At 42.0% G+C, this 60,948-nt stretch overlaps 2 protein-coding genes across 2 annotated transcripts; one reads left to right on the top strand and one right to left on the bottom strand.

Moving 5' to 3' along the window:
- Positions 1-3,494: 3,494 nt before the first annotated feature.
- ftz-f1 (fushi tarazu factor 1) lies at positions 3,495-28,899 on the top strand. The gene is given in 7 exon segments (NM_001124537.1): positions 3,495-3,654; positions 5,711-5,829; positions 5,930-6,071; positions 10,349-11,007; positions 15,090-15,209; positions 16,180-16,327; positions 27,616-28,899. Coding segments are annotated over 7 exon segments (1,464 nt in total). The 5' UTR covers positions 3,495-3,632; the 3' UTR covers positions 27,870-28,899.
- Positions 28,900-31,971: 3,072 nt separating this feature from the next.
- LOC110535051 (adhesion G protein-coupled receptor D2-like) lies at positions 31,972-53,623 on the bottom strand. Its single transcript, XM_021619922.3, has 25 exons — positions 53,560-53,623; positions 53,237-53,297; positions 52,797-53,042; positions 51,757-52,386; positions 50,555-50,680; positions 50,209-50,303; positions 49,700-49,999; positions 48,528-48,639; positions 47,999-48,133; positions 46,643-46,751; positions 46,331-46,436; positions 46,106-46,161; positions 45,615-45,741; positions 44,096-44,199; positions 43,740-43,842; positions 43,283-43,436; positions 42,675-42,808; positions 42,380-42,495; positions 36,429-36,549; positions 35,629-35,670; positions 35,433-35,486; positions 35,136-35,283; positions 33,970-34,031; positions 33,811-33,841; positions 31,972-32,008 (listed from the first exon to the last, which is right to left on the bottom strand). The coding sequence occupies exons 1-25, from the start codon at positions 53,602-53,604 to the stop codon at positions 32,001-32,003; spliced, it is 3,225 nt and encodes a 1,074-aa protein (XP_021475597.3). The 5' UTR covers positions 53,605-53,623; the 3' UTR covers positions 31,972-32,000.
- Positions 53,624-60,948: the final 7,325 nt, after the last annotated feature.

Raw genomic sequence — 60,948 nt, 5'->3', positions numbered from 1 at the left:
TGGCTACACATAAACTGACGTTCTACATGTTGCATCCAGTCAGTCTGTTCTACTGTAATTCCATCCTTGTCTGAACCATCAGCATGTATTTTCCATTGCATAATTATAGAATGAATGCATTCAATTAAATGTTCATAGAAAATAATAGGTACTTTTTGAATGACTTTTCTTGCGTGACATATTTACTCTTCTTTTTGGTTTTGTTGATGTGTCACATGTAAAAGAGATTAGCATAAATGCCCTTTCACCTATAAAGCAATTGTTTTCCGATACATTTTTTTTTATCCCAGAGATTCTGCTGTTTTAACAGAAAATAGCTGCAGAGGGCAAAATGAGCAAAATATAAATGATGAAGTCAAAACAACATCGAAGCCCCAATCCTGCTCTTTATTTATTGTCCTAATATATCTCAGAGACAGAGACAGAGCGCTTCTGATGCTGGGGTACCATTGACCTGTAGCCACAGCACACTCGCAAAACAAAAGAGTGCTGGAGACAAACATTAGATAGGCCATATTTCTGGGATTCATTGACAAGAGGCCTAGCCTGGTGTCTGCCTCTGCAGGCCCTCTTCCTCCTCCTCACCCTGTCCTGACAGTAGGCTCAATGTTTGTTTTCTGCCTCTTAGATATAATAATAGGATGTGTTGATAGCCTAATCAGGGACCTTGTTTTTGCCTAAACTGAGACCTTGGAGGGTCACTGCCCCATACTCAGATCCTTCACTGCAGTGGGCTCAGGGCACTATAAGATACATACAACAGGAGCTAATGCCTCTGTTACAGTAACAGTTAATGCTGCTGGTGCAATAACAACCAATTAGAGGTTTCTTTTTCATTCCGTCTTTGCAACGGTGAACCGTATGTGAATAGTGTAATTCAAATGTAATAGTTTAAAACTCCTGCTTTGCACCACCTCATAGGATAATAATCATGTCTACAACCTGCAAACAATGGGCAGAATGGAGAATGGAGCAAATGTTTATCATGATTCATGAACAGGAATTCCAAAAGACATACCTTGTGGGTTTTGTATTTCTCCAGCTATGCAGACCAATTGATACAACTAGAATGACTAGATAACCAAATGCCTGGCGTGGTCTTGCAATGTTTCAACACAAACGTTATGAGCTTTTACACATTCAAATAAGAGGTTGAATCGATCTTGGCTTTCATGTAATTATAATAGACAGGCACTTGAGCACAATATCTTAAAGGTTCAATACAGCTGTTTTATCTCAATATCAAGTCATTTCTGGGTAACAATTAAGTACTTTAATGTAATTTTCTTCAATTACAAAGGTAATAAATAACCCACAATTTCTCAAGCAAGAATTTTGCTAGGACTGTCTGGGAGTGGTCTGAGTGAGGGGCCTAATTGGACGAGCCTAATGGGAGGGATGTGTAACCTCATAGTGTGGAAATATATATAAAACAAAGGAAAATTGAATTTTGGACTGCACTGGGCCTTTAAGAATATAGCATCTCTATACAATATCTCCCCTCACCGAACCTATGTTCTAAATCCACATCATAAACTGGGTGGTTCGAGCCCTGAATGCTGATTGGCTGAAAGCCGTGGTATATGTGTGTAACCACTTTATAATAGCAATAAGGCACCTCCGGGTATCCAGTCACTCTGTGTTGCGCCGTGCGTAAGAACAGCCCTTAACCATGATATATTAGCCATATACCACACACACCCCATGCCTTATTGCTTAATTATACAACGGGTGGGTCTAATCCAGAATGCTGATTGTTTAAAACTGTATTCCAGTCAGTGTGTATTCCACAAGTAACCACCAGGCTAAATCTATTACATTAAAATGCCTATTTACTCTGTTCCATCTGACTGCACAATCCACTGGCTCATCAGCCCAGCCAAGCAATTTATAAACTTGATCTCCACTATAAAAAGCATCTAGACATTATCTCACATTTCTTTTAGTCCAACATTTAGTTTTCAACAGGGGAAGATGTGTATAAACTTCGCGGTCTGTCTCTCCGACATTTGGAACATTGTTTCAATATTCAAATTTGTTCATGGCTCTCATGAGGACCGACACAGGAATGGAAGACCCAGAATGACCTCTGCTGCAGAGGATACGTTAATTAGAGTTACCAGCCTCAGAAATTGCATCCAAAATAAATGCTTCACATAGTTCAAGTAACAGACACATCTCAACATCAACTGTTCAGAGGAGACTTGTGTGAAAAATATCCAGCTGTCCCATAGCAATGAACATGTTGGGAGTCAGGACTAGACAGACAGGCACACAGTGTTTCTCAGCCAATCGAAATCATGAATCAACTGGCATCATTTTTATGGATATATATAAAGAAATGTAAATTGAAAAAATGTCAAACCCAACGAAGTGCAGCTAGTTTGCATTCTTTCCAGCTTCAGTTTGAAGTGATTGTGTTAGCTGTGTTGTTGGCTTGCTCCTCTGGACAATAGTGTCAGAATGAACTGAACAGATAGAATGAATCTAGCCGGCTTGGGTAGCAACCCTCAATGTGTGTTGGCACTATATCTTGTGGAAGGATGAAATAATATTTTTTATGAAAATATGTCAGTCATTATTCGAATATGTTGGTAACCCGTTGTACAAAAGTGATAATGCCCTCGAAGCCGGTGTTATTGTCCTTGTTTGCCGGCCCTCGACTACCTCTCGAGCCCACCAATACCCATGCCAATATATCCTCCTAACACCGGCTTCTCAGGCATTATCACTTAATTGTACACATCACTCTCATTAACACAGAACATACTGTATACAGAAGTGGTTATTTCAGACCTGATTCAACTGCAGATTTATTTCTTAGAACTCAAGAAAAAACTCGAGTTTTATTAATTAGACTAGGCTGCGCTGGTGGCAACAATATCATTGAATATGGACTCAGGTAATTATCATTCCTGATTTTATAAATGTACAATGTTTGGTTAAACCACTAAGTTCAAGTTCTCCCTTGGAGTTTATCCTCGGGAATTGTAGATAGATAGATGGTAGTGGTTCAGATGATTATGTGTGCCTCTATAGTCACCGAGGGGCTTGCATCACGCAATGCATTGACCTACTGTCATTAGATTTCTGAAGTATATTAATTACATATTTTCTACAATTGTAATGCGATTCCGTATTGTCTTTGTCATAGCCAAAGTATGCCAGTTTCACAGTAATAAAACATTCATAATTACATTACCTGATGGAACTGCCATACACAGTTAAATATGTCCATTTTCTGGCATATATGATACTGATGAGGTTGAGGACACTGATAGCCCCGTACGATACACTGTGTCTGTATGTGTGCATCTCAGTTATTATATTGCTTGGATTGTGAGAAAAGGGCGCATCGTCGTATCCGTGGTCGTCACATGACATGTCGATGACCAATAAGAACTTTAGTAACTTTTTTTTGCTATTTAATAAAGAAGGAAGAGCAAAGGCAAAGCTGGAAATGACTGCAGTTATTCGTGGAGATCCCCATTTTCCTAAATCATCTGTTTTTAGGCTAAGTATTTGTTTTGTATATTCGGTTTTTATAGGCTATCCAAAGTGGCCAAAGCTTTGCAGCATCTTATTTAAGGTTTTATTATCGTCGACGTCTGGCCTACCTCATAGGCAATCAAATGTTGGGAGAAAAGGCACAAGGTAAGTCTAATAATCCGCTAGCTGAATCTGTACAATTGTCTTAAACTTTGGATATGCCAACATTAACTTTGTAAACACACAGATAGGTAAATGCAATATTTTATACATATAGCAATATGCCTCTAATGTTTTGTTGTAGCAAGCCCATTTTGAATAGCCTATTTAAAGTCATTAAATTGAGATAGACCACAATTTTAATAAAGAAATTCTGTCTGCACTTCCCATATTTGTGACTAGGCCGTAAAGCATAATGCATCCTGACAAATATTATATAAACCTTGCATAAGCCTTCATTAGGCAATCTGGGAAATACGCTATTCAAAAGTATTTATCCTTGAACACTTTTATTTTTTGTTTGTTTGGCTTCTTCATGTCTCAGTAAGAAAAAGAAGAAAAATATTACGCTAGCTACCTAGTTTGGCGCATTTGGAATAAAAGTGGTACAAAATGAAATGCTTCCTCTCCACATCTGAACTTGAGGTATAGAGTAGGCTAATAGATTTGCAGAATTGCCAGAACGTCAAATAGAGTCAGTGTGAATCAATGAATCTAATTTAATTCTACAAAATAGCTTATACCCGAACAAAATAATTAAGCCTAATATAGCCTAATCTTCCTATTTTGTAATGAATAATTATTTAAAAAAATAGTTAATAGACTAACGCTCCTTGTTGAAATGTATTGTTGAAACAGCCTTGAAATATAATTAAGTCATATGCAAAGGGTCTGCGTTTCCTTCTATAAATCTACCTAGCACATATCTAAGGCCTATTGATGTGAAAGTATACGTCTATCCTTTGATGCGTAGGCTATAGACCTACTAATTTCTTGTAAAAACAATATTGCTGTTCACATCAATATGGCCTAATTTAGTCACAGAATTAAAACAACGAAAACTAAAACGACTGATGATTGATTATGAGAGTAGTAATATCAATAACAACAAAAGCATGAATAATAATAACAGTCATTGTAATAACGATCGATATAGCCTAACAATGCTACATAATGTTAATATAAATATGATTCTTATTAATCATCATGCTAATACGATTAATAAGAAAATAATACTAATAATAGGCCTACTAACAATATTAATAGTAATGGCTAATATCACCTTCGGTCATCCTATGTTCCTTTTTGATGGTTCACGGCATTCTCCTTCAGATTTGACATCTCTAACCGTTTATTATGTTGCAAGAAAGAGTACACCGTACCGCTTAGGTTGTTTCCGAAAAATAGGTGGTCGCATCCACTGATCAATGACCAATCTCCCAATAGAAGAGCCTTGAGTACAGGACCTGTGTCGAAGGCTATGCGTGCGAGGCTTATACAGACAGAAGACTACTGAAGCTAAAGCGCGCGTGGCGGTGTTGTGTGTTTGGATTATACAACGCGTTATTCTATCCTTGTTTGGGGCATTTCATGATTTATAGGATTAAGCACTTGGAAGAAAGGGGACAAGAAAGGTATCCATCTATGCGTCTTATATTTGGTGTCTTTTGGGCTCAATGAATCTGTCTAATCATGTGCCTGTTTAATTTTAGGATGTTTGTTACCCCTAATAGACGTAACATAAAAATAAAATTTAATTTGGATTTGTATAAACTATTAATATAAAAGTGTATGCTCGCATACAGTATGGAATCATCCGTCTTTTTTTGTGTGAAATAGACTAAAACTATTGCCAATCAGCTCTCATTATTAAAATGCGAAAATCACTAGATCAACTATTTATCATGTTCACTGTGGAAATCAATAAACTTCTGCATTCTTCGCCTATGTACATTATGATTTGTCAACCCATATTAAGATCATAATTATTATTAGCCAAACTTGTTTTTGTTAGGTTTTAGGACTATTGGAATTACGTTTGATTTAAAACAGACATTTTTGTCACAACTGCTATGAATCCTGCAATTTCGTCCTGCATTTTACAATGTGTCATGGGCAGTAAATGCATTCGATTAAGAAACGGTACATTATTTGAATTAATTGATTAATGACATCCCTGCGTCACCGTTTTTCTTGACCCTTGATTTTATTCGCTAACTAGGCGTCCCTTTGAAAGTAATGGACTACACCTATGATGCCGATTTGGAAGAATTGTGTCCAGTTTGTGGAGATAAGGTCTCAGGATACCACTATGGACTCCTTACATGTGAAAGTTGTAAGGTATTTTCATTTGGAATTACTCATTATTTAAAATGTCCTTTTCCCCCCTTGTGTTTGTGGGTATTGTGGCCCGTCAACCTAATGTAGATATTTTCTCCAGGGCTTCTTCAAGAGGACAGTCCAGAATAATAAGAGGTACACTTGTGCAGAAAACCAGGAGTGTAAAATAGACAAAACACAGCGCAAGAGATGTCCCTTCTGCCGATTCCAGAAATGCCTCAATGTTGGCATGAGATTAGAAGGTATGGTTCTCCTCATCATTTTACCCCATAATTTGACGTTATCAGTGAGAGCATTTCAACATTATTGTCCAGAAGAAATATGCCCTTAATGTTGTGGCATATTTTTCCATATGCAAATCAAATTTTATTGCTGTAGATCTATTTGCATTTTTTTTTAATCATTTGCTATTCATCTAAAATATGTACATTTCTTCTTTATGGTCAGTAGGCCTACACTAAAAATAAAAGGTATCTGGAGCATCCTAGGGGTTCTTCAAATTGAAACTGTGGGGAACCCCTATAAGTTCTTCCAAGAACTCCATTTAATGGATCCTCAAATAACCTTTTGAAGAACCTTTTGGGGTACATTTCTGAACAATCCCCCCTTCCCTATTATTATTATTCATAATAATATGCATAACAATAACACACTTTTTTTGTTGTCAGTGTTTATTTTGATTTTAGTGGCAAAGCAGAATAAAATATCAAAATATGACGTAAACTCTGAGCAGAGCCCCAAGTTCAATGGGCATACCCTCTGGAGTGTTGATGTTAATGTGTTGATGTTCTCTGTATCTATTGCCAGACTGATTTTGCAGTGCATGGGGATCGAACAGGTTTCCTGTTATATTCATCAGAGGTGTAGGGAGAGTGAAGTCTGTGAATCCAATAAATAGTAATTACACAGATGATTAACAGAATATGCACACGACAGTATTCACCTTGCCCTATTTGGTAAAAGACCAAGTCCACATTATGTCAATAACAGCTCAAATAAGCAAAGAGAAATTACAGTCCATCATTACTTTAAGACACGAAGGTCAGTCAATACAGAACATTTCAAGAACTTTGAAAGTTTCTAGAAGTGCAGTCGCAAAAACCATCAATGGCTATGATGAAACTGGTTCTCATGAGGACTGCCACAGGACTGGAAGACCCAGTGTTACCTCTGCTGCAGAGGATAAGTTCATTAGAGTTATCAGCCTCAGAAATTTGCAGCCAAAATAAATGCTTCACAGAGTTCAAGTAACAGACACATCTCAACATGTTCAGAGGAGACTTGTGTGAATCAGGCCTTCATGGTCGAATTGCTGCAAAGAAACCACTACTAAAGGGCACCAATGAGAAGAAGATTTTTATGAATTGTTCAGCAGTCTAATGGCTTGGGGGTAGAAGCTGTTGAGGAACCTTTTGGTCCTAGACTTGATGCTCCGGTACCTGTGATTTATTTAGAATTCAAGGCACACTTAACTAGCATGGCTACCACAGCATTCTGCAGCGATACGCCATCCCATCTGGTTTGGGCTTAGTGGGACGATCATTTATTTTTCAACAGGACAATGACCCAACACACTAAGGGCTATTTTACCAAGAAGGAGAGTGATGTATTGCTGCATCAGATGACCTGGCCTCCACAATCCCCCAACCTCAAACAATTTGAGATTGTTTGTGATGAGTCAGATCGCAGAGTGATGGAAAATCAGCCAACAAGTGCTCAGCATATGTGGGAACTCCTTCAAGACTGTTGGAAAAGCATTCTAGGTTAAGCTGGTTGAGAGAATGCCAGGTGTTCAAAAACTTTTGACCAGTAGTGTATGCATCCTCCTCTGTATACCTGCAGACACAGACACAAAATTGAGCAGTTCAGTCATCCGCACCCAATACAGCCAGCCTTCAAATTATTCTTATAGCATACAGTTGAAGTCGGAAGTTAACATACACTTAGGTTGAAGTCATTAAAACTCATTTTTCAAACACTCCCCAAATGTCTTGTTAACAAACTATAGTTTTGTCAAATCGGTTAGGACATCTACTTTGTGCATGACACAAGTAATTTTTCCAACAATTGTTTACAGACAGATTATTTCACTTATAATTCACTCTATCATAATTCCAGTGGGTCAGAAATTTACATACACTAAGTTGACTATGCCTTTAAACAGCTTGGAAAATCCCAGAAAATGATGTCATGGCGTTTGAAGCTTCTGATAGGCTAATTGACATAATTTGAGTGAATTGGAGGTGTACCTGTGGATGTATTTCAAGGCCTAACTTCAAACTCAGTGCCTCTTTGCTTGAGATCATGGGAAAATCAAAAGAAATCAGCCAAGATCTCAGAAAAAAAGCCAGACTACGGTTTGCAACTGCACATGAGGACAAAGATCGTACTTTTTGGAGAGAAGTCCTCTGGTCTGATGAAACAAAAATAGAACTGTTTGGCCATAATGACCATCGTTATGTTTGGAGGAAAAAGGGGGAAGCTTGCAAGCCGAAGAACACCATCCCAACTGTGAAGCACGGGGGTGGCAGCATCATGTTGTGGGGGTGCTTTGCTGCAGGAGTGACTGGTGCACTTCACAAAATAGATGGCATCATGAGGTGGAAGATTATGTGGATATATTGAAGCAACATCTCAAGACATCAGTTGAGTTAAAGTTAAAGCTTGGTGGCAAATGGATCTTCCAAATGGACAATGACCCCAAGCATACTTCCAAACTTGTGGCAAATGGCTTAAGGACAGCAAAGTCAAGGTATTGGAGTGGCCATCACAAAGCCCTGACCTCAATCCTATAGAAAATTTGTGGGCAGAACTGAAAAAGCGTGTGCGAGCAAGGAGGCCTACAAACCTGACTCAGTTACACCAGCTCTGTCAGGAGGAATGGGCAAAAAATTCACCCAACTTATTGTGGGAAGCTTGTGGAAGGCTACCCGAAACATTTGACCCAAGTTAAACAATTTAAAGGCAATGCTACCAAATACTAATTGAGTGTATGTAAACTTCTGGCCCACTGGGAATGTGATGAAAGAAATAAAAGCTGGAATAAATCATTCTCTCTACTATTATAGTGACATTTCACATTCTTAAAATAAAGTAGTGATCCTAACTGACCTACGACAGGGAATTCTTACTTGGATTAAATGTCAGGAATTGTGAAAAACTGAGTTTAAATGTATTTGGCTAAGGTGTATGTAAACTTCTGACTTCAACTGTACATATTCTTACCCCTGTTGATTGATTTCCTTTGAATTGTGTCCATTTTCTGTTTTACAAAGATTTGCACAAATATGAAAGATAGATGGTATCATCATGAAATAATATCAATATAGATCATATAAGGGACAAACCTTACCTTAAATTGAGGAGATCTTTACATTTTTCAGTTAAGTGCCTGCACCTGCTGTCCTTTCACATTCAAATGTTTCAGTTTGGCAGTTAGGTTCATGTAAGAAACCCCACCAACTAAGGAGGTTCCTCCATGAACCCCACCTCCTATGGGGTTCTTGGAAGAACCTTTTGGGGGAAATGTTCAGTGTCAAGAATCCGAAGTTTCTTCAAAGAACTTTGAGGATATTAGAAGAACCCTTGTTGAACCCCTACATTTTAGAGTATAGAAGGGATTTTATAGCCTGTCTTAGCAATCAGTTGCATCTGGATTGTCAAATGTTTGTGCAAAAGTTGTTGTGGTAGCTTTGCATTAGGGACAGACAACATACAGACTAGTGTCCACTAGAGTGTCCATGTGGTTTTGTGAGGGGATAGAGCATGCAAAACATGACGGTGGCCAGAGCGCCGATTTCACCAGTGATTCCCAGGCATGCGATGCGAGAAAGCACCTGTTTCCGTGGAGAAATGACACATTCTTGACTTGCTGATAAAACTCTGGGCTTCTCGCTGATGGTTTTAAGCGTTCTATTTACATCAACAAGCTTAGTGTTACGTAACGTCAAAGGCATTATGTTGTGTATAGTAAATTGTCAAAAAGATAATTCGAATGTGTCGTAGAATAAAGGAGAATGGGTCACACTTTCAACAAACTGTCTGTTGATGAGCAACTGCTTGCTACAGTTAGGGTTAAGGTTAGGGTAAGGTTTCGAATAAGGGTAAGGGTTAAGTTTAGGGTTAGGAAAAGGGTTAAGGTTAGGGTTACAGCTAGGGTTAGTAGATAGTTAGCTGAAATGCTACTGATACTGTAGTCTATCCAAATAAAGTGTTACCGGAGTATGATACCCTGGCGGTTGTTTTACATTGCTTTTTCAAAAAAGTGGTTCAGGAAACTGCCAAACATTCCTGACTAAATTAGGAAATTTTCCTGTGCACTTGTTATGGCTGTATTTTCAATGATAGACGTTTGAATGAGTTTCTCTTTTAAGGACTTACATAAGGAGTTATTTTACATGAGTGACATTTTTCCATGATATCTTTCTGGCTAAAGGAGCCTAGTAACAAATGGCATATAACAGATCCACTGTTGTCGATAGCGGTTCTGTTTCTCAACGTGATGTCTCTTCTTTGACAGCGGTGCGTGCAGACCGCATGCGTGGGGGCAGGAACAAGTTTGGCCCCATGTACAAGCGGGACAGAGCCATGAAGCAGCAGAAGAAGGCTTTGATCCGTTCCACAGGCTTCAAGCTGGATTCTGCTCCTCCACAGATCTCGCCTGTACAGACTAACTATGGCTTCACCGGCACCCTGCACAGCCTCCCATCCCTCCCCAAAGGCCTTATGCCCCCCATCCCAACCTCCATCAACCCCACAGACTACGAGGCCAGCCTCTACGGACCCCCCTCCCTGGGGGTGGCCATGCAACCCAATGGGCCCCTGCCCACCCAGTACCAGTACACAGCATTCCCCAGCAGGGCCATCAAGTCTGAGTACCCTGACCCCTACACAAGCTCCCCAGAGTCTCTGGTGGGGTACCCCTTACCGGACGGATACCCCTCCGGTGGCTCCCCGCAGCTTCCCAGCCAGCCCCCCCTCGTGCTGGAGCTGCTGCGCTGCGACCCAGATGAGATGCAGGTGCAGAGTAAGATCATGGCCTTCTTGCAGCAGGAGCAGAGTGGCCGGGGCCGGCAGGAAAAGCTCAGCACCTTCAGCCTCATGTGTCGCATGGCCGACCAGACTTTGTTCTCCATAGTGGAGTGGGCCAGGAGCTGCATCTTCTTCAAGGAGCTCAAGGTAAGCTCCCAGGCTCCAGTCCACAGGGAAACAATAGGCGAGAGATGCACATTGAGAAATTATCCTTATAATCATGATCGCATTATCATATCTTATCATTGTAATGATCGTACTTAATAGATAAGCAATATCAAGAATATTCAAGAAAAAATGATAGAGGTAGAGCTTTATCTTTTGGTTACCTGATGTTCTTTCTAAAACGTTGCACCCGTACACAGATATTGGCAGTAAAGAATGAAGGCCTGTGTAAAATGATCTATTTATTATGACAGATTGCTGTCATTGTTTCTGTATCTCCTTGTTCCTGGCGGAGGCACTCAAACAGCAGCAGTTAAAGAGGTGACGCCATAACCCATTCTGTTTCCCTCTGGGTAATGATTTGAGATGCATCACTGTCCATGCCAGATAGGCCTTGTACTTTAATTCCCTTTGTCAACTGAATGGTGCATTTGAGTTGTGCCATACGGTACAGCACAAGTTATGGCCCCAGTCAAATGTTACTCCCGGCCCCAAAGGAGAAAGACATCAATACTGTTGTCGGACACTGTGGTGGCTGACCTGGATATGTTACAAAATACTTTTCTATTTACATATTTTTTGTAGAGCGGTTCACCTGCATTGGTATCAGAAGTCTGATGGCACTACGTTGTGATAAGAGCATCTGCTAAATTAAGTAAATATAATTGTAAATTAAAAAATTACAATTGCAAAGCATGCTGAGAATTATTCTAATGAGCTCCGCCTGACACAAGGCCATTAATAATACCCAGTGTGCTAACGCAGTTAATTTTGGGATGTGTATTTTCATGTATACATTTACATTTTGATCATTTGGTAGACACTCTTATCCAGAGTGACTTACAGTGCGTTCAACTAAGGTAGATAAACAACAACATATCTTGCTATCAGTTATAGCAAGTAAAACGTTTCGGTATCAGTTACTGAGAATATTGTTGTTGTTTGGGCCAGTTACTTGCAAATTAAATTATGTACTTTAAAATAGAAAATACATGTATTTTAATTAAATGCATTTGAAAATATAAGTATTTTGTAGTCTATTTTGATACATTGATCTTAATGGTATTTTGTAATTGTATTTTGTTCTTTTTGCCCATCCATAATGAATGCTGACCAGTGCTATTGCTCAATGGTCACTGTGCTAATTGTTCATGATGTCCTCAGCCAGAGAATGGTTTGCGACGGGAACTTACTAATGGATTGTTTGTTCTTGTAGCACCAGATCTGAATTGAAGCGTACATTTAGAAGCAACTTTTTGTCACGTTATTGTTATTTCTCTCTCAGCCTTGTCTTCGTGACAGTGAGTCCATTGTGTGGATTATCTGATGGGCCACACTCCCTGGGTGAGAAAGGAACATGGTACAGTGCTTTCAGAAAGCATTCATATCCCTTAACTTATTTCACACATTGTTGTGTTACAGCCTGAAATCAAAATGGATTAAATATTTAAAAAAATCCTCACCCATTTACACACAAAACCCCATAATGACAAAAAAAAATTTTAAGACATGTTTGCAAATTTATTGAAAATGTAATACAGAAATGTCTATTTTACATAAGTATTCACACCCCTGAGCCAATACTTTTTACAAGCACCTTTGCCGGCGATTACAGCTTTGAGTCATGGGTATGTCTGTATCAGCTTTGGATTTTCTCCCATTTCTCCCATTCTTCCGTTCTCAAGCTCTGTTCAGTTAGATGGTGAGCATCAGTGAACAGCAATCTTCAAGTCTTTCCACAGATTTTCATTGGGATTCAAGCCTGGGCTTTGGTTTGGCCACTCAAGGGCTTTCACATTCTTGTTCTGAAGCCAGTCCAGCGTTACTTTGGCTGTATGCTTGGGGTCATTGTCCTGTTGGAACGTAAATCTTCTCCCCAGTCTAAGGTCGTTTTCACTCTGAAGCAGGTTCTCATCAAGGATTGGCCTGTATTTGGCTCCATTCATTATTCCCTCAATCCTTACCAGTTTCCCAGTCCCTGCCGCTGAAAAGCATCTCCACAGCATGATGCTACCATCACCATGTTTCACGGAAGGGATGATGTTAAATGGGTGATGAGCTGTGCCTGGTTTTCTCCAGACATAGCGCTTTGCATTCAGGCCAAGTATCTATTTTTATCTCATCAAACCACAGAATCTATTGCCTCATGCTCTGAGTCTTTCACGTGCCTTTTTTTATTCAGCTCCAGGCGTGCTGTCATGTGACTTTTTCTCGGGAGTGGCTTCAAGGAACTATGTAGTTCTTTCAGAGTGGTCATTGGGATCTTGGTCACCTCCCTGACCAAGGTCCATCTTGTCCGTTTGCTCAGTTTGGTCGGACGGCCAGCTCTAGGCAGTCTGGGTAGTTCCATATTTTTTCAATTTCCCAATGATGGAGATGACTGTGCTCTTGGAAACGTTTGACACTCTAGAAATGGTTTTATACCTTTCATCAGATATATGCCACATCACAATTCTATAGTATAGTTTCTGCTCTGGCACACTGTCAACTGTGGGACCTTATATATACAGGTGTGTTTCTTTTTAAATAATGTCCAAACAATTGAAATGGCCATAGGTGAACTCCAGTCAAGTTGTAGTGACATCTCAAGGATGATCAAAGGAAATTGGATGCACCTGAGGTCAATTTAGAGTGTCATAGCAAAGGGGTTTGAATACTTACCTAAATGATACCCCAGTAGACTCAAAAATACCCAAGACAACTCAAAGCTATAATCACCGCCAAAGGTGCTTCTACAAATTAGCAAAAATGTCTAAAAACACGTTTTCACTTTGTCATTATGGTGTATTGTGTGTAGATGGTTGAGAACAAAATCTATTTAATCCATTTTGAATTCAGGCTGTAGCACTACAATATGTGAAATGAGTCAAGGGGTATGAATACCTTCTGAAGGCACTGTATCTTTGTATAGGCTGTGTCAGAGGGATACACACATGGGCCCGTGACCCCTCACTTTAGTCTTTCAACTGGGTTATTTTAGGGCTGGTAGGCCTGTATGCCTCTGAGGACCTATGTTCTGATGTAGTGATCAGTGGTCAGGAGTTAGTGCAGTATCATCAGTACTATGGTGTAAGACCTGACTGGGGAGGAGAATTCTGATCGTAATGGGGCTTTTGTTTTGAAATAATATCAGATTAAATGGTCATCATATCGGATTTTATAAAATGTTATGTAATCTCATCTAGCTATGGGATTATGCTTATGGAAAATGTAAGAGCTGTATTTGTGTGTATGTGAGTGTGTGTGTGTGAAATGTTGTGTCTGTTTCCTCCTTGAGAGAAAGTATAGTAGGTTGCTGTGCCCTTCAGCTTCCTCCCCATGACCCCCCCTGATGAATCAAGATGTTTTGTGTTGGTCCTGTAGCTCCAACCGGGAGCAAGATTGGACTTCTCCTCTGGACAGATATATAGTTTCATTCAAGTGGTAGTAATTCTGTCATCCCCGTGCCAGATGAATGTGTGTCCGGGTGTGGGACAACGCTATTAGGGGGCTACAGCAACACTCTGTGTGTCACCAGCTGCAGAGCTGCAGAATTACTGACTGAGGCGTCCTTCGGCTCCCAGAGTCATATGTACTAGCAGTGAGGAGTGTCCAATCACCTCCCCCTGGCCAGCTCCTCACACACCACACGCTACCGTCAGCTTTAATGGGCTAGCTAGGGGGGTGACGGAGGACACGGAGAGGTGAGGAGGTTGGAGAGGTCATCTCTGTGGCTCGTAAATGCAGCGTGATGAGTTGCGAGACACTGACACCAGACCCAGACGCTGGAAATATGGCACAAGGACCCTCATCTTCCTCCCTGGGTTTTATAGTCACCCCATTTATCTGTGCATGTATCTATGTGTGTTTCAGGTGGAACCACACGATCCCATGTGGATGCTAGCTTTTAAGGGGTTTGATGTTAGATGATGATGCCCGCTTGAGTTTGTAATATCAGTGTAGGCTGTTTTATTTGACATTGAGTTTGACATTAGATTGGTTCTCCACTACCACCAAGTTTTGCCGTCTGTGTGGAATGAGTTTAAGCTTTGAGGTGACCTGCTGTTTTCTGTCTCTTCTTTGAGGTGGGGGACCAGATGAAGCTTCTTCACAACTGCTGGTCTGAGCTGCTGGTTCTGGACCATGTCTTCAGACAAGTGCAGCACGGGAAGGAGAGCAGCCTGTTGCTGGTTACTGGCCAGGAGGTAAGCAGCCTCACAGTTCCAATATAAAACTAATACAATGCTCATGTCTTCATGAATACCAGAAGTACATACACAGTCATACACACATGCACATTCATCATGTAGTCATGACAAATATACAACCTCTATGGATAGCAATAAATATTTGTGTAGCTAGATGTATTTTGCAATAACTTGAATCTATACCGTAATTACTGTCATTACACCGTTCCAATGTAATTACCACACATTATTTCAGTGACACAATATAAAGTGGGACTATATCCACAAATAGATAGATAGCCTACTACTGTATGTGGAGACCCTGTGAGTGTAAGGAGTGCCTATCCCTGACCAAATGATGACCCACACAGATGCCTGCTCTTGTTTTTCCACATTTGGTCATGTTTTGGAGATGCAGAACAGAACAGGAAAAAACAACCATCAGCTGACAGGCTTCAGCTTGTCTCTGCAGCTTGTAACTGACGCCTGGGTTTGGGGAAGAGAGGGGAAATATTTGTTTTTATTTTTCTCTTGTTAAAATGGCACTATTTATTTCTCATAAGACAGCAATGAAAAAGGTTTATTATTTCTAGAAGCTACTATGGGAATTGGAGGATTTAATGTCCAATATGTTACATAACACATAAATCTCATTAATATAGAAAGTGGTGAGAAACTACAGCTACGGCCATGATTGGGAGTCCCATAGGGCTGCGCACAATTGGCCCAGCGTCATCCGGGTTAGGGTTTGGCCGGGGTAGGCCGTCATTGCAAATAAGAATTTGTTCTTAACTGACTTGCTTAGTTAAATAAAGGCTAAATATTTGTAATTTTGTAAATACAGCTGACTCACTGTATGGCATCTATGTATCTGTACTGAAGCTGTACTGTAATTCAGTAAATTTGTACTGTATGTGGTGTGTTTCCGGCACAATTTAAAGCCTGTATACAGCAAAACATCATGTTGTCCTCCGGTGTTGTGTTGCAGATGGATCTGTCATCCATGGGGTCCCAGGCAGGGGTGACTCTTTCAGGACTGGTCCAGAGAGGACAGGTGCTGGCTGGGAGGCTGCTGACCCTGCAGGTGGACAGGAGAGAGGTTGCCTGCCTTAAGTTCCTCCTTCTCTTCAATCCCAGTGAGTAGACCACATGGATACATATATATATATATATATATATATATATATATATATATATATATATATACAGTTCCAGTCAAAAGTTTGGACACCCCTAATCATTCCAAGGTTTATTTATTTTGACTAGTTTCTACATTGTAGAATAATAGTGAAGACATCAACAGTATGAAATAACACATATGGAATCATGTAGTAACCTAAAAAGTGTTAAACAAATAAACATGTATTTTATATTTGAGATTCTAGAAAAGTAGCCACCCTTTGCCTTGATGACAGCTTTGCACACTCTTGGCATTCTCTCAACCAGCTTCATGAGGAATGCATTTCAATTAACAAGTGTTTCTTGTTAAAAGCTCATTTGTGGAATTTATTTCCTGGTATACAGAACATAGCACTATTTGGTAAAAGACCAAGTCCATATTATGTCAAGAACAGCTCAAATAAGCAAAGAGAAATGACAGTCCATCATTACTTTAAGCCATTATGGTCAGTCAATCAAAATGTCAAGAATTTTGAAAGTTTCTTCAAGTGCAGTCGCAAAAACCATCAAGCTCTTTGAATAAACTGGCTTTCATGAGGGCCGTCACAGGAAAAGAAGAACCAGAGTCACCTCTGCTGCAGAATATAAGTTAATTAGAGTTACCAGCCTCAGAAATTGCAGCCAAAATAAATGCTTCACAGAATTCAAGTAACAGACACATCCAAACAGGAACTGTTCAGAGGAGACTGCGTGAGTCAGGCCTTCATGATCTAATTGCTGCAAAGAAACCACTACTAAAGGACACCAATAACAAGAAGAAACTTGCTTGGGTCAAGAAACACGAGCAATAGACAATAGACCGGTGGAAATCTGTCCTTTGGTCTGATGACTCCAAATGTAAGATTTTTGGTTCCAACCGCTGTGTCTTTGTGAGACGCATAGTAGGTGAACAGATGATCTCCGCATGTGTGGTTCCCACTGTAAAACATGGAGGAGGAGGTGTGATTGTGTGGGGGTGCTTTGCTGGTGACACTGTCAGTGATTTATTTAGAATTCAAGGCACACTTAACCAGCATGGCTACTACAGCATTCTGCAGCAATACAACATCCCATCTGGTTTGAGCTTAGTGGGACGATAATTTGTTTTTCAACAGGACAATGACCCAACATACCTGGCTGTGTAAGGGCTATTTGAGATGGTTTGGGATGAGTTGGACCACAGAGTGAAGGAAAAGCAGCCAAGAAGTACTCAGCATGTGTGGGAACTCCTTCAAGACTGTTGGAAAAGCATTCCAGGTGAAGCTGGTTGAGAGAATGCCAAGAGTGTGCAAAGCTGTCCTCAAAGCAAAGGATGGCTACTTGAAGAATCTGTAATATGAAATATATTTGGATTTGTTTTGATGTCTTCACTATTATTCTACAATGTAGAAAATAGTAAAAAAGAATGAAAACCCTTGAATGATTTGGTGTATCCATACTTCTGACTGCTACTGTATATTCACGGTGTACTCTACCATATTAGATTATGATTATTAGTCTTATAATATATATATTATTAATATACCATTTAGAAGATGCTTTTATCTAATGCGACTTACAGTCATGCATGCATACCAGTGCCGTGCAGTGAGGTTGGTGGCTTGGTAAGCACGGGCTATTATCAAAGCCAGATTTACTCACAAATAAACCTTGAAGCCCAAGTTCACTGTGCAACAGATAGCTCCGACAACCAGAGTGACATAGGCTATTAACTGAGATTCACAAACAATTCTCACCAAATGTAAATACCAATGTAGACAAAATACAGAAGCGATAGCCTACGATGGCGACATGTTTGATATGATCTGACAAAATGACACTGAGCTCTGCCATAGAGCGATGTAGCATCCACAGTTACAACGAATAGGTGGCACTGAAAGACCAATATATACATATTTACACTCAGGGCCAGTTTATTAGGCACACCCCCCGTTCACAAAAATAGTTAGCTCCTACAGACAGTGAATCATGTGGCGGTGGCTTGCTATATAGAACAGGCAGACAGGTATTGAGACATTCATTTACTGTCCGACTGAACGTTAAATTGGGCAACACAAGTGACCTAATTGACTTTGAGTGTGGTATAATCGACCGTACCAGGCACGGCAGTTCCAGTATCTCAGAAACGGCCTTTTCACACATGACAGTGTGCAGGGTTTCTCGAAGATGGTGCGGCAAAAAACAACATCCAATCAGCGGCTGTCCTGTGGGCGAAAACAGCTCGTGGATGAGAGCAGTCGAAGGAGAATGGCAAGAACCGTGCAAGCTAATAGGTGGGCCACAAACAGGCAAATAACGGCGCAGTACAACAGTGGTGTGCAGAACGGCATCTTGGAATGCCCAACCAGTCGGTCCTTGTCAAGGATGGGCTATTGCAGCAGACAATCACACCGGTTTCCACTACTATCAGCTAAAAACAAGAAGAAGTGGCTCCAGTGGATACGCGATCACCAACCCTGGACAATTGAGGAGTGGAAAAACATTGCCTGGTCCAACAAATCCCGGTTCCTGTTGCGTCATGCTGATGGCAGAGTCAGGATTTGGCGTAAGCAGCATGAGTCCATGGCGAAATCCGGACTCGTGTCAACGGTACAGGCTGGGGGCGGTGGAGTGATGGTGTGGCGAATGCCCCGAAGAATTCCGGCTATTCTGTATGCAGAAGGGGGGGATCTGACCCAGTACTAGATGGGTGTAGCTAATAAACTGTAATTAAAAAGTGTAATTAAGTGTAATTAATAAGGTTCTAACTAAATTATCATGTCAAGAATCGAAATGACTGAAAAATGCCATTCAGAACGTCAAAAAAGTGTCTCATCGAAACAAAAATGTTGCTTGATAAATCAAATGCATCAAAGGTATGTTGTCCGTAAATCCAAACAATAAACAGCTCGTCTACTTTAGGACATGAAATACATATTAAAGCCACTAAAGTATGGACAATGGTGAAAATGAGGAAGTAAGCTACAAAGTCAAATCTTTTTCAGCCCCGGGGGCTGTCCTATCATGTGATAGTCTACAGGTTAACTCCGTGGTGCTGAATGGACAGCAGCACTATTCTGATGTTCATTCAACAGTAGCCTAACTCACAAAATAAATATTGCATTGAAGTCTACCTTTACTTGTAAATGAAGTACAACAGGGTGAAACTCTTGGTAACAGCGTTGTATAAGTCTTATTTAATCCTTTGGAGTTTGAAAAGTCTCTCAGTCTCAATTGACATGAGGACCAAGGATGCTGCAGTTGTACTTCCCCAACACTCCCAATACATCATCAGCAAAGGCCGTAGCTCGTTTGTCATGCTTACATCATCAAATCCCCAAAGTCACATAACGCAACATCACAGAGATCTGGGCTTTGTTTGTAACATCTTTGGTCTCATCTACTTCTACCACATCAAATGGGCCTGCATTAGAAGGATGTCCTTTCGAATCACATCACTGACTGCTTCAATCAAATCATTCTGTATTCTGTTTGATGTACCCCAAAACACCGTGGAAGTCTCCAGGTGTCTAGCTAACCTTTCATATTTTTCAGCAAAGGTATACAATCACGCCACATAGTTGCTACGATTACATGAGCTTGTACTCTAATCATTACCGTGAAATTCGAACTCTTGTTTCCCTCGGTAGCATGTTGCTCTAATAAGGTCCTTCAAAAAGTTTTCCCGCTAATTGATTGCATTTTTGAACATTTGTGCTTATTGCCTTCTGCCATGTGCTAATTGCTGCGCTGATGTGAACAAATTGCCTAATAGGTTATGAACAGTTTAAGCTAAACGATCAGCCTCGTTTCTTTAATTTTTTTTAATGCTAGTGGTTGCATTAATTTAGGATCTATCGCATCCCACAACTGGCCCAGAGTATGTTTGGAATATTTATTTATTGCACAGAAGGACAAGTTGGCCAACAGAATAGGTCAACTTTTGTACTATGGGGGATAGTAGATTGACATAGGTTAGTGCTTTTGCTGTTCATCAGGCCTACTCTTGTTGGCTGACTAACAGTAGGCTAAATGTGAACAGTTCTAACATCTTCAATATGCGCCTCGGAATTCGATAAGAGGGACCCGTGCAGTTACATCCCGAATATGTCTGTCTTCATCCACTTGTAGCCTACTTATTTGCTAAAATGCCTGTGAGAAAGGACCCGATTACGTGACGGCATTGGCTACATCTGAGAGAGCAATGTGCGTGAGAGGTGCTTCGGAGCACCGCAGCCGGGAGAAGTGGATTATGGGCGGGCCTTAAGGGGCCTGGCCCGCCATACTGCACCTTCTTGCCCGTCCAAATACAATACTGAAATATACACTACCGTTCAAAAGTTTGGGCTCACTTAGAAATGTCCTTGATTATTTAAAGAAAAACAATTTTTTTGTTCATTAAAATAACATCAAATTGATCAGAAATACAGTGTAGACATTGTTAATGTTGTAAATGCTATTGTTGCTGGAAACTGCAGATTTTTTTATGGAATATCTACATAGGTGAACAGAGGCCCATTAAACAGCAACCACCACTTCTGTGTTCCAATGGCATGTTCTGTTAGCTAACCAAAGTTTATCATTTTAAAAGGCTAAATTGATCATTAGAAAACCCTTTTATAATTATGTCAGCACAGCTGAAAAATGTTGTCCTGATTAAAGAAGCAATAAAACTGGCCTTCTGGAGCATCAGTATTTGTGGGTTCGATTACAGGCTCAAAAAATGGCCAGAAACAAAGACATTTCTCCTGAAACTCGTCAGTCTATTCTTGTTCTGAGAAATGAAGGCTATTCCATGCGAGAAATTGCCAAATAACTGAAGATCACGTACAATGCGGTGTGCTACTCCCTTCACAGAACAGCGCAAACTGGCTCTAACCAGAATAGAAAGAGGAGTGGGAGGCCCCAGTGCACAATTGAGCAAGGGGAAAAGTACATTAGAGTGTCTAGTATGAGAAACAGACACCTCACAAGTCCTGAACTGGCAGCTTTATTAAATAGTACCCGCAAAAGAGTTGCAAAGAAAAAGCCATATCTCAGACTGGCCAATAAAAATAAAATATTAAGATGGGCAAAGAACACAGACACCAGACAGAGGAAGATTGGAAAAAAAGTGTTATGGACAGACGAATCTAAGTTTGAGGTGTTCGGATCACAAAGAAGAACATTCGTGAGACGCAGAAAAAACAAAAGATGCTGAAGGAGTGGTTGATGCCATCTGTCAAGCATGGTGGAGGCAATATGATGGTCTGGGGGTGCTTTGGTGGTGGTAAAGTGGGAGATTTATACAGGGTAAAAGGGATATTGAAGAAGGAAGGCTATCACTCCATTTTGCAACATCATGCCATACCCTGTGGAAGGCACTTAATTGGAGCCCATTTCCTCCTACAACAGGATAATGACCCAAAGCACAGCTCCACACTATGCAATAACTATTTAGGGAAGAAGCAGTCAGCTGGTATACTGTCTATAATGGAGTGGCCATCAACCCATTGAGCTGTTGTGGGAGCAGCTTGACCGTTTTGTACGTAAGAAGTGCCCATCAAGTCAATCCAACTTGTGGGAGGTGCTTCAGGAAGCATGGGGTGAAAGCTCTTCAGATTATCTCAACAAATTGACAACTAGAATGCCAAAGGTCTGCAAGGCTGTAATTGCTGCAAACGAATGCAAAGTTTGAAGGACACAATTATTATTTCAATTAAAAATAATTATTTAAAAACCTTGTCAATATCTTGACTATATTTCCTATTCCTTTTCCTAAACATAATTTCATGTATGTTTTCATGGAAAACAAAGACATTTCTAAGTGATCCCAAACTTTTGAATGGCAGTGTATATCATTTATTTCACTGAGACGCGCACCGACAAAAAGGCGCATCAATCTCAGATAAAGCGTCCGTGCGAGCAAAACAGCCTCCCCCTGTTTTGGCAGGTGTATAGTCTATGGACAAAAATAGTTTTGCAAGCCATATTATTTCTGGACAGACAGCGTCAGATACATGTGCTACAGATAGCAAGACAGAGGGCCATGTAAAATATGTGTGAAGATAATGTGTCTTGAGTATAATTTAAAATGTTGATACAAGAAGAAGGGGAGGGGTGTGTGGCGAAGGTATGCCACGTTTCTCTCCAAAATACATGCACTCAGCTCTCCGGAATGTGCTTAGCTGTCCCCCCGCCAATTCTTGCGCATAATTGTTTCATTGTGTGAATTGTTGCATATACTGTATTACATATGTCATTACATATGTCACCGGTAGGCCTAGTAAATGTACCGTTAAACCCTGTAATTTGGGTACATTCATTTATGTTAATGAATGTATCAGTTACAGTAATTGACTGTTCTTCAGAGTCCATTAAAAGGGGTTCTTTAGAGTGCTACAGCAAAGCAGAATAAAAAAGAAATAAAATATGAGGTAAACTCCGAGCAGAGCCCCAAGTTCAATGGGCATACCCTCTGGAGTGTTGATGTTAATGTGTTGATGTTCTCTGTATCTATTGCCAGACTGATTTTACAGTGAATGGTGATCGAACAGGTTTCCTGTTATATTCATCAGAGGTGTAAGGGAGAGTGAAGTCTGTGAATCCAATTTTTTTTAATTATACAGATGATTAACAAAAAGTGTACAGTACAGAATTCATACCTTGGTTTTTGTGGTTAATTTGAATGAAAACAAAAACAGTTTTGATAATGTTTTAAAACGCATACCTTGTCCATAATGTAGAGGCCTATGGGATTTTCATTGAAGAGGTAAGGGAGGAGGATGATAAATGTGATCTGCATAACACACCAATACCAATTGACATATATTTGTATGGCTCCTCTGTATACCTGCAGACACAGACACAAAAGTGAGAAGTTCAGTCATCTGTACCCAATACAGCTAGCCCAACAATCATATCGCCAAGCATCACACAGAACACATCCACAGCCAAACTCATTCCATAAACCAGTATAAATAACAGGTTGCGCTGACAACGAAACAAAACACAAGTGAGCAACCTAACAGCTAGACTTGTTTACAATGTACCACATCTCTGGTGAGCACAAGAGACTAATGTAATGTTGTTTAGAAAGTAAATGCGTGTCAGAGAAGCTAACAGCAACTCAATTCTTTATGATGGCAGACATGTTTGTTTATATTTGACTTGGCGAAAACTCCCTAATCCCAGAATGCCATTCACTATAAGATGCAAAGTCACAGATGGCTGCACTCATTGCCTGAAAAAAATTGAATTTAGTTGAGCCACTTTTCAGCATATTACAAATCGTCAATGTACTTGTTACAGTGTACAGTATACAAGAACCGGAGCACATTACTTGACAAGTCGTTTACTGTTTTTGACAAATCAAAAAACAAATCAAGTGTTTTCACCTCACAGATCATCACACCAAATACAAGCCTACTGCCTGGCCTAACCGTAGCGAGAACGCTAAACAGGGATAAAAACATTTTAGGGGGATTTGTGGGGGGGTTCGTTTAATTTGTGTATTTTTTTCAGGTCCGTGTTGTGTAGAAATAGGAGAAGGTATCATGGGGGGATATGATGCAGGAAATATTACTTTGATGGGGGATTTATCAATAAATGGGGGACAACCACAAGATAAGTTTATACACTAAATAAAAATAAAACCCCTGGAAAGGGGGGACTGAGCTGGCAACCCTGAGGTACCAAAGTTACAATCTGATGCAGTTCAAAACAACTAGGAACTGGGAAATCTCATACTTCCGACTTTAGTGCGTTCAAGACAACTAGGAACTAGGAAAAATGAGCTCTGACTGGGAAAAATCCCTTTGACCGGTCATCCAACTCGGAATTCCAACTTGGGAACTCTTTCTAGAGCTCCGACTTTCTGACCTGAAGGTCATTGATGTCATGATTTTACCTAGTATTCACAGTTGTCTTGAAAGCACCATAAGTCAGTTGAGTGGTCGATCCCTTGTTATAACATCTTTGGTCTGACAGACGCTTACATGACAACCAGAATGCATTGTATGATGTCAACAAACATGGCACCACACATAGCTGGCAAATAGCTTAGCAGTAGCTCATCATCATCAGTACAACATTCAAATAAGTATTTTACACACATCATGTGTGTCCATTACAATCGATGCAAGAATCGTAATGCATGATTTGTCGCCAGTACTTGAAAACATGTGAATAAAACAGTAAATACATTATGATCCATACATACATATGGTGTGCTACAGCAGAAACGACAACATGATATACAGAAAATAAGCAACTTACTTTGATAGGATCGCACACATGTCCATAGCCCCATTTGTAAGGAAAACAACTATGAAGGCAATGCGGGCGCCAGCCAGAAAATGTGCTGGAGGAAAATGTTTGTGCAAGGCCTGTTCTGACTAGAGATGCGCAATGTTCTTGATCTTGGGAAACACTAGGGAAGTGATTGGGCTCTTGTTGAAGAGAGAAGTTTGTCCGCTCAGTAAAGCCTCAAACATAAATGGTGCGCAACAGTGAAATTACTTACTTTTTATGCGAATTAACGAGGAGGCGGGTCACACCTCAATTCAAACTATTGTTAGAAAAATAAACTTGTTTGAAAATAATTTGAAATTGACAAGTTGCAACATAGCCTATATATAATTACCAGGCAGCGTGCCTTGGTTTGAGGGCAGCATGGGTAACTGTCCTGTTGTGTAACAATCACATTTTGGAACAGTGACAGCATTCTGACATCACCTGCATGAAAAAACTCAGGCAGGGGCGACGGTTAGAGATATTTGGAACTCGCGTGATAAGGTTAAATTGAAGAGATCTTTACATTTTTCAGGTAAGTGCCTGCACCTGTTGTCCTTTCAAATTCAAAACTAAATGTTTCAGTTGGACAACTAATGAAGCTCCTCGATGAAACCCACCTCCTATGGGGTTCTTGGAAGAACATTTGGGGACAATTTTCAGTGTCAAGAACCCTAAGGTTCTTTGAAGAACTTTGAGGATCTTAGAAGAACCCTTCTTGAACCCTTAATTTTTAGAGTGCTACGTCATACGAGCCGGATTTCTGCCTTTTTGAACGCCAATAACTCAGATACACATGAAAACATGAAATTACCCAAGGAATCGATGGAACATCACTCATAGATGCACAAAAACAATATTACATCCAAAATGGGTAAACCTGTCCTTTAACTCATCACTTCCACCACTAATAAAGTGAGCTTCTCCTTCATTTTTTCTTCACCTCACACAGTAAGTCAACGAAGTCTGTTTTTTAAACATCCATTGAGAATGATAATAATTCCTCACAGTATTTGAAAAATCTTTCCAACACTCTCCTGGCCTCGATAATCACCAACCCTCGATGTGAAAGAGCAAAATATTGTGGTCTGATGATCCCGTATCCAGTGGAAATTTCATAAAAAACAGCTGTCTGTCCCGAGCTCACTGGTGCAGGAAAGTCTGAGGGCCCAAAATAGGCTAGTTGATACAATGTTGCAAGTTTGTTAGTGACAGCTTTGGGCTTGACCCAGTTGAATGATTTGATACATCGCACTTCACCAGCATAGCTAAAGTCAAGACAGATAGAAAGGGAGGCAGACAGGCAGAGTAGATAGATTAATGCAATTGAAAGAACGTGAAATTTCAACAGGGTATTTTCTACTGTTTATTTGCCGGCTTAGGCCTATGTATTTGATGATGGAAGTTATAGGATGAGGGAAGTTAGTTACATGCAGCCCCCCCCCCCCCCCCCCCCACCAGTTTTAGCATTATATTTTTTTTGCACATAAAAAAACCAACGGAATAATTTCGAAAAAACATTAAATAACAGAACATAATGACAGTTTTATATAATTTTATTTTCTATTTGTCTTTTCATAACAGCTTTTTAAATTAGATTATCACAGTGTAAGCACAACATACAGCTCATGTATAGCTCATTACAGCTAGTCCAAGAATGGAATAGATTTGTGATAGACCACATAACAGGACTTTTTTTCTCATCCTTGAAAATGATTATGGCCTTTCAAGTTCTGAATTTGATTAGGTTTGAAGTACTTCTACACACTTTTTTGTAATGTTGCTGTGGTTTGGGCAAATAACTTTTTCAAAAGCTTTGTTGGAAATTTAGTTGACAAGATGGTTCGGATCTATTCAACCCACGCTGTCCCATTTATTTTGAAAGGCAGTAGTGACATTTTAAATGGAAATGTCACAGCCATTGATATATTTTTCCAGAAGGATCCAACTGTTGTCTGAACCAAGCCTTTATTCTCAGGTAAATTCACTTAATTAAATGCAGGGCCTTATCAAAAGGCAACATTAACAAAGAAGACAACTCTACCCATTATTCCTTAATAGCACTCAATGGAACAATAATGGATGGGCCTATCATTGGATAGTCTGACTGACATTCATGCAGTGCCTTCTGCATATGTTGTATGTGTATAGATTCCCAGATTCCCTTAAGCCACTGCTATTTAGAGCCAGCGAGCTGGGAACAAAAGGATTTAGGATAATGAGAGCACTCGTCACAGACAGAAAATATTACCATCTCCGTTGAATGTTTCATTCTCTCGCTCCCTCTCCCTCGCCTTTCAATCAATGAGTCAGGTTTATCAGGGCAATTTAGTTGCCCTTAAGCGTTTTGAAAAGATTATTCAAAATATTGAATTACTATATGAATACCTCTCCTGGCAAGACTCAGCTGATGCTGAATAGAAGTCCATTTGATGGTCCAGCTATTGTCACGCACGCACGCACGCACGCACACGCACACGCACACGCACACGCACACGCACACGCACACACACACACACACACACACACACACACACACACACACACACACACACACAACACTGCTGGCCCACATCTCAACAAGATGCTGATCCTAAGACTTAACACTGGGAGCAGTTTAAAATATATATATATTCTCCCATTTATGTGATCATCTAGAGCAGTGGTTCGCAAACCTTTTATAGGCCGGTGAGTAACGATTAATGTGATTGGATGTTAATTATTTGACTAGGCTACCTGTATTTAACATTTCACTGAACACTAGATGGTTTCATTTTATTTTTGGCAGTGAAACGAGGCTACTCAGGCGAGAAAATAACCTCACCCGAATGTATAACCTCATTGGAAAATCTAAATGTATTGTTTGAAAACGTGAAGAAAAAATCAATATATTTGAAATGCGAATCACATATTTTTGCCGTACCCCCGATGGTATTGCACGTACCCCAGTTTGAGAATACCTGATCTAGAGAGTAATTGAATCCCCCCTAAAGCTCTTTCCTGTGTCCCTGTCCAGATGTAAAGCTGTTGGAGAATCAAGCGTTTGTGGAGAGTGTTCAGGAGCAGGTGAATGGGGCTCTGCTGGAATACACTCTGTGCACCTACCCCCTGTACCTGGACAAGTTCAGCCAGGTGGTGATGCGTCTGCCAGAGCTGCGAGCCCTCAGCACCCAGGCAGAGGACTACCTGTGCTACAAACACCTGAGTGGGGAGGTGCCCTGCAACAACCTGCTCATCGAGATGCTGCATGCCAAGAGGGCCTGTGTATGAGCACCACGCTACCATCCCTATATACCAACAGACTGTCTGTGGGACTGACGCTGTGGAAGCCAGACAGGGTTTACGATTGCAGCCCAGAGAGAATGATGTGTGTGTTTCTGTGTGTGCGTGTGTGTGTGCATGCGTGTGTGCGTGAGCAGCCCCTCTGTCCTAGGTGTGTGTAAACAGAATATGGACTTGTGTTTTTGGCAGTTCTTTAAATGTACATAGATAACATTTACAAAAGAAGCTTTGTTATCATACTGTATGTAAATGTAACTTTGCCCTTTTCTTGAATTCAGCAGAGTGAGGTGTTATATCAGAGCTAGTGGAGATATTTCAGATTCTTCAGATGAAAGAGGCACTATAACACACGTCATTCAGACTTGTCCTAGCCTTTCAAATATAGTGTAAACACTACATTTATTTGAGCACTTGTTCCTTTGTAAATTGTCACCAACTTTACCACAAAGAAATTGTTGTGTGAAAAATAAGTTATGTTCAATATATATTTTTTTCTATTAGATATTGATATTCTAATATATTACCTGCACGTGTTTACAAGAATCACATAAGCACACTCATATTCAGTTTAACCTTAGAGTCGATGTCTTTGCCCCCGTGGAAATCGAATTAGCATAATACAAAAATCGACATAAATACCTGTCAGTTTAAGCTAGAGATATATTTTTGATGTTGCGTTGGATGCGTCTCCATCCACCACATCCCCCGATGTCGCAGTTCCGCATCTGCGGTGAAAGGTGACAGAGCTAGAACGCTGTTTGTCAGACCATGAGACATCCTGAAAATCAGTCTTCTCACAAAATCACCTCCATGGAAAGATGAGACTATCACAAACACAAACATGTCGGTCATCAAATAATTTGTACATATTTTTTTGTGGATACTTCAAGGGTTCTTAAACTTCAAAAATCAATATCAAATAGAACTTTTTCTTGGTATGACCTTCTTAAAACAATTCCATATAGCTTAGAACCCCCCGGGTGGATTAATGACAGTCTGTTACACCAATGAGATATTTGCTTAAAGTGATAGAAAGAGAGAGAGAAACAGTGGAGATGGAAAATGTGGCAGTGATGTGTGGGACAGAATGAAAGGAAGCCATCTTTGTCTGCAGCCATTTCTTATTAACAGATGACTGGAGGAGGGCCCCAGAAAGAGAAGCCCACATGTGAGGACAGAAAAATGAACAACAAAGAAAGCAATCTCTTATTAAGTAGACATGTTAAACATGAAGCTTTACGGTGTAAATCCTCTTACCAAAGACCTATCCACCCTGGCAACAGAGCCAGGTCAAGGATATGGGGTCGTGCACTGTGGATGTTCTCCAGTCCTTTTGTAGTCACATAATGAATGAAAACATGCAATTGGCGATGTATGCAATGTTTGCTTTCCAAGGTAAACGTGAAGGAGATATAGGGAAATCCAATTGTATTGAAGTGTAAAGAGAATACAGACCAATTGTACTTGAGAAATGGCAGATGAAGTGCAAAACAACAAGTATCAGAATTGCAAAGGTATGAGGAACAACATCAACAAAAACGCCATGTAACAAGCACATATCTGTAATTTCAGCACATATTGAAGCAACATGTTTGAATTGGTCACCCAGACACGGCAGGGTTGGCTCTATTAACTTCTTCTAGACAATCATAACACTTGCCTTAAGATAACCCTGGCCTGGTCTGTCTGTCTGTGAATATATGGACCATGGTTGAGTAACTGATGTGAGAGTCATCTGTACCTCTCCGCTGTAGTACATTTCAATAGGGAAACATGAGAAGATTAACACGGTGAGCTGTACCAAGCTCAGATGTTTCAACAGACAGATGTCTCTGTCTGTAATTGGTTCTCGTGATGTTGCTTTTGCTTCTATTGTGTTTTACCTTATTCCGTGCGGTCCCAGTCTTAGTCGTTTTTGGTGATGAGATCTGTTTATAGTCCTCATTCTCAAACTGTCTGTGCTGGTCCACTTTGTTTCCTCTCTCAGCAATTTGAACACTTTTCAAACACAAACAATCAAACTGTTTTTTTTTTCTTTCTTGAAATATATTTTATTGTAATAGCATCAAACCAATAAATGCAATTAAGTAAAGCTCTACTTATGTGTTGTCCATTTCTATTGAACCATCCTGCAATTTATCAATGACATTGGGGTCATATATACCTAATACATTCTTTTAAAATACTCGGGAGGCTATCCAGGATAGTGGCAGCAATTTATGAGTCATGATAATGTAATTCCTAGTAACGTGAAAGTCTGTGATTTTTGGCTGATAAACCAGGGCTACTTCACAAATACATGTGTAAATGTACATTTCAGCCAATGACTACAAAGGGCACAAAGATTGGAGGCCATTAACAGTAATTAAACAATACTTTTGAGGAACAAAGTATAAGGGCTTTGGAAAACCTATCGTTTTCATACAAATCTTAAAATGTATTGTCACGAAACAGATTAACTAGCATGCTAATACTGTTGCACTCGCTAAGTATAGGGGTCTTAGGTCTAGTCAACTGGTCTCTAACCTAATTTAAGATGTGTATATATGTGAGAAATCAGTGCATGAGGACAGTGTTGTATGTACATGTACCCAGGAGACAGCAACCTTAGATCCAGGGGCAGCTCCTACATGACCACTTTGATTGTTCAAAGAGGTGATGAAAATAAATATATACAAAAAGGAAAAAACATGACCAAAAAATAATTCTAAACAAAGTCAAGGGTGCACATGGCTACCAAGAAAACCCAACAGCCTCACTGCTCTGCAAGCTGGCTCACTCTTGTTTCCAATCAACACTTAACAAGGATCCACAAGACTTCCTGGCTGAGCACTTGAACCAGGGAGTTCCTGCCCCCTGGGCATGAGGTGTGGAAGTGATTGGTAGTGTGCTTATCTGTCCTAACACTAACCCCCCCCCCAAATATCATAACAGTATAAAATTACATCAAACGAGAAAGAACAGTATATTCCCTGTGGGATCTAAATCATTTCATGCAACCATTTGAGCTGTAGTGAATAATGTGTCTCAGTTCAGAGCGCACCTTCCTGTAGTGGAGATAGGGAGAGGCCAGGATTTCTGCTGCTGGTTGTAAGGTAGGGGAGGCCAGGGGAGGGAGGAAAGTCTTGGGGAGACAGCCAAGCTGCAACTAGCACAGCCTCAAATACACATAGTGGTTGTCTGGTGATACAGTAGGTGGACAACAGGTGATAGGCTTCATAAAGTCTCTTTATGGGCTGCCCAGTCAGTCCACAGTAAGTCAGCAGCCGATCTCTACTATCTAATACTGTTGATCTATGAGATGATCTGTCATCCTACTATCCACTTTCTCACACTGACAACAAAATCTTGTTGTCTGGTCATATGATTTCTTACAGTAGTAAAACCCTTTAATCCTAGATTCAAAGGTTTATATCCAGTTTACAGTGATAACTACTGTCTAGTTATGTCTGTAAAAACAAAAAGTACACACACACACACACACACACACACACACACACACACACACACACACACACACACACACACACACACACACACACACACACACACACACACACACACACACAAATATTATTGTAAAAAAGCCTGAAGGTGTGATCAGCCACTCTCCAACAGAAAATTAAACTGAAATCTACATGCACACGACAAACGTTGTGTTGCCTCTGTAAAACAGCCATTTCATAAACAGCAGATGATTCGTGACCCTGGGGCACTGCGGAGGAGGAGCTGTCCTCCTAAAATACGCTTCCTGCGTGCTTGCGAGTACATATTTGAGTCTTTAATTCTGTATGTAGGTTGTGTGTGTGTGTGTGTGTGTGTGTGTGTGTGTGTGTGTGTGTGTGTGTGTGTGTGTGTGTGTGTGTGTGTGTGTGTGTGTGTGTGTGTGTGTGTGTGTGTGTGTGTGTGTGTGTGTGTGTGTGTGTGTGTGTGTGTGTGTGTGTGTGTGTGTGTGCGCGCGTGTGTGCGTGTGCGTGTGTGTCTATTTACACTATCTACTTCTATATGTGTATGAGAGTAGATGCATCTATTGTGTGTATCTGTTTGTGATATTCACTGTGCAATTCTTCTTTCTTTCCACCAGTTTATATGATACATGTTCATTGGTGTCCAATTCCATCAGCAGCCTGTAGTAACAGAAGAGTAACAAAACATGTATTATTCTATCATCGTATTATTTATGTCTAATATAATACATGTTCCTTTCTTTGCAAAAAGGAAACTACACAGAACATCCATAAATGGTTGAATCCTTACAGACTAGACCTCACAAAACCTTCAGTATTGTCCCAACACAGAACCTCTGGGGTGGATTGAATGTGTCTGTCTGTCTGTGTGCGTGTGCGTGCGTGTGAAACAGTCCCTCTGTGGGAGCAGGTGTTTGAGTGGATGATCGGCTGTAGTCTGATTGTCTAACTAATGAGGAAAATGAGGTCTCCCAATGTTCTGACAAACAAAAGGAACAGAGAAAAAAAAGCCTTCAACCTTTCTGATGATTAGACACATGGTGAAGTGACTTGGCCCACTTCAACGAGCCAAAGAGAGCTGCCCATATGTTTACATAACTCACACCTGATGCTATTACATGTAGGGAAAGTAATAGTCCAGTCAAAAAATACTTTCAATCTGAAGAAAAGATACTAACTGAAGGGAATTCAATTACGACGGAATTGTCAGCAATGTAGCCTGGTTCCTTACTCTATGTGTGTCAGCCACATCATCTTTAATAAACCAAGCTGAATAACCCAAGAGTCAATTGACGCACGGGTGAGTAACATTTTTTGTTGCATTGGTTGCGTCTCAATCCACCGCGTCCGCCGATGTCGTGCTTCCGCATTGCGGTGAACGGTGGCAGAGCCAGAGCGGTGTTTCTCACCTGGTTACCGGTACTGGTTTAAAAGAATGAATGGAAGTATGACAATTGTTTTGTGACTACCCCAAATAAAGGGTTAAATATGAGTAAAAAACAAACTAGAAATATTTCCTGACCTTTCTTATATTTCCGAGATACAGGACAAACACATCAAAGGTTTGTTTGTTATGATACATATTTTTTCTATTTATGTGTGTGCGTTATTCAATGCGTTTCTCTGGGCTTTAGTGTTAAAGGCCAAATTCAATATTTTCTCAAATCATTTTTATATATTTTTTTTTAATAACTAAAGGGGTCCTAAAATTCTAAATCAAATAGCTAAATGATCCATAGTATGAGCATCTTAAAACAATTCCATGTGTCAGCTTAGAACCCCCTCCTCCCCCCAACAGTTTACATGCTGACCAGACCCCTACACCAGACACGATCAGGACACGCAAGTTGAAATATCAAAACTAACTCTGAACCAACTATATTAATTTGGGGACAGGTTGAAATGCATTAAACATTTATGGTAATTTAGCTAGCTAGCTTGCTGTTGCTCGTTAATTTGTCCTGGGATATAAACATCGGGTTGTTATTTTACCTGAAACGCACAAGGTTCACTACTCCGACAATTAATCCACAGATAAAAGTGTAAACTGAGTTTGTTTCTATTAATCTCTCCTCCTTCACGCTTCTTCTTCTTTGGACTTTATATAGTGGTTGGCAACCAACTTTAAGGTGCATTACCACTACCAACTGGACTGGAGTGTAGACCTCAGTTCATCTTTCAATCACCCACGTGGGTATATGCTCCGAAAAACCAATGATGAGATGGGAGAGGCGGGACTTGCAGCGGATCAAGCGTCACAAATAGAACCAAGTTCTTTTTTAACGCCTGGCTACGCAGACACTCGTTGACGCACGCGAGCAGTGTGGGTGAAATGACTGAATAACATGTACTGTATGTGTACATTTATTTTGCGAAGCACGCGATGCGAGCGGAGTGGTCAGCATGTTAGATTTTTAAGAATTTCTAAGTCAGATTCACTGTCAAGGAAATTGTGAAATTACCTGAAGGCTTGAAAGCAGTCAGTTGAACCACCTGGGAAAGTAAAACAGACATATTGATGTGTTGGAGATGGAGCAGCATTCTCAAATACACAATGAACCATTTAGGAGTGATCGTCGGCCTAATAGGTGGGCTCTTTAGATGCATAATACCAAACATACCTGGTTTCCTGATGCTGGTTTCAAGGAGAAGCTCACAAAACTACTTTCTTTTCCATAACTCTCTGAAAGACAAAAAGGCAAAATCCCACCAGTTATTCTTCTGGTATTAATGGAATTCATGTCAGGTGGTGTAGAACACCTGAGTGTAATATCCAGACAGCATGACTCAACTAACCGCCTTGCACCACAACCTACCACTACCCAATCCTAACCCACCACAACCCACCACTACCCAATCCTAACCCCACACAACCCACCACTACCCAATCCTAACCCACCACAACCCACCACTACCCAATCCTAACCCACCACAACCCACCACTACCCAATCCTAACCCCACACAACCCACCACTACCCAATCTTAACCCACCACAACCCACCACTACCCAATCCTAACCCACCACAACCCACCACTACCCAATCCTAACCCACCACAACCCACCACTACCCAATCCTAACCCACCACAACCCACCACTACCCAATCCTAACCAACCACAACCCACCACTACCCAATCCTAACCCACCACAACCCACCACTACCCAATCCTAACCAACCACAACCCACCACTACCCAATCCTAACCCAACCCACCACTACCCAATCCTAACCCACCACAACCCACCACTACCCAATCCTAACCAACCACAACCCACCACTACCCAATCCTAACCCAACCCACCACTACCCAATCCTAACCCAACCCACCACTACCCAATCCTAACCCACCACAACCCACCACTACCCAATCCTAACCAACCACAACCCACCACTACCCAATCCTAACCCAACCCACCACTACCCAATCCTAACCCACCACAACCCACCACTACCCAATCCTAAACCACCACGACCCACCACTACCCAATCCTAACCCAACCCACCACTACCCAATCATAACCCAACCCCCCACTCACTAACTCACTACTACCCAATTCTAACCCAACCCAGCCCAATACTACCCAATCCTAACCCAACCCAACCCAACCCACCACTACCCAATCCTAACCCAACCCACCACTACCCAATCCCAACCCAACCCACCACTACCCAATCCTAACCCAATCAAACCCACCACTACCCAAACCCATCTAACCTGACCCAACCCACCACAGCCCATGCCTCACTCCAGCCCCAGGTCCACCCACCCTAGTCTGCCTCTCCTACCGTTCTTGATGACCAGTGAGGTAGAGGTGGTGCTGCCGGGGCCTGAGGTCTCGCTGGTCTCTGGGCTGGAGGGACGGGGCAGACTGTGTGTCCACGACTGGGCCGGACCCCTCTGGGATGGCAGGAAGCGGATTGGCTGGGAACAGTTCTACAACCAATAAAAATGCGTGGAACTGTTTAGATGAAGCTGTCTGATTGTGGACTCAAAGCATGTGCTTACTGAATTGGCATAGTGTTTTTCTCCAGTTGGAACATGAAAATGTTAGTAAGGATGTCGCTGTATGCTTTTTGGCTCACCGTGAAAGACAAGGCTTTCCTCTTCTCTTTGATCCTCTTAATGGCATTCCTCACCTTTAAGAAAAGCAGACAATACCATCAATAGCTTGTACACCCACTGATGTATTTGGCAGCGTCAAGTGGTTGGCATGCCACAGATGGACAACCACATTCGGAGAGAAAGAAGCCTCGCTGAAAGAGTTCTTTGAAAACCTACCTCACTATTGTAAACCGCATACACCAAGAATATGTACAGGCCCTGCAGAAAGGGAAGGACAGACAATAATATATTACCCATGGCTGTAGACTACCTACAATATGTGCTTTATCCTGGCTTTAGTGAGTTAGACAACTTGTTGATGAGGCTGTGTAGATAGAAGTCCCTGATTGTACGATGATGACCAACTTCTTCCTGCTTGGTGAGGAAGACTGAGGTTTATCTCCTCTGCCCTCTCTTCTGGATGAAACCTCAGTAAATCTAAATTAACTAGCATCTTTTTGAGGGGTACTCCGGGGCCAGCGGCAAGCTCATTCACATTAATTAACAACCGTGCTTGAAGTTCCTGAGAGAAAGAGAAAGAGAGAAAGTCAGGAAAACAGAGAGAGAGATATACAGAGAGAGAGAGATAGTGAAAGAGAGAGAGGCAGCGAGAGAGAGAGGAATAGAGGGGAAGTCCAGAGTACCTCCAGCTGATTTACAGGGCTTATCAGGGGTATGATGGGAAGGGAGGTGGAGGTAAATCTGGCGATGGGTCAGCCTGGAGAACCCCGGAGCCCTGCCATGACCTGTCCTTCAAAGGCCCACTCTGAGCCACCCTCTCCCCCACACAAACGCATACGCGCACTCACTCACTCACACACGCACGCCACACCACACCCACCACTCCACTGGACCTGCTGCAGCCCAACTCTGCTTATCTACAGCAAGCCCACCTCCCTCCTCTCTGTGTCTCTCTCACTCTCAGTTTCTCTTGAAACAATTACATACAATGATCTTTCTATGGGTGCTTTGCTCACCTGAAAGGCATTGAGAGCAATGAAGACATACGCCACCACCATGGAGAGGTGCACCAGGACTCCACACAGCCAGGTCAGGCCCAGCACCGGCAGTAGAATAAGGACTGGTCGTGTCACAGCCCTACAGAAGTCATACTGTCAGTATAGTGAAAACACCCACACTCACGCACCAACTCATATGAACACACACACACTGCACGCTTATATTAAGTGAAAATCCTGCATAACTGCACACAATTAAATGGTTTGGAAAAACCACAGCTATACTTGATTTGACTGGATTCAATTTAAATTCCGTATCAGTTTTTCAAAATGTCACATAATAATAATAATATGTACACTGAGTGTATAAAACATTAGGAACAACTGCTCTTTCCATGACATAGACTGACCAGGTGAATCCAGGTGAAAACTATGATCCCTTATTGATGTCACTTGTTCAGTCCACTTCAATCGGTGTAGATGAAGGGGAGGAGACAGGTTAAAGAAGGATTTTGAAGCCTCGCGACAGTTGAGACATGGATTGTGTCTGTGTGCCATTCAGAGGGTGAAACGGCAAGTCAAAAGATTTAAGTGCCTTTGAATGGGGTATGGTAGTAGGTGCCAATTGCACCGGATTGAGTGTGTCAAGAACTGCAATTCTGCTGGGTTTTTCACACTCAACAGTTTCCCGTGTGTATCAAGAATGGTGGGCCAGCATCCCTGTAGAACTCTTTCGACACTTTGTAGAGTCCATGCCCCGACAAATTGAGGCTGTTCTGAGGGCAAAAGGGGTAGCATCTCAATATGAGGAGGGTGTTCCTAATGTTTTGTCCACTCACTGTATATGCTCTGATTTGGAAGTTAGGACTTTAAATGTTTTTTTCCCTTCTATAAATTCCTCTCAAGGAGTGTAAGAGCCATTCTGTCCTGCTTAAAGGACAGGTAAAACATGTATTTTGGAAGTAAAGGGCATGTTAAAGTGTCCAGATAAATGTTTTGGGTATAATTTTTTTTTTTAAGTATTTGGCAGATTTTGGAGCCTTTGATCATGTTTTCTCTGTGCCCCTGCAACTGCAGAACGAGCATGAGAAAGTCTATTGCTGGTGTCTGGAAAACGTCACGAAAACGATGCGTGCACTTCAATGAGGCAAAAGGCTGTGTGTTGTTGGGATTCTGCATGGCCAGATAGCTAGCAACAATGACAAGAATCTTCCATGTGGAGAATCGTAGGTGGCTCATTTCAGGTAGATTTATCTTGTTCTTGACACCGTGTAATGTTTTGAGGTGTTTTGACTGATGTCATGTCTATGCTAATATGGCTCAAATTCACTAGCTAGCTAACCAACAACTGTAACAATGTATTTGAGAGAAGTGCTCATTGTGCAAATATTTGTATGTTTTGTCAGAGACAAAATGTAGTTTACATGTTGTCAACAAACTAATAGTTACTAAACAACCAACCCGTCTATACATACCATTTATATCCAAAATACAGATTTGGTTAAAAAAAAGTGAACCTGTCCTTTAATATCAAAAGAAATGCAACAAAAAGCATAATACACAGAGGACCTTCGATGGCATTGGAGCACAAACATTACCATCATGTATTCATCCTCACATAGACAGAAAAGTTCACAGGACACTGCAGCCGTGCTCTTCGTTCTTTACAATCATCCCTTTAATCTGTTATATGCTTATACGTGAAATAACTTTAATGTTGCCTTGTGAGGTTGTTTGTTCAACCTGCTGTTGCCGTCGTCTTGCTGCACAGGGGCCAGGAGATTGAGTTCACACTGAACTATGTCCACAAGGTCAAAGTGAGCAGTTCCTCTTCTTTTCTTTTTCAATTGAGTCTTCCTTCTAATGTTGTGACATCATCACATTCTTACAGGGAACAGATCGACTGCGGAGGGGGCAGAGATGACTTGCTTACTCCTTCACTCTCTTTACAAGCAAATGAACAGGCGATGAATGAAACAGAAAATAGAATTTCATAAATCTATTATACGCTCTTGGTGTTCATAGATCAGCAGGGTGTACAATACACATGTATTTATCTTGTCTCCGCAGGTAGCCAGGACTGAACCCTAGGCCCGGGTCCCTGTTTAGAGTCCACATTAAGCAGACAATGAGCTCAGTGAAAAGCTCTCTCTCTCTCTCTCTCTCTCTCTCTCTCTCTCTCTCTCTCTCTCTCTCTCTCTCTCTCTCTCTCTATCTCTCTCTCTCTCTCTCTCTCTCTCTCTCTCTCTCTCTCTCTCTCTCTCTCTCTCTCTCTCTCTCTCTCTCTCTCGGACCAGGTGGTAGGCTGATAAGACCCATACAACTCCCACTACTTCAAACTAAAAACTACCTCATTCTCACACAGTCACCGTCTCTCTGCTCAGTTTGTCTGTGTGGATCTGTCACTTGTGGATTTGAAAACCTCCTACTCCATTGCGCTTCAAAGGAAACTCATTCTGACTCACCCCTCACTGGAGTTGTCTCATTGTATCTCACACATATAAAGCATACCGTGAAAAGCCACCAAGGGTTGGATGTTGGGGTCGAGTCAGGCTCGAAATACAATCCGACGTTTTCATGACACGTGTGTTTGTGAGTGAGAGAGCAGGAGAGTCAGGGAAAGAGAGGACAAGTGAGTGGATGAAAGAGATGATAAGATAGAGTATGGGAGAGTGGATGAGTGTCAATGAGAGAGTGGGTGAGAGGGAGAGAACAGAGAGAGAGAGGGGAAGAGATACACTACAAGTATGTGGACCCTCCTTCAAATTAGTGGATTAGGCTATTTCCGCCACACCCATTGCTGACAGGTGCATAGAATATAGCACACAGCCATGCAATCTCCATAGAGAAACATTGGCAGTAGAATGCTACCTTTCCAACAAGTCAGTTAGTCAAATATCTGCCCTGCTAGACAACTGTAAGTGCTGTTATTGTGAAGTGGAAACGTCTAAGAGCAACAACGGCTCAGCCGCAAAGTGGTAGGCCACACAAGCTCACAGAACAGGACCGCCGAGTGCTAAAGTGTGTAGGGTGTAAAAATTGTCTCTCCTCGGTTGCAACACTCACTACTGAGTTCCAAACTGCCTCTGGAAGCAATGTCAGCACAATAACTGTTCATCGGGAGCTTCATGAAATGGTTTCCATGGCTGAGCAGCCGCCATGTGTAATGGCTGAGCAGCCTAAGATCACCATGCGTAATGCCAAGCGTGGGCTGGAGTGGTGTAAAGCTTGCCGCCATTAGACTCTGGAGCAGTGAAAAGGCATTCTCTGGAGTGATGAATCACTCTTCACCATCTGGCAGTCCGACAGACAAAACTGTGTTTGGCGGATGCCAGGAGAACGCTACCTGCCCCAATGCATAGTGCCAACTGTAAAGTTTGTTGGAGGAGGAATAATGGTCTGGGGCTGTTTTTATGTTTCCAGCTAGGACCTTTAGTCCTAGTGAAAGGAAATCTTAACTCTACAGCATACAGTGACATTCTAGACAAATCTGTGCTTCCAACTTTGTGATAACAGTTTGTGGAAGGCCCTTTCCTGTTTCAGCATGACAATGCCCCCGTGATCTTCCAAATGGACAATGACCCCAAGCATACTTCCAAACTTGTGGCAAAATGGCTTAAGGACAACAAAGTCAAGCTATTGGAGGGGCCATCACAAAGCCCTGACCTCAAACCTACAGAACATTTGTGGGCAGAACTGAAAAAGTGTGTGCGACGGAGGAGGCCTACAAACCTGACTCAGTTACACCAGCTCTGTCAGGAGGAATGGGCCAAAATTCACCCAACTTATTGTGAGAGGCTTGTGGAAGGCTACCCGAAACGTTTGACCCAAGATAAACAATTTACAGGCAATGCTACCAAGTACTAATTGAGTGTATGTAAACTTCTGACCCACTGGGAATGTGATGAAAGAAAGAAAAGCTGAAATAAATCATTCTCTCTACTATTATTGTGACATTTCACATTCTTAAAATAAAGTGGTGATCCTAACTGACCTACGATATGGAATTCTTACTAGGATTAAATTTCAGGAATAGTGAAAAACTGAGTTTAAATGTATTTGGCCAAGGTGTATGTCAAATTCCGACTTCAACTGTATATACAGTGCCTTGCGAAAGTATTCGGCCCCCTTGAACTTTGCGACCTTTTGCCACATTTTAGGCTTCAAACATAAAGATATAAAACTGTATTTTTTTGTGAAGAATCAACAACAAGTGGGACACAATCATGAAGTGGAACGACATTTATTGGATATTTAAAACTTTTTTAACAAATCAAAAACTGAAAAATTGGGCGTGCAAAATTATTCAGCCCCCTTAAGTTAATACTTTGTAGCGCCACCTTTTGCTGTGATTACAGCTGTAAGTCGCTTGGGGTATGTCTCTATCAGTTTTGCACATCGAGAGACTGAAATTGTTTCCCATTCCTCCTTGCAAAACAGCTCGAGCTCAGTGAGTTTGGATGGAGAGCATTTGTGAACAGCAGTTTTCAGTTCTTTCCACAGATTCTCGATTGGATTCAGGTCTGGACTTTGACTTGGCCATTCTAACACCTGGATATGTTTATTTTTGAACCATTCCATTGTAGATTTTGCTTTATGTTTTGGATCATTGTCTTGTTGGAAGACAAATCTCCGTCCCAGTCTCAGGTCTTTTGCAGACTCCATCAGGTTTTCTTCCAGAATGGTCCTGTATTTGGCTCCATCCATCTTCCCATCAATTTTAACCATCTTCCCTGTCCCTGCTGAAGAAAAGCAGGCCCAAACCATGATGCTGCCACCACCATGTTTGACAGTGGTGATGGTGTGTTCAGGGTGATGAGCTGTGTTGCTTTTACGCCAAACATAACGTCTTGCATTGTTGCCAAAAAGTTCAATTTTGGTTTTATCTGACCAGAGCACATTCTTCCACATGTTTGGTGTGTCTCCCAGGTGGCTTGTGGCAAACTTTAAACAGCACTTTTTATGGATATCTTTAAGAAATGGCTTTCTTCTTGCCACTCTTCCATAAAGGCCAGATTTGTGCAATATACGACTGATTGTTGTCCTATGGACAGAGTCTCCCACCTCAGCTGTAGATCTCTGCAGTTCATCCAGAGTGATCATGGGCCTCTTGGCTGCATCTCTGATCAGTCTTCTCCTTGTATGAGCTGAAAGTTTAGAGGGACTGCCAGGTCTTGGTAGATTTGCAGTGGTCTGATACTCCTTCCATGTCAATATTATCGCTTGCACAGTGCTCCTTGGGGTGTTTAAAGCTTGGGAAATCTTTTTGTATCCAAATCCGGCTTTAAACTTCTTCACAACAGTATCTCGGACCTGCCTGGTGTGCTCCTTGTTCTTCATGATGCTCTCTGCGCTTTTAACGGACCTCTGAGACTATCACAGTGCAGGTGCATTTATACGGAGACTTGATTACACACAGGTGGATTGTATTTATCATCATTAGTCATTTAGGTCAACATTGGATCATTCAGAGATCCTCACTGAACTTCTGGAGAGAGTTTGCTGCACTGAAAGTAAAGGGGCTGAATAATTTTGCACGCCCAATTTTTCAGCTTTTGATTTGTTAAAAAAGTTTGAAATATCCAATAAATGTCGTTCCACTTCATGATTGTGTCCCACTTGTTGTTGATTCTTCACAAAAAAAAAAACAGTTTTATATCTTTATGTTTGAAGCCTGAAATGTGGCAAAAGGTCGCAAAGTTCAAGGGGGCCGAATACTTTCGCAAGGCACTGTATATATATATATATATATATGTATATCGAGAGAGAGAGAGAGAGAGAGAGAGAGAGAGAGAGAGAGAGAGAGAGAGAGAGAGAGAGAGAGAGAGAGAGAGAGAGAGAGAGAGAGAGAGAGAGAGAGAGAGAGAGAGAGAGAGAGAGAGAGAGAGAGAGAGAGAGAGAGAGAGAGAGAGAGAGAGAGAGAGAGAGAGAGAGAGAGAGAGAGAATGGGCTATAGTGTGGGGACTCACCAGGTCAGGTCAAAGGTGTGGAGTTTAGATGCTGAACTGGGAGTGTGCTTCTTTACGCGACGACGAGCGCTGGACACCGTCACCATGACAACACGGCACAGCACCACTGCATTGACCTAGGAGTACCCAAAGTCTCAGAACAACCGATGGACATGCCATATTGTTGCCGTATGACACATGTATGACACATTAGTAAACATCACATGCAAGCACACACACACACACACACACACACACACACAGAAACGCACACACAGGCACGCACACAGTAAATAAGTGAAGTGAAGCTACATACGGCCAAGATTAAAAGAACAGGTCCCACAAAAGCCCAAATCATATCAGTCTCGACATTGAGCCAACAGTGACTGTCTGCTTTGTACTTGTCCAGGGATATCGTCAAGGTTACACCAACAATCACAACAGGCAGACCTGCAAAAATAACACAATATTTATTGCTTTTAATTCAACAATTCTCTTATATTCATACAACACATGCATGTCTTTAGTGAAGAGAGTTTACATTGCTGTGGTACAGGGCCAGGGACTACAGAAGACACCAACTGTCCATTCCCCAGCCATTCTATTTAGTCTGAACAGGTGAACACCTCAGACAGCTGGTTGGTATATCTGGGCATCTTAGAAAACATCATCATGAGTGTGTTAAGCTTTTGAATGCACACACACTTCAATGGGGTCAGTAGGAACACAACCTTTGGTCTAGATGAGTGGTGTTCCAGACCGCACCGTGTTCTTACCAAACAATGCTTCTATGTACTGTAGCATATAGGCCAAGGTCTTATGTGAGTGGATGAGTCCTGTGTGGAATGTATGGGAACATTGTATAGTATCATTTAATAATGAATATCTTAGCGGAGTGAGGTGTGATTCTGCATGGTGTTTTACCCCAGCCAATGCCGTAGTACATCTTCATCCGGCGGTCTTCGCTGATGTTGACAGACACCACCTTACTCCACAGCAGCAGCCCCTCCACCAGCATCCAGGAGAAGGAGGCCATGAAGAAGAGGTGCAGCAGGGCCGTCACCAGCAGACATGCCCCCTAGTGGACAGGAGGGACATGGCATTGACATGGTTCCCATCGCCATAGATATCTGTCCACCACTTACTCTTACATGGTGGCACGGGCTCAAAAACAATAGAAAGTAATGCACATATAGTACTATAATCCAGAAAAGAGAATGGAGTCCTATCATACATTCAACGACAGAAGCAGCTAAAAGCCTACAGACTCCTGGATCACTGACACAACTGACCCTGTGCCCTCTTCTAGTCCATAGTACCCATGACCATATACAGAGAGTGAGATGTTTAAAGACAGACACAGTCATGTAAAGAGTCCCACCTCATTAGCAGAGGCCCAGTCACTGCACATCAGCAGCAGCTCAGCTATCCCCAGAGCCACGATCAGGTTCAGGTGGACAGTGGTGCGGTCAGACTTAGGAACTCTGCCCCCACACCACACCAGGCCAGACAGTGGAGAGGGACACAGAGAGATGATCAAGGTCAGACCAACATACAGACAAACCTGACTGACTGTGAGTCAGTCATTATACAGTCATAGGAAACACAGCAGCAGTTTGTCTGCTCAGCATAGTAAAGAGAAGTGATGTATGGGACAGAGTGAATCATTCAAACAGACAGATGTATTGTAGCCTCCACAAGCTAGTCGATTCTTCGCTGGAGCAGGGCACCACTCACCCCACAGCAAAGAAGAGGATGAAGGTGAAGAGTAAGCCACACAAGGACACTCCACAGCCGATGAACGTCATGACCTGGAGGGCTCTCTCACTCTCTGGACTCCTCTGACACACAGACACACATGGGTAGGTATTTGTCAGAGATTAGAAACTGGGTGGTTCGAGCCCTGAATACTGATTGGCTGACAGCCGTGGTATACCACGGGTATGACGTTTTTTTTTTTTTTTTTTTACTGCTCTGATTACGCTGGTAACCAGCAATGGTAGAAAAAGTACTGCGTTGTGCGTAAGAACAGCCTTTAGCCGTGGTAAATTGGCCATATACTACACCCTCCTGGGGCCTTATTGCTTAACTATGAAACAGGTTGTTTGGATCCTGGATGGTAATTGGCTGATATGCGGGAGTTGTGGGACAACAACTCCCGAAAAATACCATTACGTGTTAATGTCATATCTCCACTGTCCACAACACAGGCAGGAAATTCATAAACTATTTTTCCATGCTACTATTTGGTTTGCAACAGTCGGGGGTTGTATAAACCTACATGGCTGCCTCTACGACCTGTTCAACAATGTATTCTTTTACAAATGCAATCTCTCCCGTGCCAGGAAAGAAGAGGAATGCACTGGCTGTCACCAACCATCGCCAGGACCATGGACAGTTCTTCCACTCATGTGCCATCAACGGAAATGTCACTATTAACATCCCCAACTAGCTTGGTTAGCTCAGCTAGTGGCCTATTGGATATTTATTAAATCATTCTTTATTGAAGTTCTTCCCTCTCAGCATCATTAAATCTCTGCTAGCTAGCTACATGCCAATAATTTAGTATAGCAACATTGAATGAATAGAATGATTAGAATTAACGACTGGGTCAAAACACAAGAAAATAACTGACGACCAGCCCACTTGTGTAGCAACTTCACAATGCAAAAACTAATTTACTTTTTTAAAATAATGTTTTTTATTTAATGTATTTTTTACCCCCTTTTCTCCCCAATTTCATGATATCCAATTGCTGGGCCGATTGTGGCCGCCTCATGGGTCTCCCAGTCGCGGCCAGCTGCGACACAGCCCGGGATCGAACCCGGGTCTGTAGTGATGCCTCTAGCACTGCCTTAGACCACGGTGCCACTCAAGAGGCCTTTATTTAAAACGTTGAATTAATAACCGTTTTATAACAGCGATAATGCCCTCGAACCCGGGAATTATCGTGTGACAACTCCCTCCAAGACCTGTATTCAACTTATTGGCATGTAGAACGGTTTCCAAATCGTTTATCAAAATATGAATTCAATATTTTCATTAATAACATTATTTTAAAGAGTAATTAATTTTTTTGCATTGTAAAGTTTCTTCCCATGTTTTGACATGTTTTGGAGTTGTCACATGATAATTCTGGGGTTCCCAGGCATGACTACTGAACTATACATACTATAAGTGTCTGTTGACAGTTCTCTATTGTACTATTTCACAATGTGGAATGTGGGGAATTGTGGAGGGTAGAATGGACCTTTACCTGGACTTCATAGACCTGCAGTAGCAGGGCAAAGTTGGTGGTGTGGTTGCAGAAGCAGACAGTGGAGTCGTAGTGTTTAGAGATGACCTCACAGCCTTTAGTAGACCACCACCCACCTGCCTCTGGCCTAGAGGGGTACAACAGTTTCATAACAATGTATGGTAACCATTACACTAATAAATCTGATTTCTACAGATATAAGCAGGTTACTGTTTTTTGTCATGAATGTTGTTCTGGAGGCAGCTCTGCAGAGTGGTCACTAGCAGCCACAGCCACAAAGTCATACAATCTGATTTTAACCCTAACCTTAACCACACTGCTAACCCTAATCTTAAATTAAATCCAAAAAGCACATTTATACAATAAAGCCAATTTTCACTTTGCAGCTGGCCCTCTAGAGGAAATCGCTCAGTTCTGCCTCCAGGACAAGACTCATCCCAATAAACATCAACCTGCTGCACATATTGAGAATTTGCTGTCATTATACTCACATCAGATCAAAGTCCCAGAATGCACAGACTGGGTCATACACGGTCCCTGCAGAATTCTAAAGCAGTCGATGGAAAAGGACAATTTCACACAACACACGGTAAAGGACAGGCTTATGAAGGAGAACAAGGGGGATATTCAGTATCATATTCTCTGTGGAAGAGGCAGAGGTATATAGTGCATAGAGGAATATAGTCCATGTGAGTGTGAGACACTGAGGTCTTTACTTGAGATCTGTGTTGGAGCTGGAAGCGCACAGCCATGCTGACAGGCTGTCCGTCCCCCAGGACTGTAGTAGAGATGACAGAGGAGCCCAGGATGGTGCCCAGGTACCTGACACACATAGCACAGCACAGGCCATAAGGTGGTAGTCACACATAAGACTGGATATCAACACTGGATCATGCTCGGTAGGCACTAATGGAAAAAAAAAAGTCTTAATGGAAAATGAAAATGAATGTTCTTATTAAGGGACTGATTAAAATCTACAGTCATTCATGAACAAAACTACTACTGAAAGAAGTTATCATCTTCCATACCTCTGGATGCCATCGGTGACGATGGGAATCATGGTGATGTTCTCCTCCGCGTTGAAAAGAGGCCGCAGGGAACTGTACCACGTGTTGACCACAGTCACCTTCTGGAAGCCTGCTCATACAACATCAACATCAACATCCATATCTCCACTAACCAAACTATGTGTCTCTCTCTTCTAAGAACACTAGACAGCTTAGCAATGCAGCAGTAAGTGGAAACACAGATCAACGTTATGTCTCACAATAGCCAGTTAATATAGATTGTAATGAGTAGTTGTCTAAAGTCAAGGCCTCGGGAGTGCAAATGGATGAATACATACGGTCTGTATTAGTACATATCCCACTGGGCATGAACTGGGTGAATCGATGTTGTTTCAACGTCATTTGTCAACTTATTGTGACTTGGAATCTTCGTTAAAAATACATTACATTGGTTGCGTTGACAACCAAACACAATTCAAAATCACTTTTGAAATAAAATAAATTGCCTATTAACTTCCTGACAACCAGTTTTTACATTGACAAAAAGGATCCGAACTTTAAGAGGTTAAATGTTGATATTAGGTTAGGTTGTCGAACCAAACACAATTCAATATTACTTTTGTAATACAGTAAATAGCCTATATTACAAACTAAAATAACACCTCCATGGCCACATTTTGAAGTTACTGTAACTATAAATGTCTTCTTATGTCATCATATAAAGTGTGGAGGTTCAAGATAACATGGATAGGTTGTCGCAGGTCTGTGGAGATCTTCACAATTGCTGCAATAATCTGTGCAGAATCTCGAAAGGCATTGATCACTTGCACCATGTACTTTTAACGTCATCTCAAATGCAATCTCGGTCATTTAGTTTTGCTATTAGATGAAGCACAGTGATAACACATGAATCTGTTATATAAATAAACAAAATATCTGACATTGTATTCCCATTTGAACTTTGCTGTGATTTTACATGGTTGAAAGTGCAGTGGGTGACAAGTAACCCAACAATCTGACATTGGTTTTCCATTGCAATTTGGTCGTGCTTTTAGATGGTTGAAAGCATGGTGACAACACACTGGAAATTTAACAAACTTTACGTTTTAGTTTTGAGTGGGTGAATGTAGGTTGTAATCTCATTCATCAACATCTCAACCAAAAATGACCCAGTTATCCACATTGAAATGACATGGTGTGCCCAGTGGGATGTGCTGATAAAACACTGCTTGATAAATGTGTGGTATTTCGAATAGAATCCTTCTTCACTAGGTGTTTACTGTTGGAATGCGGAATGCATGGTTGAGACTGTAAAGCACTAGGCCATGGCTGAAGGAGTACAGATGAGATACGGACACTCTCAGGGTTGTCTCTCACCGTTGTCATGGAGATTCTGCATGTTCTGCGTGGGGACTGAGATACAGTCTATGTTGGTGACGCTCTCTACGTCTGGACCACAGAACTTAGGCCCGCTCGATCCCTCTCCCAGACTCTGCTGCTGAACCTCCAGTTCTGAATCACAGTGGAATGAACAGAATACTTTTGTAAGAGGAATGGTTGTAGTAACAACAGCACATCCTACAAAAAAGTGCTAATGAGTAAACATGGAAAGGACAGAAAGGCCTGGACACTAAATGTTCCTATTTGCGATCAACCATCTGGGACCTGATGAAGAGCCACTGTGGATAGGAATGTTGTCATTAAAGGTATGGTTCATGGCCAATATACCATGGCTAAGGCCTGTATCCGTAACAAAAGCACTTAGCCGTGGAATACTGGCAACATACCACACCTCCTCGGGCCTCATTGCTTAATTCTATGGTCGGCCCGCTCTTTCAGCCTTTCAGCAGCTCACAGAACACACTAACATTCTAGAGAATGCACTGCACTCTACTAAGTGACTCACTGATGTTGGACCTATGGATAAGTAGATGGTCCGTTTCCGTCATCAGCTGAGTGCTCAGACTGGTCACCATGCGGTCAATGCTCTTGACCACAGCCATCGGTCCACTCACCACCTGGGGCACAGGGTGGGGATAAGGCAATGGGGTTTAATCATGGCGATACACTAGTCATTGGTAGGGCCAGGAGTTTCACCTGACCATGTGACCTAACCAGAATATTAAGCCCATAACTAGGACCCAGAGTTTGGTCAGGTGGTCAGGAGACTCCTGGCTGTGGTTATTGGATAGAGCAGAGACTGTGGGTGAAGCATTGCTATGTGGATGTTTCAGTCCTCTAGCTGCTCTACCACATTCAGCCTGGCTGTGCTGTACTGCTGTGACCTTGGAGGGTAGAAAGGCCTGGGGGAGGGGAGGTGGGTGAAATGGGGGAGGCAAAATCTCGGCAACAATATGAATGCTTCTCAAATGCCTAGCACTAGGATACATAGACTTGCAATACTTGCGGTTTATATGAAGTACAATGTTAGACATGTCTGAGTTATTGTTTTGGATGTGATATGTTAACCATAATAGCACAACACACTTCACTGTGCTCCTTTAAAGAATATTAAACAAAGACAATAATGGATATTATCTTCTTAAAATGTTCACACACATTTAAACATGACCAGAGATCATAATAGTCTGTGAAAACGTGCTGCTTACAATATACAAATTAGACCTGTTTATTGTCATGACAGATTTTGATGCAATCTAGAGCAGATTCAATTTAGTGTATCTGCGATGAAGTTTGATCAAGATTCAACCCTATGTGCTCTGTACAAGTACACTTATCTAGCCAAGCGTAAGCATTCATTTGACAGTTTCTCATTCACAGTATCCACTTGATCTTACTGCCCTCTAGTGGAGATATGCTCAAATAATTCTGCCACACTCCGTATGATGTCATGTTTCATGTTTTGTGTGGACCCCAGGAAGAGTAGCTGCTGCTTTTGCAACAGCGAATGGGGATCCTAATAAAATACCAAATACCAAACACTCCAGTAGTCATGTTTATATTCCCAACACCTTGGTGGCACTACCGCCACCGTATCCCAGACAATGTTTTAGCCTGCCTCTCTGGTACCTGATGTAAGAAGGGCTTTATAAATACATTTGAATAGTTGATTGGTACCTGTTTGATGGCCTGCCACTTGGGGGCATTGTCCTGGCTGATGAGGCTATCAGCCACAGTGATAAAGGTGTGGCTGAGTTCCCCGGCGCTGATGGTGGCAAGGCTGTCGTTGCCTTCCGCGGCCGTGTCTGTGGGCACGTCTGCAGCCCGCGCTAGCAGCTGGACCAGGGACAGCATGTCCCCAGGCTGCAGCCCCTCCCTGGTGTCCTCCAGGGCCTGCCTGGACATGTTGAGCAGACTGGACGCCTGACCCCAGCTCATCTGGATCCCTGGCTGCCCCCCCATCACACCCTCCACGCCCTAATACACACACACAGATAGATGCACGCGGGGACGCACGCATCCACACATACACCGCAGAGGATGGAGAGGAAATCCAAAACAAGGTTCAAGAATATTGAACTGACAGAACAACGTTTATTGCTGTGTCAAGTTGAGTAGGTTAGAGATAAACCGTAAATGTCCTAATCCAGACAGGCAACAAATGATTTATAGTAATCAGTCTTTACCTGCGTTCCATTGGAGATCTGCATGAGGTGGTGCATGAAGGGACTAGGATGGGAGCGATGAGACTCACTGAACTCCTTCATCTTAACATAGCTCTCTGTAAGAAACAGTCGCGTCAAAGACAGTCCCTGGTTCCTCTCTGATGTTTGGTGACGGTAGTTACTAGCATTGTACAAAGTCACAAATATTAATGTTCAGTCAGTTTCCCTAATGTGATGCAAAATGAATTTCACTAGTCTGTTCAGAAATAGACAACTTATGGGTGTACAGTAAAGAGCCATGTTCGTTACAGTATGTAAGTAATGGTCTGGTCGTAGGTCGTGGCAGTCTAGGTAGTGGTTGACTCACCCCTGCTGGTCCTGCAGATGAAGGGCAGTGTGGTGGAGCAGTCTGCAGAGTCATACAGGGGGAGCTGTTGGCTAGACCAGCCCTCCAGAGTCCTGCAGCCCTGCATCTCCCTATGCCTGTGGACCGCTGCTCACGCACGCACGCACGCACGCACGCACGCACGCACGCACACACACACACACACACACACACACACACACACACACACACACACACACACACACATACACACACACACACACACATCAGTAGTCCTCTAAGTTTTTGGTTTAATTCAGCATGCTGTAGCCTAACATAACTTTGTTGAAATCGATAGCAATTTACAAGTGCAATACTATTATACTTTCATATTCCACATATTCAACAACCTTTGAAAACGTAGACAATTCCTTCCAATTGATTTGACCGTGTTTTTACTGAGAATGTATGCTGGCAAAAAGCCCCTCCATTGTGAGTCAATTCCCTTGTTACACACAGCAATGACATTTTTCATGACGGTTAAACATTTGATTGGTTTTCACTATTAAGTAGAGCTCCATTCTCTTCGTAAAGCAGACCTCATGCTTGCGCGAATTCCCCTCCCTCTGCCCTCCACATGGCCGTTAGCCAGTGAACCACGCTAAACAGTTTCCTCTCCCCCATGTATGTCTCTCAGACAGACATCCTGGATGTGTTAAGGCAGACAGCCACTGGGTTAACTGGCCTCTTTCGAGGTAAATCACCCAGAAGGATTCAAACAACCAACTGATGGGAGACTGGGAACAACCACCACTGCCTCAGTATTGGATGAGTAATAGAAACAGATTGGTCTGGAAGAAGGGCTGTAGGTTTGCCATAGAAAGTCCTATAGAGGACGTACCATAAGATCATTGAAAGGCGATGTGAAAGAATCAAAATACCAACATTCTGATCAAAACCTGCAGGAGGCAACCCAAATAACGTGAGCTGAATTTTATGTGTGAGCAAATCCTTCATAAATGGGAAGTACCTCGATAGGAGCAAGAGACCACAAAGGGGCAGGTGAAACAATATGGCTGACGGTAAGTTATGGCAAAGATTCAACTAAGTTGACAATTCAACCAAAACTGAAAATATACCAACCTGGAATCAAAAGATCAACCAATAGAAAAGAGCTGATCAGATTATAGCTAGATTTTATGTAGGGGTATCTCAATGCTGTGTGACTGTAGGTGGAGTCTCACCTGGGCAGAACAGCATGGCTGGCACCTCTCTGACCACTGGGTGACGGGTCATATTATCTATACTCCAGGTAAAGATAGCATCCTGGGTCAAAGGTGAGCAGCCATTCAGGGCATGGAACTGCCTCTGCTCCAAGGCTGTGTCCCAGACATTCAGATCTGTGATATTCCCCACAAAGGGCTCGGTGAAGTTCCCTCCAAACGAGTCCTGATCCTGCCCCAGGATAAGTATGCCATCTCCATGTATGTCCCTGGGGGTGTCAGACCCGGAGCCCATGTCCCCCCTCTCCCCGTCCACATAGATGGCCCAGTGGCCGTCAGTCTTGCGCCAGGTGACACAGAGGTGGTGCCAGGCGCCATCGTTGGGGAAGGATGCCTTGTAGGGGCGGTGCTGCCCATGAACAATGAGCGCCAGCAGGATGCGTCCTGCCCCGTCCAACTGCCCGCGCAGCTGGAACTCGTTGGTGAAGACGGCCGCGGCGTAGGAGTACATGGTGGACACCTGGTACCACTGGGGGTCCCACTGCACGCGGACACACACGCTCACAGCTGGCAGGGCCGGGAATGTCATGTTGACACGGCCGTAGCCCTCCTGGGAGTCCCTGGGGAAGTTCAGGGCTTGGAACAACACATCTGAACAGGTAGAGACAGGAGGGGATCACTTTCAACACTAACCCTAACCATAAGCCTAACACACAACACCCAAGTACAGATCATCATGCAATATGGCATCAGGACATAAAGATGTAAGATCTTAATTTGAGCCAGTTTTCTACAGCAGGAAAACAATCCTGCAGCAATTGGAAATGTGAATTATTATGTGGATTATAATTAATGGACATTTTTGTAGGGGTTGATAAATTTTTCCATTAGGGCAAATCAAGTCTGACATTTCAAAGTGGAAATGACAAACTTTAGTAACCTTTTTAAAAATCAAATACACTACAAGTTTGCGTTTCCTGCTGTGAAGGACAATTATCAGCAACAAAAGAGTGATCAAATTATGATCCTACATCTGTAGGTGTTTAAGTTGCTAAACTCACACTGTTTGGCAAGGGCCAGAGACTTGCTGATTGGCCTGTTGGGGTCTCTGACCCACATGGGTCCTTGCAGGCCTGCCTGCCTGATGAGCTCCAGGGTTCCCTCCTCGTCTTCAGGCTGGCCCAGGGTAGTGAGGGAGCTGAACTGGCCCCTGCAGAAGCTCCCTGCCTGGGAGAGGGCCAGGGACACATTGACCAGCTGGAACACCCAGTCTGATGTTTGATGGACCAGGCGCATACTGCTGCCCTCTGTCAATATGACACCAGGAACACACAACCACAAATAGGCATGGATCAGTCCACATGTGGATATTATACTTTACAGGAACACTTCTGTCATCTCTTTGAGCAAATCTCTATGGAAACAACATGGAATAGCCTTGGCATACAAAAGAGTTTCAAGCATTGTGCATCAGATTGTGATTGGCAGTTCCAGAACTCACCATCTGAGCCCCTCTCTCCTCTGTCTAGCCCTGGCTGAGTTGGCTCACATTCACACAACACCTACCATAGAGGAAACATTTACTTTGCTTTATTCTGTTGGCTGTGGCATAGACATGTAATATCCTTGATGTGTATTTATCCAATAATCTCAAAATAGAAACAAACAGAATAATCAGTCAAATGAATAGCTGTGTTAAGCCTTTGAAACGTATCAGGTCTACCAACAAAAGCATGAATTTCTCAAAAAGAACACTGAAAATGGTGAACTTGTTTCTCTCTCCAGTTGATTTCCTAGTTTACATAAGAAAGGAATAGACATTACCGCTATGCAACAGAGCGCAACCAGAGTCAGCAGGGTTCCAGTCATCTCTACTTCTCTATGTTCCACAGCTGGAAGAAAACACAATGCTTAACTGGCCTCTGCCTTTCAGGGAACATTTAGGTTTACTTCAATGGATCATACAATCGTCTCTTTTCATATCAAAGACAAATTCAGCTCTGTTCAACAATAGAATGTCTAGCAAAGCGCACACACATACCGTGTGGTTAAACAATATTTGAAAGATGATAGATACTATACTATAATTTTGGTATATTTCTAAGAGAACTATGTCAAATAAAATAGCTGTATGCTACTCCTTATCTAACACATATGAACGGTACCTCTGACCCAGACTGCAACATGTGATGAGTAACTGGGCTTACTGTAGACTCAGGCTGCTCGAGCTCCAGGTCTTACTGCTCAGTGTTACTCCAAGGCTGCTGTAACTCTCCTTAAGTCCTGATGACCACTACTCCCATGTACTGTGTGTCCTCTGACATATGCCCCGTCCATTCATCCAGTGTCCAGCTCCAGTCTCCAGCATGTGCTGGCTAACTGGCCTCTGTGGAGAAGCCACTGCCATACATGGTGAGGAGCGTCTGTCTGTTGCTGCCAGCCAGGAGGGACAAAATCACAGCCTTTCTGTCCAACAGTCCACCTCTGCCTCCAGCCAGCCTTCTCCCCCCTCTCCCTCCACCTTCCTCAGCACCCATGAATCAGAAGCACACTTTGTCATGCAAATAGGGCCATAAAAAAAAGATCTCTACTAACGCAAGCAATGTCAAGCGTTTGGCACAGAGAGTTCATCAAGACCAGCAGGGTGGCAGACACTTCAGCACCCCTTCTATTAATGTCTTCTACTGCTGCTGAGTTCCTTTAAGTTGACTGTATACATACGGTATCAGTACATTAGTCAAGGAGATGCCATTTCACTACAGATGATAATAAATGCAACCAAAGTAAATGATTTGGCATCATCTATTTCAGGTAGTTTATTCCATATGTAGAACATACTTACACATACTTTCTTCTTAGATGTACATAGTGTACAGTATAGATTTGTACACATTTACAGCGAGAAAACTGCATACCTGCACTGTATATTAAATTAACAAAATAGTATGGACTGTCTGTTCGGGAGGATCGCACACACACACGCACACACACGCACACACACACACACACACACACACACACACACACACACACACACACACACACACACACACACACACACACACACACACACACACACACACACACACACACACACACACACACACACACACACACACACACACACACGCGTGCGTGCGTGGAAGACAAAGAGCTGCATTATTTATTCCCCCGAGCTCCAACTAACCCACACTCTGAAAGCCACACCACAGACCCAGATCCACAAAGCCTGTTGCTGCTGCATCAAAATGGCCAACTCTCCCCTCCCTTTATCTGCTACCTGAACAGAAGTCGGCTGTCTCCCCTCATCCAGACCATACACACTGGTTTGACCACGTATCCATCTTTTGCAAGTTTGCATTTGGAACAATTTAAACGGATGCATGTCTCCCAGATGTATTGAAGGGTTGAAGATGTGCAACAGGCTACGTCTTGCACCTTCAGATTGTTTCAAATTCCTCAGTTCATTGCAGAAAATCTATTGTCTGCATTGCCTATTAATCATCTCAACAGGCTTTATGAAGAGTATAAATGAGGTTCTAAGCACGTGTCTCTGTCCACCTTCTGTGTAAACAGTATAAGCCCAGTGTTGCTGACTCACTGCAGTAAAACACATTAGAGGTTGATGCATGAAACGTAACTACCACCTGTTCGCTCCAGACACTGAGCTGACAAAAATAATGGGTATAGTTGTTTCCTCTGCTTCAGGATGGCAGCAAAGGACACACAAGCAAATACTTGAAACTCATGATGATGTTTACTGGAGTATTGACGGCTCATGTCATTTGACTTTTCAAAAGAAGTTGTGCGTTTAACATGGGGGTTGAAGTTTATGAATCAAGGGATTTGTCTTGATTGTGTTGGTGTGAAAGGGGCATGAATTCAGGAAAGGTCTCTGTATGCATAGGGCATTTTAAATCCCCATTCAAAAACGTATTGATTTATGGTTTAATTAACTAACTGACAACACTCCGGGTTGCAATCCGGCTTGCAATCCTTATTAAACAAACTAGTTATTGTCAGGGATTTCTGCCCTAAGTTCATACAAGAGACCACAGGAAACTTCTTTGATCAGAGGTTAGTTTGTTTAATGAGGATTGCAACCCGGAGTTTACACTTACAGTAATTTTCAAGTAACACACTCAGTTCAAAAGATGGTGTTTTCCCTTTTTATCCCCTACTGAGGATCACCCCGCCCAGGCTGATGTCCCTTAACCTTAATACCATATAAGCTCATAATTAATAGTTGCCAATACAATGATGTCCCTGCTAGGCGGAGTTCAGCTTATTGTTATTTGCAGTTAGTTTCCCAATCCTGTCTCCTATTGCTATCATGTGCTAGCAGAAGTAAGACTGGAACATGGTATCAACAGGAACTGAAAGTATAGTTTTAACAAACAGGCACATGACTTTTGTACAGTTGACCTCTTCATGCACTTACAAAGTGTCTACCACTGATTCTTAATACCAACATAAAGCAAAACATGAATCCTTGAACAGGTGTTCCTATAATGTACAGATAAGACATAATTCATTTCACTCACCGCTTTGGAGGTACTACCTCCAACACAAACATTTCAATCAATTAATTTGGTTCACAAGGGAATGTAGCACAAATACGACAATCATCTCTTTGGCACATAGCATAATTAAATGGTTCCATATGATGTTCATGTCTGGGTATGGCCACAATAATAAGGGTCAGCATGGTGGAAATGACCATCGACTCTAGGACCACGGCTTCCCTTTAATCTACAGTTGCCCCTCTTAGGAGAACGTTTACAAACCAAATGGGCCATCAGATCAATTTGTGCCCGGTGCTCAGGGTATCGATCAATATCATCAAATTTGAATTTGCTAATATAGGTCAAATAGATTAGGATCAGGTTCACTCTCAGGATCAGGGTTCAACTTCTCCATTCACCAGAACATGCTGAGAATAGTGTCAACATCTTAAGTACACTACTTCTTTACCCATGTCATACAGTTATTAACATACTAAGAACATACTCAAATCAATCGGTCAGTTTTCAAAAATCTTTCAGTACCCAAATCATAATCAAAACCCAATTAATTATCCAACCCAAAATTAGAATGACAATGCTTCGGTGATTGGTCCTAGTACTCAATGTTAAAAACCCTCAACATAGCACATCGACACTGGCAGAATGTATATTTATATTAATATACAGCATAATTATCCATAATTATAGTATTCACTTTTTATCATGATTATAACCACAGATCAGTATCCCAATGCATCCTTTAATCTAAATTATTAAATTTAGCAGTGTGTTAGACCTCCACGATCAACTTGATACCCCAAATTGAAGGCAAGCTTAGGTCAATTTTGGGCACAGTAGACCCCCCCCCCCCCCTTTCAGGCACTCAATCTTCTGGGGTCTCTTCATAGTCTTCTTCAGATAGCTTCATAGTGCAAGTGGATGGCCCATGATAATGTCCCAATTTCAATGTCTCACCCTAGCCAACCAGCATACCAGCAACATGAGAGAAGTTTTGGAACGGATCTCTCTCCATGCTCACTCCACGTGTACTCATGTCGCACTCCTGAGAGAAAAGGCATGCGAGAAAAGCAGTTGATAGCTTTGATTGGATGCTGTACACCGGTTGCTGGCTCGGACTCAGGTCTCTCGGTAGAAGTGATGCGGACAGCGCTCTCGATACACTCCTACATATCACTATTCCCCATTTTTGACCCAAGACTCACAATGTGAGGAATGTGTTAAAATAACAAAACACCACTACTGGTTAAAAATAAAACAAAACAATTTCAAATAATAAAATCGAATTAGAATCACTACCCATAATAACTGCATAAAGAAAGAAATTGTACCCATACAGTCATAGGAAAACAGACTGAAGACAGCCTGCCCTTATTCAAAGGCAACGCCCACTTCTTCTTCCCGTTGTTCCGAATCACACATATGGCCATGACCTATAAACTTCATCATCATTTTCAGTATTATAAACAACCTTGAAATCAGTATTTATTATAAAATTCCTTTCACAACACTAATCAATCCTCAGCTATTCACTTCAGTCCATCTTATCCTTAATGTGATTTGGGCTTACTGCAGGGCTTTCTGAAAAGGTACTGGGATTGAGACGTAGGGGGACAGCGTGACAGCCATGTTGAGGAGTGGGAGGAGTATGTGGTGTGTCGGTCCGAGGGACGAGATGTGGGATACAGTGGAGACATGACTACCCAAACAGGTATTTCAACTACAGTGCAATGAATCACAGAGCGATGAAAGCAGTGCTGGTCAACACATGTGGAGGAGGCACCACAACATTGTCAAGGGGCTCCCAGAGAACAGCAGCAGCAAGGAGGTAAAAGTCTGGCTGAAAAAGCACCTATTTAACAGCTGCATGTTCATGGTAAAGAAAGAGGCCAGGACTTTGGGGGAGGCTCTGACCTACTACATAACTTTGTGTGTCCTGGTCTTGATCCTATCCACACAAACAGAAGTAGATTAGCTACGATTAGTATGTCAGATCACAACTGTCATTGTAGATATGGGGAAGAGAGTGTCAATGGCTTGCTGACATGAGAAGGTCTGAAAATGGTGTTGCTGTTTTTGGGATACTGCAAACGGCAACTACATGATGACTGCAGTGTTAAACCACTGGAGAAATATCTCTCTGAGTGTGCAAAAATAGTGCAGAGTGTTTGTAAACTGGTTGCGTTGGGCTCACTGTAAACGCCTGCATGTTCAGACACCTTGTTTGGCCACAATGGATTTTTCCTCAGAGCAGCCTTGTTTCACCCAAAGTCAACACTCCCTTACAAAAAAAAACACTTAACAAATTTGCAGTTTTCAAATGTTAAGCTTAAATTTCACACATGAAGCCGTATTTCCCCGTGTGTTACATTTAGAGTTCACATGGTAACACCACCTCTTCTCACGTGAGAAGAAAAACATGTTTTCACTTTCACACGTGGAATTGCAAGTTCACACGTGAAAGTGATTTACATGTGAAAATCTAATTTGCAGTTTTACATGTAAGACTATGGAATTGCAAGTTTACATGTACTGTGGTGGTGAAATAGTGTTATTCTCATCACATGTGAAAAAGGTGGCGCTAACATGTTGCAGTAGCAATATTTCCACATGTGGAATTGCAAATTCTGTAATGCCATAACGTAAAAAGGTAACTTAGTCTACCTAAGTATAATAATTAATGTGTTTGAAAAAGTATTATTTCTTATTTCTGAGCCATCCACTCAGAGTGTTGCTGCTGCGTGCTCACGCCTCTGTTGGTCAGTGGCCGTTTGAAGGAAACCAGTGAAAAGAACAGAGAAGCTAGCGCTCAACGTCTCCTTCTTTATCTTTTTGAACATGTTCAAATTAGGGCTGTCAGAGTTAATCAAGTTAACTCAAGGTCAATGTTTTGTCATTTTTGTGTGCTTTTTTTGGTTTGTTGCATTGTCTGAAAGCGTTCAAAATGGCAATATTCTTGTAATGCTTTTTGAATAAAAAATCTTAAATTACAGCTCAATTTGAGCAAATTATGAAATTACGATTAATTGCGTTTAATCACAGCAAATCCTGCAATAAATATATATATATATTTTGACAGGACTAGTTGACATTAAAATGTGAAAATGCACGTGAAAGTTTAGCAGACATGAGTCTGTCATGGTTGCTCATGGTCACGTGATGAGGTAGCCCCGCCTGCGACTTCAAAATTAGTGTTGGCCCTCTTGGTCAAATGGTCAACACGTTAGCTTCTCCTGTGGGAGCATCCCTGCAGTTACAAAAGCACATGTGGAACGTATAATATATCACGTCGGTGATTTGTTCGCATATGAAAAAAGTATGTGAAACATCAGAAGTGTCTGAAAACCACGTGTCTGACAAGTAACATTTTTCACAGCATTTGTTCAAACGCTTTTTCACACGTTCTTTTCACGTGATTTTGTCGTGGTTTTTTTGTATAAGGGCTGCTCTACTCAGATGGACAGAGTGAGAGAGGGATAGAGGGGGCTATTCATGTTTCTTTGTTTTACACAGTCAAGAAGTCCATCTTTTACGAATGGGACTGAATCACGTAAAACATTTACAGTCATTAACAAGACATCCATGTACTGTAAAACGAATAGAGTACAACAGTTAGGCTTCTGAACCTCCTGACTATGGTCACACCTTCTTTAGCTTGGTGTCAACAAATATCCATGGTAAAGCAGTCAACAGCTTAAATTAATCAACATTTGGCCATGATGTCATACAAATACAAAAGAGCCCAGGAGTAATTGAGCCCCCCTTTCACCCTCTTTTCTCTGCCCTTTCCTCCACTGTAACTTTGTGGCCTTTGCCAAGCAGTGTATTTCCATGACAACCTGGGGGTTGTAAGAACGGCATGGAAACGTCAAACACTTGCCTCGGCGGGCTCACATCAGAGGAGACAAAGGCCAGTGAGCTACATGTGGGGAGTGGATGAACACTTTTCCCAGAAGCACCAGCCCACTGAAGGCTGCCCATACACCCTGGAATACTGACACCCCCATTGAATTTATCTTGTTCAACAACAAGATTCTACACTATATACAGTATATGAACATAGGTGAACACCCCTTCAAATTAATCAATTTGGCTATTTCAGCCACACTCGTTGCTGACAGGTGTATGAAATCGAGCACACAGCCATGCAATCTACATACACAAACATTGCCTTACTTTACGAACTCAGTCACTTTCAACGTGGCACCGTCATAAAATGCCACCTTTCTGCCCTGCTAGAGCTGCCCCGGTCAACTGCCCCGGTCAGTGCTGTTATTGTGAATTGGAAACTTCTAGGAGCAACAACGGCTCAACAGAGAAGTGGTAGGCCACAAAAGCTCACATAATGGGACCGCCGAGTGCTGAAACGTGTGGCGCGTAAAAATCGTCTGTCCTCATTTGCAACACTCACTACTGAGTTCCAAACTGCCTTTGGAAGGCACGTCAACACAATAATTGTTTGTCGGGAGTTTCATGAAATGGGTTTCCATGGCCGAGCAGCTGCACACAAGCCTAAGATCACCATTCGCCATGACAAGTGTCGACTGGGGTGGTGTAAAGTTTTCCACCATTGGACTCTGGAGCAGTGGAAAAGTGTTCTCTGGAGTGATTAATCACGCTTCACCATCTGACAGTCCAATGAACAAATCTGGGTTTGGCAGATGCCTGGGGAATGCTACCTGTCCGAATG

Source organism: Oncorhynchus mykiss, chromosome 11 (assembly GCF_057628025.1).
Source record: "Oncorhynchus mykiss isolate SJ-2025 chromosome 11, ASM5762802v1, whole genome shotgun sequence".
In the NCBI taxonomy this organism is placed as follows: Eukaryota; Metazoa; Chordata; class Actinopteri; order Salmoniformes; family Salmonidae; genus Oncorhynchus; species Oncorhynchus mykiss.
Note: the sequence above shows the minus strand (reverse complement) of the source record. Positions and strands in the feature narration are given on the sequence as shown.

Coding starts and splice junctions, on each gene's coding strand:
- LOC110535051 (XM_021619922.3), bottom strand. CDS start 53,604: ATGACTGGAACCCTGCTGACTCTGGTTGCGCTCTGTTGCATAGCG. Junction 50,304..50,554: donor CATCTGCAGGACCAGCAGGG/GTGAGTCAACCA, acceptor TGTTTCTTACAG/AGAGCTATGTTAAGATGAAG. Junction 48,134..48,527: donor TATCCATAGGTCCAACATCA/GTGAGTCACTTA, acceptor ACTGTGATTCAG/AACTGGAGGTTCAGCAGCAG.